Below are 70013 nucleotides of genomic sequence, written 5' to 3'. Positions count from 1 at the left end.
TTGCACGTGGGCCGTGGCAGGCAGCCCCCCTCCCCGCGCCCCCCCCCCCCACCCCGGCCCCGCGCCCCTGCCCGGCCCCAGCTCTGCCTCCTCTCTCCTGGGGGATCAGAATCGGGAGCAGTGGGCCAGCCGGCCCGGCAGCCTCCGACACCCCAGGCTTCCGGGCATGCAGCCCAGACGTGAGCGTGGTGGGGGCAGGTAAAGGCCGAAAATGCAGCCGTGACAAATGGCTAAATGTTTAATGTGCTTTGGATCAGGATGTCTCCGCCTGGGTGTGATGTTTACCGTGGGACCGTTTGCTTTGCGCAACAGGTGAGAATTTCTGTTCCCTTTGGACCTTCGGTGGGGGGCTCAGGCTGTCCGGGCTCCCGAGCCCACCTGGAGGGTCTTTGTCAGGGATTTCTGGGGCTCCAACCATCGCTTGAAGCATAAAGTAAAAAAGAAACAGGAAGATGAAAATATTTAGATTTAGTGACAGGCGCTAAGACCTTTGACAGTTTAAAAACACTGCAACACAACGGCCCCAAGCCAATGGAAACTGGAAACAGCACGACCTCCGTGGCCCAGGGGCCGGTATCCTTAACAGGCGTGGTGCTCCGTGCCCGGGGAAGACGCACGTCACCCTTTGCATCCTTCACACGGACAAGTAGAGTCACGGCCGTCAGACGAGACGCGAGACAGGATTGGCTTTTGCCTTGGAAATTAGCAACACGTGAGCAAACCGGACCACTCAGGATCGCGAATACTCAGGGGTTGCGGTGAGAGTCCCCGGAACTGTGCTTTTCCTGGAAGGAATTTGGCAGTGTGGACCGAGCGCCTGAAGAGTGCCTACCTCTGGGCCTGCTGGTAATCTGCCGTTGGGACGCCCTGGGGCGGGCAGGCTGGACACACACTGGCAGTAGTCGGATGCCTCGGGGCCCAAGAACGTCTCACAGCCGTGAAGGCTGGCGGGAACAGACGACCCCGGTGTGTGACGGGGACCACATGTGGCCACAAAGCCTAAACCACGTGCCGTGTGGCCCTTTACGCAGAGCATTTCCAGTCCCTGACGGACGCGGTGAGAGGACAGGTGTCCGGACCAGGCCGCCGGTGTCACCGCAGCAGAAGAGGAACTCAAATGTGTCTCTCAAACATCGTGCATCGTCTTTCAAACAGTTCAATGAATTTTGGCAAATCCGAGCCCTGTAATATTCGACAAGCATCAAAAATAGTGTTTTTGAGGGCATTCCAATAACTTGGATAAACACCACGTTATAATTAACGCTGAGTGTGAAAATATATTTGAATTACAGACACAGCTTTATTCCAATTTTATTCTGAAGGTTACGTGGAAAGTTAGGAAGCATTGTGGGAAGCTCTTAATCGTGCTGCTTTATTGGGACATTTTCAACCCAATCCCGGTTTCTCGGTTATTCCTCGAGGAAAGGGCTTTCTGCCCAGGTAGGTCCCCCAGGGCCATGTGCCAGGTCTGTGCACACCAAGACACGTGTGCGGGGGCGGGGGGGGGGGGGGCCGGCGTGTCCTCTCCGGGGGCCGAGCCCTCTCTGACCGGCTGGCCCCGGAGCCCTTGTCGGCTGAGCCCCCGGCCCTGGCAAAGTGGGCCTCCCACAGCAGCCCGGCCGAGCGCACACGACACCCTCTCCCTCCACCTCGCTTTTCCTGCTTCTCGGCAGAAAGGACGCATTTCACGAGAACACAGTTTCTCAAAAGCTTGTCGCACCCAAAAAGTGGCTTCGTGGGAAGGAGAGAAACCCCCCACGAAATGGCTAGACGTGGAGGGTTTTACCCCTTTGGACAAAGCAGGATACATTCCTAAGGGACAAAGCAAAGGAAGGAGGGCAGGCATGTGGGGAAGCATCAGAGGACGAGGGCAGCCCACGGGGGTTTGGTGGCTCTGGGCTCAGTGAGTCCCCCACCCCCGGTACCGAAAGGGGGCCCCTCGTGGGAGCTGGCCCATCTGCTTCTTCCCACGGCCTCCACTCCAACAACCCTCGGGTCACAGCGGCCTGCGTGGGGTCGGCACGCTGACCTAGAAGGCCCGCCTGGCACCAGCCGTGGCCTGCGATGGCCACCGCCCAGTCGTGGACCTGCCAGCTGCTCCTAGCGTGACTCCCACTCGCGTGGGTCTGCAGGCTCCTGAGGGAGGTGCTGACACCCCAGCTTTTTCTGCAGGAGGAGAGAAGGGCCCTGTGTCCCCACGGCTCCTGGTCATCTGCGGTCTGGCTGGGGCAGACACGGGCCTGGAGGCACCGGTGCAGGAGTGGGGACACCGGGCGGGGAACCTCGGGCCCTTTCCTCCTCTCCACAACCGGGCCCGTGCGGCCAGTTAGACCGCTTGTCCACGGGATGGGGGGCCCTCTAGGTGGGATGTGCCGGGACAGGGAAGGGGCCCCCGTGCCCACCCCCGACCTCCCCAGGTCACGGCAGCTTCCACGTCCCGTGCCTAAGAGGCCCCTTCGGTCAGCCCGGGCCCAGGAAGCTGTGCCCTCGAAAGGCCCGGGGTCCCTGCTGGGATGTGTGGGGACCACCTTTGAATAACAGTGAATGAGAAGGTTATGGGGGGCAGGACGTGGTTCACTGGGGAGGCCAACGTGGACGGTGGGCTCCCGGCCTTCCCAGGCCTGAAAAGGCGGGCTGTGTTTCCACAGTTAGGACGTTGCCGGCCTGGCTCGGAGCCCCGTCCCTGGAGCCGCAGTCAACACTCCCCTCTAGTGGACAGTGTGGGTGCTGCATGGAGCTGGGATGCTCGGGCTCCGTCAGGAGGGACCAGGACACGGGCACAGGGCGCCCTCTTCCTCCCTCAGGCTCCAGGAGAAGGCCGTCTGAAGCAGACGTCGGCACCAAGGGGACAGGGGACAGGACACGAGTGGGGCGCCGCCTCCTCCGGCTTTCCTGACCCAGCCTTCATCCCCCAGCAGAGCCCCATCCTCCACGGTGGGGTATCTGCACCTGGAGTGCGTGTGAGCAAGTGTGCACACACCTGAGCGTGCACATGTGCAAGCATGAGTGTGTGTCTGGGGTCGTGTGTGGCTGTGCGTGCATCGAGTATGTACATGCTTGTGTGTCCACGCATGCATCCACGTGCCTGTGTCTGTGCGTGCACGTGTGTGTGTTCACGGGCGTGTGCACGTGTGAGTGTGTTCACGGGCATGTGCACCTGTGTGTGTTTGCGGGTGTGTGCACGTGTGAGTGTGCTCGCGGGCGTGTGCATGTATGCAAGTGTGTTTGTGAGCGTGTGCACCTGTGTGAGTGTGTTCACGGGCGTGTGCACCTGAGTGTGTTCGCAGGAGTGTGCACCTGTGTGAGTGTGGTTGCGGGCGTGTGCATGTGTGCGAATGTGTTCGCGGGTGTGTGCACCTGTGTGAGTGTGTTCGCGGGCGTGTGCACGTGTGAGTGTGCTCGCGGGCGTGTGCATGTGTGCGAGTGTGTTCGTGAGCGTGTGCACCTGTGTGAGTGTGTTCGCGGGTGTGTGCACCTGTGTGTGTTCGCGGGCGTGTGCACGTGTGAGTGTGCTCGCGGGCGTGTGCACGAGAGTGCGCATGCCGGGGGGACAAGTGTACACGAGAGGGTGTGGGGCTTCTCCCGGAGGGCCAGCCTCTGGGGTGCGGAGTGACTGAAGCCCGTGCTGCCTTCTTCCCAGGCTGTTGCTGAACCCGGGCTGCAGCCCTGGCCGGTCCACGCGCAGTCCGGCGTGGTTTCTGGAATTCTGACAGCTTCTGCACAGGGCTCCGCGGGTCAAGGTCCGGGCGCTGGCCGTGATCGAGCCGGCAGCGCCCCCTGGTGACGCCTCACCTGCACACGGGCCCCGCTGAGGCGCCGGTTTGGGAAGCAGCTGAGTTGTGTCTCGGAGAGGGCCCGGGAGGAGGCCGGGCCCTTTACCCCCCCACCCCCAGCGTGCCTGGCCAGGCCCATGGAAGGACGAGGAACAAGCAGGCCCAGCAGCAGGCAGACCACTGGCCGCAGTTTTTTACCTAAAAAGACCCTCTGTGTCCCCGAAGACTTCTTAGCCTCGGGGCCTGCCGGTCAGCCAAGCTCTCCCCTGGGAGGACCGGCCAGAGGCTGCCCCAGACCAGCGAGTCCCAAGAGAGCCGAGCGGGGGACAGGCCACCCAGCCCCCAGGAGCCGTGAGACCCGGCAGAGAGCAGTGGGGGGCTCGGTGAGGGGGGGCTGGAGTCAAGCAGGGTCCTGTGTGCCCACGGGGGAAGGCCGGTGCTGTCCTCGGCACGACGGGACACGGCTGACAACTTTTTGGGTTTATCGTAGGAATAAACACTCACTCTGTTGCACCCGTGAAGCCAGTGGCCAGGGGAAGACCCAGAATGTCACTTGCACCCCAGGAATCCCCTGCTCCCTGCCAGTCTGGGGGTGGGGACAGCTCTCACCCTGAGCCTACCACCCTCGCTCAGCTGTCCCTCCTCTTGTATCTCAGATTCAAACACACACGTGGGGTCTTACAGCGCTTGCTCCCTTGTAGCTGGCTTTGGCGTGACACAGAGTTCGTGAGGGTCTTTCTTCGAGCCACGTGAGCACAGATTGTCCACTGCCACGTGAGCGAACCACTGTCACTCCTCTGCTGTGGATGGGCATTTGGGAGTTTCTGCTCTTGGCTGAAGACAGGTGCTGCCATGAACTTCCTGGCACGTCTGTGGCCAGACACGGGGGCGTATTTGCTGGGTATATACCGTGTGGTTGTCTGAGTCACGGCCCCCAAAGGGGTCTGCGTCCTAATCCCGGAAGTCTTACGTTCCCTTACATGGTTCGGGACTTTGCAGATGGCAGTAAGTTAAAGCTGTAGAGACGGGCAGATCGCCCTGGATTATCTAAATGGGTCCCGAATGCTAGTCCCCCCAGATTCATATCCTTTTCCAGACCTTGGAATGTGACCTCCTTTGGGAGAAATACACCCTCACGGATGTAATTGGTTGAGATAAGGCCATCCTGGAGGGAGGTGAGCCCTAAATCCAGTGACTGGTGTCCTTACAGGAAGGGCAGAGAGCGCCACGGGAAGAGAGACCCAGACACAGGCAGAGATGGGGCTTCGTATCTACGAGCCAAGGGGCGGGGCCAGGCAGCAGCCGCGAGAAGCCGCAGGAGAGACACCCGGAGCAGATTCCCCTCCGAGCTCGAGGGACCAAACCTCGACACCCTCCGATTTCAGACTCTGGCCTCCGGAACGGTGAGGGGACAAGCCTGTGTCATTTGGGGCGTCCAGGTTTGGGGTGGTTACTGCGGGGTCACAGGTGGGCGGGTCTCACTTTGGTTCCAGCATGTGGCGTCCCGGTGGCCATGAGGGTCACCCAGCCTGTGGCGGGCCGGGTGCTCCTCCTGCACGACCCTGACGGCTCCGAAGGTGAGCGGCTTGTCAGGCATCAGCCGTCTCTTTCCAAGGATCGGCTCAGTTCTTTGCCCATTTTCCTGGCATTTTAACCCTCCTGGGATGTATATTCATTTTTTTTATACTTTGGCGACTTCTGTGAAAATTCATTTGAACTTGGCATTTTGGAACCGCCATTTAAAAAAATGTTTATTTATTTATTTTGAGAGCGGAAAGCGCCAGTGGGGGAGGAGCAGAGGGAGGGAGAGAGAGAATCCCCAGCGGTCTCCACGCGCAGCAAGGAGCCCAACGGCAGGGCTCAGTCCCACAGCCTTGAGATCACAACCTGAGCCAGTGTCGAGAGTTGGATGCTTAACCAACCGAGCCACCCAGGTGCCCCTTGGAGCCACCATTTTTTAGGAGCCATCATGAAGATCAATTTCTTGTGCGACAGGAATGTGACTCTGAAAAGTAAACGAAATCTTCACAGGATTCCCATTGCAATTTCGGCTTAGATTTTGGTGCCTGATGCCGCTCACGCCCAGCCAGACCCCTCCTCACGTGCAGCTTGCACACCAGAGCCCTCGGGAAGATGCTTTCCTGTGGAGTCTGCTGACCTGGGGTGCCAGCGGCCCGCCTTGTGGCTACGGTGAGTTGGCTCCTGTCTGCAAAATATCCAGACTGAAGCTTGCCGCTTTTGGTTCACAATCTCTGAGACTGTGCTCTTCCCGTGGATGCTGCTGTTCCCATGGACTGTGCTGTTCCTGTGGATGCTGCTGTTCCTGTGGATTGTGCTGTTCCCGTGGACCATGCTGTTCCCGTGGACCGTGCTGTTCCCGTGGACGCTGCTGTTCCCGTGGACTATGCTGTTCCCCTGGATGTGGTTAACTGTGCTGTTCCCATGGATGCTGCTGTTCCCGTGGACGCTGCTGACTGTGCTGTTCCCGTGGACACTGCTGTTCCCATGGACTGTGCTGTTCCTGTGGACCGTGCTGTTCCTGTGGACGCTGCTGTTCCCGTGGACTATGCTGTTCCCCTGGATGTGGCTGACTGTGCTGTTCCCATGGACACTGCTGTTCCTGTGGACTGTGCTGTTCCCATGGATGCGGCTGACTGTGCTGTTCCCATGGACACTGCTGTTTCCGTGGACGCTGCTGTTCCCATGGACCGTGGTGTTCCCGTGGATGCTGCTGTTCCCGTGGACCATGGTGTTCTTGTGGGTGCTGCTGTTCCCGTGGATGCTGCTGACTGTGCTGTTCCTGTGGACACTGCTGTTCCCGTGGACGCTGCTGTTCCCATGGACCGTGGTGTTCCTGTGGATGCTGCTGTTCCCGTGGACTATGCTGTTCCCCTGGATGCGGCTGACTGTGCTGTTCCCATGGACACTGCTGTTCCTGTGGATGCTGCTGTTCCCATGGACCGTGGTGTTCCTGTGGACCATGCTGTTCCCGTGGACACTGCTGACTGTGCTGTCCCTGTGGACGCTGCTGTTCCCGTGGACCGTGCTGTTCCCATGGACTGTGCTGTTCCCGTGGACCGTGCTATTCCCATGGACTGTGCTGTTCCCGTGGACTGTGCTGTTCCTGTGGACCGTGCTGTTCCTGTGGACGCTGCTGTTCCCATGGACTATGCTGTTCCCCTGGATGTGGCTGACTGTGCTGTTCCCATGGACACTGCTGTTCCCGTGGACGCTGCTGTTCCCGTGGACTATGCTGTTCCCCTGGATGTGGCTGACTGTGCTGTTCCTGTGGACACTGCTGTTCCCGTGGACGCTGCTGTTCCCGTGGATGCTGCTGTTCCCATGGACCATGGTGTTCCTGTGGGTGCCGCTGTTCCCGTGGACTATGCTGTTCCCCTGGATGTGGCTGACTGTGCTGTTCCTGTGGACACTGCTGTTCCCGTGGACTGTGCTGTTCCCCTGGATGCGGCTGACTGTGCTGTTCCCATGGACACTGCTGTTTCCGTGGATGCTGCTGTTCCCATGGACCGTGGTGTTCCCGTGGACGCTGCTGTTCCCGTGGACCATGGTGTTCCTGTGGGTGCTGCTGTTTCCGTGGACGCTGCTGACTGTGCTGTTCCTGTGGACACTGCTGTTCCCGTGGACGCTGCTGTTCCCATGGACTATGCTGTTCCCCTGGATGTGGCTGACTGTGCTGTTCCCATGGACACTGTGTTCCCGTGGACGCTGCTGTTCCCGTGGACTATGCTGTTCCCCTGGATGTGGCTGACTGTGCTGTTCCCGTGGACACTGCTGTTCCCGTGGACTGTGCTGTTCCCGTGGATGCTGCTGACTGTGCTGTTCCTGTGGACCGTGCTGTTCCTGTGGACGCTGCTGTTCCCATGGACCATGGTGTTCCCATGGACGCTGCTGTTCCCGTGGACCATAGTGTTCCTGTGGGTGCTGCTGTTCCCGTGGACGCTGCTGACTGTGCTGTTCCTGTGGACCATGCTGTTCCCGTGGACGCTGCTGTTCCCATGGACCGTGGTGTTCCTGTGGACCATGCTGTTCCCGTGGACGCTGCTGACTGTGCTGTTCCTGTGGACACTGCTGTTTCCGTGGACGCTGCTGTTCTCATGGACCGTGGTGTTCCTGTGGACCATGCTGTTCCCGTGGACGCTGCTGACTGTGCTGTCCCCGTGGACGCTGCTGTTCCCGTGGACTATGCTGTTCCCCTGGATGCGGCTGACTGTGCTGTTCCTGTGGACACCGCTGTTCCCGTGGACGCTGCTGACTGTGCTGTTCCTGTGGACACTGCTGTTTCCGTGGACGCTGCTGTTCTCATGGACCGTGGTGTTCCTGTGGACCATGCTGTTCCCGTGGACACTGCTGACTGTGCCGTTCCCGTGGACGCTGCTGTTCCCATGGACCGTGGTGTTCCTGTGGACCATGCTGTTCCCGTGGACGCTGCTGACTGTGCTGTCCCCGTGGACGCTGCTGTTCCCGTGGACCGTGGTGTTCCTGTGGACCATGCTGTTCCCGTGGACGCTGCTGACTGTGCTGTCCCCATGGACGCTGCTGTTCCCGTGGACCGTGCTGTCCCTGCAGTGCTTGTGTTCGTGCGTGGGGCTGTTACTGCCCGTGTGCTCGTGTTTGTGAACAGAGACGTAAACGGTCACACGGCTAAAACACATGTCAGTGAATGGAGCTCAAACCCTATTTTCTTTTCATTTCGGGTTGTCTGTGAGAAGACATTGAAAGACACTGAAATCGGGTAGGTAATTAATTCACACGCACCTACGAGAGAAGAAAGAACGCACAAATTACTTGTAACATTTTGTAACCACTGAAATTAATGTAGTGTGAATTTGTCATTTCCACCCAAAGTTACAGATTTTCTATATTATAATTTAATCTCTTTAATGTAAAAAGAATAGGAATTTTGCCCTTTCTGGCCTCTCGGGAGGCAAGAACTGGTGTATCTAATTATCTGAACACACACGAACATAGAGGAATAGCGAGCAGTGAAATTATACATCGGCCGGAACGACTCCGTGTTTTCTGATTAAACTCTCTTTCTGGAGCCCTTAGCGATCATGTTGCCCCCGTGTTCGTAGTAATTGCATGTGTCAAAGCAGAGGCTTTGTGTAAATGGGACCGAGCGAGTTACAATTTTAATTTAGAAGGAGGCAAGCGCGCCCCAGCTCCTGGCGGCCGGCGTGGGGGGCCTGGCGGGAGCCGAGGGCAAAGGCCCCGGGCGGCGGGTGGGTGGCGTGGATGGTGCGGGGAGCCTCTTCCGGCCGCATCACAACAGAGGGATTTCTCGGGGAGAGAAATGCAATTTGCAGACACGGGGCCGGCCCCCTGCTGTCCCCGGATTACGGCCGCCTAATTTCGTCCGTGGCTCAGGGCAGTGAATTTCGACTGCGACGCAGTGTTGACCTTCAAAACCGCGAGGCCTTAAATGAGATCTTTTTGACGAACGTTGAGTCTTAGAAACAAAACAAAATTCCGTTTTTAACTTTTAAAATGCTCCCGAGAGCCAGGGAGAGGGCGTTTCTCCCCTCTCTCCTCTCTCCTCCCTCAGGGAGTCCCAGCTTGCTGGTTTTTTCCCGGCACATTGAGGATTTTTGTCTTTGAAGCGTCTTTCTCCTGGAGGACGGGCTTGATTGCTTCCAAGCGGGAGCCGCAGCTCCGGCCACCAAAGGGAGGGTCCAGCAAGAGCGCTTCTCTCTCCGAGGGGCGCGGGGGTTTGTCGCGAAGCCCGGTCAGGAAGCGCGGACGTGCCCACAGACACTCGGGGACACGGCGGCCACGCGGGCACAGGGTCTCTGCCGCTTCCCCCCTGCCCCGCCGGCCGGGCAGGTGTCTGCTTCACACGGGCGGCCTTCCCGCGGGCAGAGCGACCCCGCAGCCGGGCTCCCTTCCGTGGCCCGTTTTCTTGCAGCCTCCCCTCGTCGCCACCCAGGAGGCCAGAGATCCCCGCCCCCCCCCCCGTCTAAACAGGGGAGGCAGAGCGTGGTGGCAGGATTTGGTGGGTTTGAGACGTGACCTCCGCCTCCTTCCGCTTGGGCCGCCGGAACAGAACCCACAGACCCGGCGCCTGACCAACAGACGCTTCGTCCAGGTTCTGTAGCCGGACGTCCAAGATCACGGTGTCAGCAGCATCGAGCTCTGGCGAAGGCTGTTCTGGCCCTGGACGGCTGCCAGCTTGCTGGGCCCTCACCTGGCAGAGAGAGAGAGACGGAAAAGGAGACGGAGACACAGAGAGGGAGACAGAGGGAGACAGAGAGAGGGAGGGGGAAAGAGAGAAGGAGACAGAGGGAGAGAGAGGGAGGGGGAAAGAGACAGAGAGTCAGGGGGAGAGAGGGAGAGACGGGGAGACAGAGGGGGAGAGAGGGAGAGAGTCCGGGGGAGAGACAGAGGGAGAGCCAGACGAAGAGAGACAGAGAGAGGGAGAGAGCGCGCCATGGTGCCCCTTCGTATAAGGACACCGATCCCCTTGTGTCAGGGCCACAGCCTCAGGGCCTCATCGAACCTGGGTGACCTCCTATCTCCAAACGGGGGGACGCGGTTCAGTTCCCAGCAGCTACTTGGCAGTTAGGTGAATACTGGAGACACTTTGGCGGCCTGGGGGCTTTGGTACCAGGCCTGCTCGTCCCGCCTGACCCTGGCTGGGTGGGGGCCGTCACCACCCAGGTCCTGCCCTCGGGCCAGGCATCTGACGGAGGCGGGCACTGCCATCTGGGACATGGGGGCAGCGAGAGCACGCCCAGGTCAGCGGGAAAGGCCACGTGGAGCTAGGGCCGCAACCAGGGAAGGGAGTTAGAAGTTTGCGAACACAAGTGGCCCCAGTTTGAGGACAGTCCGCCATCCGTGTCCTTCCCCTGCTCACGCAGACTCTCCGGCCACAGTTGTGGCCGGGCTGTGGACGGAAGAGCCTCAGCTGGGACCGAGCCCCGGCAGGCTTACGGCGGGGGGGGGGGGGGGGGACCCAGGGACGGGCAGGTTCACACCCAGGGCCTCGGCCACGCTCTGGACCCTGTGTGCCTGTGCACGTGTGTGCAGACGTGTGTGTGCAGGCGCGTGTAAGCGTGTCCGCGCGTGCAGGTGCAGGCGTGTGCGGGTGTAGGTATTGGGTGTGCACACGTGTGCAGGTGCGTGTGTATGCATGCGTGTGCAGGCATGTACAGGTGTGTGCGTGTGTGCGGGCGTGTACAGTCGCTCGCATCGAGGAATAGGGTGGGAAACATTGTTACTTTTGGCAACAACCCAGGCGAAACCGAGCAAGTAGCACAAATCCAAATGCTGGGTGGGGGGGTGGCTGGTGCCTCCCCGGGATCATCAGGTGTAACGTTTCAGCTGTGATGTTTGCAGACTCGAGGGGGGAGGACCGGAGGACCGTGCGTATCGGGGCCTGTGACCCCCTCCCGCGCCAGCCCTCGGCCGTCACCGCCATACTGCTCCGTCTGCCAGCGTCCACGCGGTGTTCTCACACGTCCGGATCTCCCACCCTGCAGGTGAGCGCCAGCCCAGACGACCCGCCTTACAAAGCTGAGTGATCAGAGGGCGACGTGGGTCTGAGATTCCCGGGCCCGCAAGCTGGAGCCGGCTCCTCCCGGGTCCACACCCACAGCCCTGCCCTCCGCGGGGCTCCTGCTGTCCGGATGCCCCGCTCTGCGTGTGCGGGGAACAGCGCGTCCGTCAGGGCACTTTGCCCGTGAAGCGCGGTGCCTCGCACAGCGTCTCGGTCCGGAGCAGCGGGATGGAGGGAGATGGTCTCCCGGCAGCTCGGGCTCTCAGCCGCCATGTCTTGTGTTCAACTCTGCCCTCCGTTCCCATTTGAGGCGAGGCCTTCGCTCCGAGATTCTCTAATACGGGACCTGTGGCCCAGGCAGCCGGGACCTCAGAGGCCGGCTCCCTCGGGGCACCCCCGCGAGAGGCTGCAGCCGGCAGGGGTGCTCCATTTCAGGGAGAGCGGCCCCTGCACGCCCCCCACCGGCACGCCGGCTGGCTTCCTGTGGGCCTCCCCTGCACCGGAGCCACCCCAGGGCCTGCGGGGTAGAGGTCAGTAAGGCCCGTGACAGTCTGGCCCCATCGAAGCCCCGTAAGCTGCTGGTGACCTTCCTGCAGCCCCAGTGCCCCCCTGACGTCTCCTCCTGCCCGGGGCCATCCCCCCGCGGGGTCAGCGTCCCCTCCCGGGTCCGATGGCGGCAGCTCACGTTCACGGGGGTGGGTGATGTCTGGCCCTGGGCTGCCCGTGCCCTGCCTGGCGGGTGGCTCTGAGGGAGGAGCAGGGCTGGTTAACCCGTGTGCCCAGGGCCTCTGGGCCGGGCACGGAGCCAGCGCTCAGGGGATGAGCCGAGGCTCGGACGCCTTCCTTCCCGTCAGTCCTGCCCGTGGGACCCGGCAGCGACGAGTCTACTCATCTCCGCGTGGGGGATCCCCAGATCCTTGGAAATGGCCCTTGTTCCCCACATTAGTCCCGGAGGGCGGGGGTAGGAACACCGCGGGTGGGCGCCCTCAGCAGTAGGAAGTCATTGTCTGCCACGGTGGTCCTGTGGTCCCCGGGTGGGATGTCCAGAGGCAGGCTTGGTGGGGGGGGGGCAGGCTGGTTCCTGAGGCTCCTCTCCTGCCCTTGTGTCCTGACCTCCTCTCCTACAAGGACGCCGGTCCTGTGGGACCACGGCTGCCCTAGCGACCTCATTCTGCCTTAATCGCCTCTTTAAGGACTGTCTCAAATAGAGCCCGTTCTGAGGTGCTGGGGGCTAGAAAGTCAACGTATGAATTTTGCGGGGACACAGTAGGGCTGATGACGTCCTCTTGAGTCTTCTCATCTTCGGTTCAGGGATCGGCGATCCCTCCGTGGATCCAGCAACCCTGCGCCCAACAGCCAAGGCACCTGCCTCCGGCGGGCTCCTTAGGGGACCGAGCGGGCAGTGAAGGGGGCCAAGGTGGGGGGGCCGCCAGCACCCCAGGGGTCTGGGAGACGTGGGGAAGAGCAGGAGTAAGGGGACACGGGACCCAGCGCAGTGGGAGATCCCGGGCCCCTTCGGTTTCGGTGTGGCCTCCTGCAGAGACGAGGGGCGAAGCGTAGCCTTTTGGGGGCGTCCACCTGCCCTCCCTGTCCCTGCGGCCCCTCCCTTCCGGCCCCCGCGGGGCTGGTCGGGGAGAAGGTCCCCTTCCACTGCCTACTCCTGTTCCACGGCGGCTTGCTCACCGGGCTCTGTGGGCACCGCCCTGCTCCAGGCGCCAGGGGAGGCGTGCTGACCCCTCGCTCCTGCGCGGTGGGCCCCTTGTCGCCCGGGGCACCCTCTGTGGGACAGGAGTGGTAGGCAGCCCTCGGCGAGGCCACCCCAGGTCAGGGGGCTCGTCTCCAGCCCACAGTGGGGCCACCTCAGGTCAGGGGGCTCATCCCCAGCCCTTGACGAGGACATCCCAGGTCAGGGGGCTCGTCTCCAGCCCACAGTGGGGCCACCTCAGGTCAGGGGCCTCGTCTCCAGCCCTCGGCGAGGCCACCCCAGGTCAGGGAACTCGTCTCCAGGCCACAGCGGGGCCACCCCAGGTCAGGGGACTCATCTCCAGGCCATAGTGGGGCCACCCCAGGTCAGGGGGCTCGTCTCCAGCCCACAGTGGGGCCACCTCAGGTCAGGGGCCTCATCTCCAGCCCTCGGCGAGGCCACCCCAGGTCAGGGGGCTCGTCTCCAGGCCACAGCGGGGCCACCCCAGGTCAGGGGGCTCGTCTCCAGGCCATAGTGGGGCCACCCCAGGTCAGGGGGCTCGTCCCCAGGCCACAGTGGGGCCACCTCAGGTCAGGGGGCTCATCCCCAGCCCTCGGCGAGGCCACCCCAGGTCAGGGGGCTCATCTCCAGCCCTCGGCAAGGCCACCCCAGGTCAGGGGGCTCGTCTCCAGGTCACAGCGGGGCCACCCCAGGTCAGGGGGCTCGTCTCCAGCCCTCGGCGAGGCCACCCCAGGTCAGGGAACTCGTCTCCAGGCCACAGCGGGGCCACCCCAGGTCAGGGGGCTCGTCTCCAGGCCATAGTGGGGCCACCCCAGGTCAGGGGGCTCGTCCCCAGGCCACAGTGGGGCCACCTCAGGTCAGGGGGCTCATCCCCAGCCCTCGGCGAGGCCACCCCAGGTCAGGGGGCTCATCTCCAGCCCTCGGCAAGGCCACCCCAGGTCAGGGGGCTCGTCTCCAGGTCACAGCGGGGCCACCCCAGGTCAGGGGGCTCGTCTCCAGCCCTCGGCAAGGACACCCCAGGTCAGCGAGCTCATCCCCAGCCCTCAGCGAGGCCACTCCAGGTCAGGGGGCTCGTCTCCAGGCCACAGCGGGGCCACCCCAGGTCAGGGGGCTCATCCCCAGCCCTTGATGAGGACATCACAGGTCAGGGGGCTCATCTCCAGGCCATAGTGGGGCCACCCCAGGTCAGGGGGCTCGTCTCCAGCCCACAGTGGGGCCACCTCAGGTCAGGGGCCTCATCTCCAGCCCTTGGCGAGGCCACCCCAGGTCAGGGGGCTCGTCTCCAGGCCACAGCGGGGCCACCCCAGGTCAGGGGGCTCGTCTCCAGGTCATAGTGGGCCACCCCAGGTCAGGGGGCTCATCTCCAGGCCATAGTGGGGCCGCCCCAGGTCAAGGGGCTCGTCTCCAGCCCTCGGCGAGGCCACCCCAGGTTAGGGGCTCGTCCCCTTCCCCTTGGTGGGCTGCGTGAGCAGCCAGGAAACCCCAGGATGGAGAGTCGTAGACATTTCTGGCAGGAGCAGAATTTTGTAAATTCAGTCCCTGGCAGACTGTGCCGAGGTGGCCAGGTACCCCTCAGCATCACGCAACCTTTACCCCAAAGCACTGTGAGCACGGTGTGGCACTGCTTTGTCCAGAACGTTTAGAACGTCCTTTTAGGAGCACCAGGTACCCCCTCAGTCGGTTGAGTGTCTGACTCCTGGTTTCGGCTCAGGTCGTGATCTTGCGGTTTGTGGGATAGAGCCCCACCCTGGGCTCTGAGTACAGTGTGGAGCCTGCTTGGGATCCTCTCTGTCTGTCTGTCTGTCTCTCTCTCTCTGCCCTTCCCCTGCTCATGCTCTCTCTCTCAAGATAAATAAACTTAAAAATCATTATAAAACCTCCTTTCAAAGTCACGGAAGGACTGTGCGTGCTCGGAAAAAGTCAATCAATAAGCAAGTGCACGCCACAGGTGGAGCCCCTCCTCACTGACGCGCCGTGGGGATGAGGGCTGGGTTTGTCATATGTCATCCTGCCCCGAGTTCCCAGCAGCCCTCCCTGTCCTGTGTCCCCCTTCTCAAGGCCTCCACCTTCTCATCGGGGAAACAGATGGCCAAGGAGCCGCCATGAGGGCCCAGCTTCCTGACGCCCACACGGCCCCATGGCGGTCCCTGCACACGCCTGTGGCCTCAGGCCCCTACACCCAATTGGAACCACAGCGGGGCCTCAGCTCCAAGGCTGACGGAAGTGTGGTTCTCCCTTTATGCTCACGTTTGGCTTTGAGACAGATGCCCCCCACTCTGCCTTGTTTCATGCTTTGGGACGGCCGCTCTCTGTCCCCACCTCATCCAGACAGCCCCACGGGCAGCTCACCGGCCCCCAGTGAGCAGCCCAGAGTCCAGGCCCTGGGCAACTTGACAGGCCCAGCCCGAAGGGTCTTGACCTTCAAGCTTCCCCAAAGACTCAGGTGAGACCCCGTGGAGATTTCAGGGGCCCTGGCAGGATCCCGAGCCACCCACCCTGCTCTCCTTAGATGCCACCGGATGACACAGAAACAGACTAGAATCTTCACGAGCACCGTGGTTCTGAAATGCGTGCACGCAGATAGGACAGGAGCCCTGGGAAGGGTGGGGGCTGTGAGCGGACCCTGCCCGAGGTGGGGTGCCCTGCCCGAAGTGGGGGATCCATGCCCGAGGTGGGGGGGCCTTGTCTGAAGTGGGGGGATCCATGCCCGAGGTGGGGGGGACCCTGGTTGAGGTAGGGGGCCCTGCCCATAGTGGGGGGGACCCATGCCCGAGGTGGGGGGACCCTGATTGAGGTGGGGGCCCTGCCTGAAATGGAGGGACCCATGCCCAAGGTGGAGGGACCCATGCCCAAGGTGGGGGGACCCTGTCTGAAGTGGGGGGGCCCTGCCCGAGGTGGGGGACCCATGCCTGAGGTCGGGGACCCTGATTGAGGTGGGGGGGCCCTGCCTGAAGTGGAGGGACCCATGCCCAAGGTGGGGGGGACCCTGTCTGAAGTGGGGGGGCCCTGCCTGAGGTGAGGGACCCATGCCCGAGGTGGGGGGGACCCTGATTGAGGTGGGGGGCCCTGCCCAACTGTGGGCACGGCGGTGTTCCCCATTCTCCCTCTGGGGCCAGACATAGAGGTGTCTCTTCCCCGCCAAGCCTCCCCTCCCCGCTGTCTGGACGCGAAGGGGACGCTGAGCTCGTGGCCTCTGCGCGTGTGCAAGCTTCGCGCAGGCAGAGCCTGACCCCCCCCCCCCCCCCCCTCCCCGTGCTGCAGGCCCAAGGCGGAGCCGGCGCAATGCCGCAGGGATTGGAACTGGATGGAGCGTGGTCGCCCCGCCTCCACGACGGTGCTCTACTCCTGAGGGACTTTGGGAAGCCACAGCCGGCGAGCGGATGTTTTCAATGACCCGGCGGAGATGATGGAACGTAGGTCGGGTGCCCTTCGCCTCGGGTGCCCGCTGCTCCGATCGGGTCGGCTCTGGGGCTGCTGTGTCACCGAGGCCACCACTTTGCTCTGATCGGACCGAGTCCCTGCCACTGCCCCCGGCTTCCGGGAGCAGCATTGAGGGCTCTCAGTTCTTCCATTCTTGAGATAGGGCCGCAGACGCGTGCCACGCGAGGGCACAGGCGTGTCCTGCCATCCGGATCGCTGTGTGGGCAGGCGCAGCCCCCGCGGGGAAACGTCCCCGCACCGCTCACAGACGCCGCGGGGCTCCTCACACTCGGCTGTGGCTTTGTCCTGCCATCGGCGCGTCGGCCGCACACCTCTGGCCCCTTCGCCGCAACGGACTCACCTGCCCCGGGAAGCTGCCCACGGTTGTTCGGGGACACGCGCTGACCTGACCCGTGGCTTTTGGCTGCCGCCGTTTCCCCTTAACCTCCCACCTTCTCTGCCACCTTCGCTGGAACCGCTTCGGAATGCTCATGGCAGAAAACACTTGTCTGGCGACTAACCCGACCACGCCTGCCAGCGCCCGAGCAGAGACAGGACCCGTCCTCCATGGGCCGCGTGGCGCCACGACCCTGCGGAGCTCAGCACAGAGCCGGCTGGGCTGTCGCGGCGGCCGCTGGGCCCCGAGCCCGGGGACGGCCAGGGAGGTGCCGGCAGGGGCGTCCCTTCTGCCCCGGAGAGTCCCTGTGGCTCCGGAGACACTCGGAGGCCGCGGTTTCTGCCCTGTCGGCCTCGTGGGAGTTTTTAGACCAGGGAGAAGGCGGCAGGAGGCCGTGGAAGACTCACAACGTGTGGGCGAGCTTTTCTTGATGCCTCCCAGCTGAAAGTTCACGGGGTGCCAGAAGCAGGCGGGGCCTGCAGCAGGGACACCCAGGCTCCTGTGCGCTGCTCCCAGGGGGGCTTCCGCAGAGCCTGATGAAGCGGCACTGGCGGCTGGGGCCAGAGTCTGAGGAAGAGCGGGCGACACACAGGGAATGTCTTCGTCCAGCGGTGCCTTGCGGTCCGGAGACAGGGACGCACCTGCGGTCCCCTGCCCCCCAGCCCGCACCACGGCCAGCCCTGCTCCCTCCAGTGGGGCACCCAGGGGCCTCCAAGGTGGGTGCCCACGGGGCCGCCTCTTGTCTTAGCTCTTCCAGAAGGGAAACACCACCGCTCCCCTCTCAGTGTGGAAGGGCCTGTGAACGAGCAAACACACGTACGTGCGTCTATACCACCCAGATGGGGCATGCTGGGTGGAGAAATCCACTCCGGGTGGGCCAGTGGCCATGACTGCAGGAAGCCCAGTGCAGCCTGACAGGAGGGGCAAGGCCATCCAAGCAGGGCTGAGAGGCAGGACGGCCAACTCACATTGGTTTTCCTGCAATGCCCTGGTTTTAGCACTGAGAGTCCCATGCCTCAAGGAACCCCAGACATTCCTGGACAAACTGGGAAGAAATGACCACACATTAGATAAGAATCAGCCTGTGGTTCCCAGGCCTCAGACTTTCCCCAAAGCGACTATCCCCATGCCAGAACACTGTTCCCGATTCTAATCAGTCACAGTAGAGCAGGTGGGGCTGGCCTGGCTGTGAGTCCTATCACCCTGCTCCTCTCGGGGCTTGAACACAAGCTGACAGAGCCGGGCACCCACCGTCTGGGATCCTGGCAACATGTTTCAAAACCAGCCATTTCATTTTATCTCGTGCTTGTCAGGGAACATGAGTACTTTCAGACACACCTTGCAAGCACTTGATGAAAAAGAGCTGTTGTAGCTAAATCAATAGATTTTAAGGCTGGAAGTATTATAGCTATGAAAAGGAATATTTCACTATGGTAAAAAAGTCAATTCTATACAAAGACACAATGATCTTAAACTTGTATGCACCTAATAATACAACATCAAAATAGAGAAAGCTGAAGCTGACAGGACTAAAAGGAAAAGAGGCAAATCACAATCACTTTGGAGATTTTAACACACTTCTCAGTAACAAAGAGACAAAAACTCACTAAAATTAGAGAAGATCTCAACAGCATAATGAACTAAGTTGGCCCAACTGACTTATGTAGAACATCGCCCTTAACCACTGCAGAGCACACATTCTTTTTAACTCCAAAAGAAACATTTATTGAAACAGACCATATTCAAGTAACTGAAAATATACCAGAGTTTATTCTCTGACCATCTGGAATTAAAGTAGAAGTAAAAACTCAGAGATAATTAAAAATTCCCTAAAATGTAGAAATTAAGCCACATACTTCTAAATATTTCATTACTATTAATAATAAAGTGATTAATATAATGAATAATGAAGTTAATAACAAAGTAAAACTATTAGAAAGCATTTTGAACAGAATGATAACAGAAATAAGACATAAAAAACCTGTGGAGAACAGCTAAGAAATTCCTAGCTCCAAATGCATATCTTGGAAAAAAAAAAAAGAGTAGATATTCAACAGTATAAACTTCCATCTCAGGAAACTAGGAAAAGGATAAGATAATAAATCCATAGAGAGCAAAAGAAAGGATATAATGAAGACCAAAGGAAAAATCAATGAAATTTTAAAATATTTACACAATAGAAAAACTTAATAAACCTGAAAATTACCTCTTTACACATATTAATAAAATTGCTAACGCTAACACGGCCACTGAAAACAAAATAAATGGAGAGAGAACACGAAACACCATGATTAAGAATGAAAAAGGGAACAGTGCAATAGATTTAGTCATTAAAAAGATAGTAAGATATTATCAACAATTTTATGTCAATACATTCGAGAGCGTAGAGATGAAAGGAAAAAAATATCTTGAAAAACACCAACTGTCAGAAGTTACATGAGGACAAATAGGAAACATGAATAGTTCTAATCTATTAATAAAATATGCAACTTAATATTTTACACCTGGAGAATGTAAGGCCAACTGACTTTAGTGATTTCTTCCAAATATCTAATAAATACAGGATGCCGATCTTACGCACGTGCCTTTGGAGAGCTAAGGATCCAGAGCACTTCCTAAATTGTACGACCAAGGTAGTGCCACTCTGGTACCAAGTTGCTAAGAACATTATCAGAAGCGAGAATCAGAAACCAATTTCACTCACGGACATAGGCCCCAAATTCTGAACAATTATTGCAAATCCAATTATAGCAAAATATAGAAATGACAACATGTTGGAACCAAAGTAGGGTTTATGCCATTAATCAATATAACTCACCAACTTGGCCAGATAAAGGGAATACCTTATGATCATCTTACTAGTGCAAAAAAATTAAACAAAAATATTTCTCAGAATTCAATTCGTGTTCGAGGAAAACAACACAAAACGCTCATCGAGCAGGTCGCTTCTCTCCCTCTTTCTGTCTCTACCTCTTCCCCCCGCCCCCGGGGACAGGTGTACATTATTACTGAGCCGAGTGGATGTGTGTGGGAATCATGGGAGTCTCTGCCTCTGCGCTCCCCCCCGCCCACCCCCCCCCCCGTGGGTACAGGTGCGCATTATTATTGAGCTGAGGGCAGTAACATGCAAAGCTCCATCCTGAGCACCTGTCTACTTGTATTCCATTTTATTCTCACCTGTTTGTAAGACACAAATCACCAGCCCTCTCTGATGACGAGGAACTTGTGGCTTGGACGGGTTGGGTGACTTGGCCAACGGTGCCGAGCTGTAGGCCAGGTCCACTGACCCAGACTTCCGGACTCAATGGACACAGCAAGTGGACAGCCTGGCCGGCAGCTCCAAATCAACATCTTCAGGGGGCACAGTAACCATATCTACCTTTACCATTCTCAATAGCGTGATGGAAACCCATTTCCTGCTGCGGCCTTCCGTTGACGTCCCCGGCCAGGCAGAAGGCGTGTTGGGGCTGCGGGCTTCCCCGGAGAATAAGCGTGGTGGCCGTGGTGACAAGAAGGGCTCGCCTGCCTCCGTGGCTTCCCGTGCTCGAAGATGCCACCCTCGACCCACAGCGGGAGCCATCTGAGAATGTAATTTATGATTTGAGTGGTTGACAAGGGTGGTCACCATCTGATCCCATCTTGCTCCTTTGATTTATGAAGTTGGGGACCGATATTGAAGCTGTGCCATTTTACGCGTTATAGCATTGACTTAAAAGTCATTCAGAGGATGGATAGTTTGTGTCAGTGAAATATAAATCACGGTCTAATTTATAGATCATTCAATTCCCCTCTCTGCTGGCAATTTTCTTTTCATTATAAGGTCCGATTTTGTTTATTTATCTGCAAAGAGGAAAAATTTCAGTTGAATAGATGACATCCCCAGTCAAAGAGCTCTTTGGAATCTCCCTAAAGATGCCAGTGGTTACTTCCTCACGGCTTTTCTGATTCATAGATGCACTGAATCTTCTGTTGGCTTCCTTGGTACCCGTCACTGCATTTTGCGTGGCACACCTGGCATGAGATGTCTCCGGTCAAAGGTAGCATTTTACTTGGAGCAGGAGCTGGGCCCTTCTGCTTTCCGGAAGCTTTGAACTGCGGTGTCGGTAGAGAATTGACCTCCAGGTCCTGCCTGACCTCCACTCACTCGTAGTAGTGCTGCGCGGTAACAGATTCCCGCATCTTAACCGTTTTGTGTTGCGGAGACGGGAGGTCTGTCTTTTGAGTTGCCAACACTCTCCGGGACATATGGTGACGGGCGGGCTGCTGGGTGTGGTGAATCAAAGCAGACTTGTGAACAAAGTAGGCCTGGGTTCGAATCTGCATTCTGCAATTCAGCTGCCGCGTGGCTGTGAAAAGACGCTAGGTCTCCACGAGCTTCCGCCTCCACCCTTGTCACAGCAGAGCTTTCTCAGGATCACCGTGAGGGTCGGGGCCACAGACACGAAATGTCCGTACGCAGTAGTGTGCAAATGAATAGCAGCGATAGTTGCTGGGAGAGAATAGGGGACTTCTAAAAATTTACCCCAAATAGGGTAATTTACCAAAAATAGCGTAATTTACCAAAAATAGTCGTAAAATCCTTGGTGGCTGAAATCTCAGAACATGATTCAGGAAACCAAGTATTCACCTGTAATTCTGCGCCTGGGGTTCCCAGAGCGCCTCCTCAGGGGGTCCCGGAGCAGATTAGGTCAGTGGGAGAGGAGCTGCGAGGTTGGGCAGGGGGCTCTCCGGAGCTGCCTTTACATTAGGATCCAAGGACCCCAGGGGGCAGCTCAGGGCCAGGTGTCTGGAGGGAGGTACCCGAGGCAGGATTCAGGGAGTCAGGATCTCTTCACCCCCAAGGGGGAGAGGCCCCAGAGGCCTCCAAGAGGAGGTGAGGGACCCTGCGTCCCGGGCCAGGGGCTGCCCTGGGGACCTGGGGTGACAGGTGCCTTGTGCCCGGAGCCTTTGGAAGGGGCGGGGCTGGGCTGGGCTGGAGGGGCTTCTGCTCAGCCAGGCACTGACCCCGCGCCCCCAGGTCAGGCCTTGCTGAGCCACCTCCTAGAAGGGAGCCAGCTCCCGGCCTTTCCAGGACAGAGTAGGGGGTGGGAAGGGGCGCAGCGGGTGACCCGGAGGAAGGAGGAATCCCGGAGCAGCTGCCCAGACCCCGGGAGGGGCGGAGAAGGGCCCTTCCCCTCCCCGCGCCCTCACCTTCCTTAAGACCTTCGGAGACCCCCGCCCCTCCCCTGCGACCTTTCCGCCCCTCCCCCGCGACCTCTCCGCCCCGCCCCGCACAGCCCTTCCGCGGCTGCGCAGTGGCCCTGCGCCGACCCCTCCCACCCCCCCACCCCCCACCCTGAGCCTCCGCGGGCTCCTCCTCCCCGCACAGTTCCGCCCCCGTGCCGCCCCTGTCCCCCCGGGTGCGCTCCTCGAGTCAGCCCAGCGGTGTCGCCGTTGCCCTTGGAACCGGGCCACCCGCGCAGCCCCACTTTGGGGGTGTCGTTTCCAGCAGAGACGGGACCCCAGGGTGGGGGAGCGTGAGGTCAGAGAGCGCGTGCGGGGAGAACGGACCTGCGGTCCAGGGCGTCCGCCTGGAGTCAGGGGTCAGGGTCAGTCCTGGGGACGTGGGGACGTGGGGTCGTGGTGGGGGGGGGTCAGGTGGGGGGGGGTTCCCCGGGGCTCAGGGGTCAGGGTCAGTCCCGGGGAAGCAGGGTGGGGCTCACAGCCCTTTGCTCCCCGCAGGGGATTGCGGGTCCCTGTGAGCGACGCAGTCCTTGGCAGGTGTCCGCTGGGCAGTGTGTGTCCTACAGCTGCCTCTCAGGTCAAAGCCCTGCGGGCTGGACTGTGGACCCTGCGGGCTGGTGACAGGACAGCCATCTGCCCAAGAAGACAGGAGCCACGGCCACTGTAGGGGAGACACTGCCCATCTGGAGGGGCCTGGGGTGGCTGGACGGTCAGAGCTTCAGCTAAGAAGCTGAGGGTGGCCCAGGGGAGGGAGGGCGTCGTTGGGGGAGCCCTGCCGAAGGCCGTAGCCAGGTGGTTGCTGTGTGATGTTTCCAATCTTTAAAAAAGGTATTTGGGGAAATCTTTGTTGGACGCAGTATTCTTTGCATTTGGTGCCCTCTCCCTGCCCGAATTTATTGGGCCGTGGTTGACAAGTAACATTAAGCAAGTCACAGATGACAGTATTGCAAACTGGTGACCATAGTAAGGTTGCCTACCATCCACCCGCCCACATAGCCACTGTGTGTGTGTGTGTGTGTGTGTGTGTGTGTGTGTGTGTCTGTGGAGAGGACTCTTGGCAACTTCCAAATACGCAAGGCAGTTTGGCTAACCGTAGCCCCCGCAAGGATCCCTGGGTCTCCAGGGCGTAGTCAGCGTAGGCCTGGAGGGCCCGGCTCTGTGGCCAACGACCCCCAGCCCTCCCCTTGCTCGGTTTTTGGCACCTGCTGTCCCGTGTGGGGTTGTCTTTGCCTTCCTTATTCCTCTTTCGTATTTCTTTCAGTTTCTCTCCATCTCCTCGCCTATTTTTATTATGAAAACGCTCCCTCTTCCAACGTGAATTGTCTTGTCATTATTTTATTCGTTTTTGTGTTCCTTGTATTTTAGCTCATTCCTCGCTTCTGGGATGTTTTCCCTTATTTCTTACGTCCTCGGCAATATGAGCTCATTTCTGAGTTGTCTGATTTTGAGCGCTCTCGTCCCCACGTGGCGTAACATTCATCTGTGGCATCTACTTGGTTTTGGAGTCGGGAGGTCACAGTTTATATTTGTGGTGTGGGCACGTCTTCACGCGTGTCTTCACCATCTCTAGGGACGCTGTTGTGTTCTGTGTCCTTTGTCATGTGATGACTCGGTATTCTCATACTGATTTCACCTTGATCCTCTGCTGCTTATGTTTTGTGTAAAACTGATTTTCCTAAACTTTTGGAAGGAGGCACGCCCAGCACACCTCACTTCACAGAATTCCGTCTCCTGTTTTCCTGCAGTTTGAAAAAACTACGGTGGCCCGAGGCTGCCTGACTCTGTCCCTCCTGTTGCCCCTGACATGGGGGCCCCGTCCTGAAGGAGGGCCCTGGGCATCTATCTGTTTTGCAGTTTGTTTTCTCAAAATGTGTAAGCAAAGAGTGGAAGCCGCCTGAAAGGGACTCTGATTCTTACGGGGTTCTTTTCCAAAAACATGTTCTGATTCTGCATCTTGAGTTCTGTGTCTGGATCGTCACATTGCAGGATCCCGTCATAGACACATGTGTATTATTGTGAACGGTGCCTGCCCCGCCCCAGCACACACTAGTTTCTTCATTGCTACCTTTGGGACACAGTGCAGGACAGTGTCTCTTTTCCCGTGGCCCCTCTTGAGGAGGACTGTCTGCGCTCAGGCTGGATGATCCTCGTGCGGCCCAACAAGTGTGCATGGGAGCTGAGGCCACGGGCACATTCTGCAGGTGAACAGCGTTCTGCAGGTGAGCGAAGGCCAGCTCTCCTGGCCAACCAGGGAAGCGGTGCACCTGTTCCCCCCTCCCTTTCTGGAGCTGCCCTCTCCCGCCACGTCAGAACCCCTGTCCTGTGCATCCTGTCCCCGCCTGGCCCTCTGTGCTCAGCTGCTTTCCCGTGTGCCGGCCTGGTGAATTACGCCCCGTCACCTGTCCATGGGTCTTGTCCTCACGGATGGGATATGTCCTAAGGATCTAGCCAACATATGCTGGCTTTTCAAGGAGGAACATTCTGGAAGGTGTTAGTAACTTCCTTAAATCTGGGTCAACATACTTAGCAAATTTCCTGAGGACCATTTCCTGGTTGTTTTACTTGTTGGATTTTAACGTGTGTGTGTGTGTGTGTGTGTGTGTGTGTGTGTATTTAATACTGTATTTTCAATTAGTACATGGTGGTGATTAGGTTCCTGTGTTCAGGTAGCCAATTAGCTGAGAAGTTGGTTTTGTGTGAATTTATTTAAAAGATGCTCTATATTATAATTAATTGTATTAAATAAATTCGTACAAAGCTTAGTGAAGCCAGACGACTTACACAGCCATCTGTTCAGGGGAAGTACCCTGTTGATGTCGTAATCCTTTATGGAAATAAGTAATAAAGTAATCACGTTGACCTTTCGGGTTAGGTTGCCTTTTTTTAAAGTGAACTTTTATTTTGGAATAGTCTTCGATATACAGAAAACTTTGAAAAAGAACAGACTTCTCATGCCTCTCCTCTCAGGGCCCCGTACACACTTACCACCACTGGGGAACCGGCCTTGGGACATCCGCTAACTGATTTCCTCTTTGTTCTGATCTTACCAGTTTTTCCAGAATATCTTTTTTCCCCCGTTTTTGGCTCCAGCATCTAATCTGGAATGCCACATTGTATTTAAAGTTTTTGTTATTTTTGACGTGGAGTTCTGTGGAAGCATGGGTGAACAGTTAGAAGAGACTTTGTAGAAGAAAGGGGAAGCCCGCTCGGGGCGCTGGCCTCACACCCGGGACGTGACTCTGCCGGTCCCTCCTGAGGCCTGGAGCTCCTGCAACAGCACGGAGATTTCTCCTTTTAGCAGAAGAGTGGGTGTGCGTACCGTAAACAGTAATCCTGAGCAAGATGTACCCGAAGGTATGTCGCGTTTCCCGGGAAGCTGTTCCAGGTTTGCACTGAGGGAAATAAGTCACACACACTTAGGGCGGTCGCCCTCACGGAGGGGTCTTTGGGGGTGACCTCTGCACGTCTTAGGTAATGCACGGCTCCCCTCCCCCATCCACGCGGGAGCCTCTGTGCCTCGGCCCTCTCTCGGCCTTCAGGTTTAAGGGTAAGGATTGAGTCCTACGGAGGCTTTGGCCGTGAGACGGTCTCAGCCTGAGAAAGTGATGAGCGGGGCTCCCTTTCCCTCCCCTCAAACCCCAGGTGTCTGCCTTCACCTTGAGCGAGCAGAGTCGGCGTGGCCGGAGGCTGGAACACGCAGGCTCACCGGGGACAGGTGCACGTGGCGGGGAAGCGGACAGCCTGTGCAAATCCTCAGTCTGCTTCCGTCGATCTCGAAACGGAGATGGCTTTGACCCAGCACACAGAGTCACGTGGCAAGCTCACCAGGTAAGAACGTAGGTAGGTGCCCACCTTGACGTCGCGTTATCTCGGGTGGTGTCTAACAGCCCGAAGGAGGGCTCACCGCGGGCTCAGAGCGCGAGAGGAAGTGGGAGACGGGAATGAGGACAACCGGAGTCCTTTTGTCGTGCTGTTCCTGAAGGAAAGGGACGCAGACGATAAATAATACTGAGCGCAACTGCTCACCTACGTGCGCGGCCCCCACGCAGGCGCTGTCCCCGCCCTCCCACCAGCCTGGCACCCGGTGCTTCTAGTCCGCCCCCCGGGGGCTTATTTGTACGGAAGGGGGCCCTGCACGTGATGGTGAATCTGCTTAGAGACGATGAAGGCTCGACTGGGTGGCAGTTGAAACGTTCGTGACATACTTTGCCGTATTTCCAAACCCGGTGTCACTTGCGTAGTTAATCGTGACGTCGCCCCCCTCGGGAGGAGCGAGGGTTCACGTCGTTTGTTCGTGAGGAAGAGACGCTCCGTCCGGAGAGCCTTCCTGTGCTGTGCTGGGGCGCTCTCTTCCAAACAACACCTCTGTTGCCCAACTGTTGGAGAACAAAGCACGTTCCTCCCCAGTCGGGAACCAGAGCCCGACTTCATCCTACCCGAGTGTGTTCCCTCTGGGACTAGAGTGATGAGCCGGGTGGTAACGATAAGGGTTCCTGCGGTGAATAGGCCTCTCTGATCCCCGAGAGACGGAGAGCAGATGGGCAAAGGGGGCCGGTACCTGGGCGCGCGTGGGGTAGACACGGGCTCTCCTGCAGCACTTTGGGGCTCCCCCTCTCGGGTGAGATTTGGCTCTGCAGCAGCCTTGTCCCAGCGCCAAGAGAGCGCTCTGTGTTTGGTGCGGAGAGATAGAGGCTAAGGCATTTCGTCGCCATATTATTCAATGAACCGCCCAAGCGTGGGCCGTGTGGTTAGAAAAGATACAGAGGCTTTGAATTCTTCTATAGTGTTGACCAATAATGTCACGGACCCGAGCTAGAAGATTTTCCTGATTTCATGCTTGAAGTACCAGGCACAGCCTTTGGCACCGGCCCCCAAAGCTCCAGCGACTGCCCAGACAGGCTCTGATGCCTCGCGGGTCGAACTGGAGGAAATTTCTGTTTCCCGGAGCCAGCAGCAAGCTGGAAAAAGGTAGGGCGGCCAGAGAATCCCGTTCATCCAGCCTCTCTTAAAGCGAAAGCTCGACAGGCTGCTGGTGTCAGTTCACGTGTATCACCCAGCCTTCCTTGTCCCAGGGGCAGCCCCGCGTGTCCCAGGTCGGTGGTTCGGGTGGCCCTGCTGGAGCCGTGTGGATCCCAGCGTTGAAGCGTTGACAGGTGTCTAGGACCGAGGGCGTGTTCTTGCCATTGAGAGTTGAAGCTCTGCTTTCTAGGAGGCTTACTCTTCTCGCTCTTCCGTTTATCAACTTAAAAAAAATTTTTAATGTTTATTTTTGAGAGAGACAGAGAGAAAGAGAGAGAGAGAGAGAGACAGAGCACGAGCAGGGGAGGGGCAGAGGGAGAGGGAGACACAGAATCCGAAACAGGCGCCAGGCTCTGAGCTGTCAGCACAGAGCCTGACCTGGGGCTCGAACCCACAAACCACGAGATCATGAGCTGAGCCGAAGTCGGAGGCCTAACCGACTGAGCCACCCAGGCGCCCCGTTTTTTTTAAAGTAGGCTTCACATCCAGCACAGAGCCCAACGTGGGGCTTGGACTCATGACCCTGGAATCAAGACCTGAGCTGGGATCAAGAGTCAGACGCTGAACTGACTGAGCCTCCCAGGTGCCCTATCCATTTCTCAGCTCTTGTCAAATATGTTCCCTCTGGTTATCTTTTTCCCCAATTTATGAAGAAGATCACCCAAATGAGCACTGTATTTTTCTTAGTCTACCCCGGTAGCGTGCCTGTAAATCTCCAGCAATTGGACTTTGGGGAGAAGAAGTGTGACTGGTCGTTTTTGCTGAATGCTGTGGTGTAAATACTCCCACCAGGCTGATTCCAAGCCCCCCACGTGCCGTCACCCAGCGGGCGGGCGGCTCACTGCCCCCCAAGAGCCCGCAGGAGCCGCCGTGTTGCACCCGCTCACCACTGTGCTGCTGCTCAAGGGTGAGCCTCCAGGTGAGGGCCTGGCCTGTGACTGCGCCTCCGAGGGACCGATGACCTCTTCTTGTTTATGGTTATGTATTGGGCTTTGTTTTCTAAGAAGGCGCTGATCCTAGAAAGTATGGTTGGGTCCCCCTGGGGGTTGGAAGGACGCCCCACGCTGGTGGTGGCGAGTGATGAACCGTGACCTATTGCTGAGAAATAGTATAACTTTCCTTAGTTCATTCACCGTCATGGAAACGTGTTGTTTTAAAACCACACGCTGGGTCATCGGGACCTAGCGCTAGGGGTCGTGCTCACCAGGATTAAAATCCTAGCTCTCCTTGGCCTGGAGGACATTACGTGAGGTGAGTTCTGAGCCTGAAATGCCACCTCTTTCGGCGTTGTGAGGGTTTGCTGAGATAACATACGCAAAGCTTGTCGCCCAGGGCCTGTCACACACTCCACGCTCAGTAAGAGCTAGTTTGTATCTGAAATCTGCTTTCTTCACAAGGGAGTAGCCGTAGAAATCCTGCAGAACATCTAAAAAGGAATGTGAATTCACCCTCCAGGTGCTAATAGTCCAGCAGGGAAGTGACGGTCACCGCGGTGTCCGGGGAAGGCGTCCCGGTGCCATCTGTTGAGTGACTCAGGCAGGCAGGCGCGGAATGCCTGGCTGCTCAGGGGGACGGGGACTCTGCAGGGCCGGGGGCGGGGGGGTCTTATCGCTGAGAGGGTGATGTGTGCGGCCAGCCGTGAAGACGGGGTGGTGTTGTCAAGCGTGGAGGGGAGACTATGCCATGATAGAGATCGTGAGGTTTGTTTTCCAGAGAGAGATTTGAGGTTTGGCATTTGTCGTATAGAGGCTCCCACGGAAAACCTATTTCCATTTGTTTCACATTGAAGTAGGAGATAAAAAGAAGCTTAGGTAGGAGTTCCTCAAATTGTAAGCATTAAAAAAATTGAGATCAGAAAACAGTATTTTGTGTTTCGAAGATGTATTTTTGTATCATTCAAACGCCGCGGCACACTGTAATTTGAGGTTGACGGTAGCTGAGTGTTGAGTGTTGAGGTCGAACTCTCGGGGCCGGGACGGGGCTCAGGCCCAGCCGGATCCGGTGCGGCCACACCTGTTCCCTGGGTCGTCGCCGGCTCAGCTCTCTGCTGCTGCTGACACCTGGCTTTCCTGTGTCACAACCGCATCTGAGTTTCCTGCTCTCTCCCCGCTCTCTGTCACTTTCCCTGCAGGAATCTAGCAAGACGTCATCTTACCCAGATCTTGGTGTCTTTGTCCAAGAAAGAGTAGAATCTAACTCACGGGGAGATTTTGTGGACATTAACAATTTTAAGTGGTTGTAGACATTTAAAAGTGCAGCATAAACATTAACGACTATTGATATTGTCATTTTAGACCCTAAAAGTAGAGTCAGGACTCATTCTTCTTTTTTTTTTTTTTAACTTTTTAAAATGTTTTATTTATTCTTGAGAGAGAGACAGAGAGAGACAGAGTGAGCAGAGGAGGGGCAGAGACAGAGGGAGACACAGAGTCCGAAGCAGGCTCCAGAGTCTGAGCTGTCAGCACAGAGGCAGACATGGGCCTCGAACCCACAAACTGTGAGATCATGAGCTTAGCCGAAGTCAGATGCTCAACCGACTGAGCCACCCAGGTGCCCTAGGACTCTCCCTTCTTTCTAATGGAGTTCTTCTGAACTGACCAGGGGAAAATGTCCTTCCTCGATCCCACAGTCATACAGTCTCATCAACCTTGAGACACACATCTCTGTTCAGCCAAAGTCCATAGAAGAAGGTCCATAAAGGACTCAGAAATTGGAATCATTGACCATGGATCATAAAATAACAAGTTAAGAACAGGGTTGGAAATGTTTGCAGGGATCAGGAAAAATTTTTAAAGTGGCATAACTAGGGGCGCCTGGGTGGCGCAGTCGGTTAAGCGTCCGACTTCAGCTCAGGTCACGATCTCGCGGTCCGTGAGTTCGAACCCCGCGTCGGGCTCTGGGCTGATGGCTCGGAGCCTGGAGCCTGTTTCCGATTCTGTGTCTCCCTCTCTCTCTGCCCCACCCCCGTTCATGCTCTGTCTCTCTCTGTCCCAAAAATAAATAAACGTTGAAAAAAAAAAGTGGCATAACTAATTTGTACAAGAATTAAGTAGAACTTTTAGAAATGATATAGTTAAAAAACTGATGTATATAAAAAACCCAATAGATGGGTTTAATATAAAATTAACACAGCGAAAGAGAGAACTAGTAAATTACAAAATAGGCCCCAAATACGCCCCGAGCGGAGAGATAAAAAAGGGAAATACAGAGTGGGTAAGTTTCATTGCGTGACTGAGGAAATGAGAGATGTATTTAATCAAAGCTTCTCAAGCAGGGCTCAGAGGGGTTGGAGCAGAGGGAATGTGTGAGGGGCAGGGGTTCCCAGAACTGCTCGGAGATGCCGGTCTAGAAACTTCAGAATCCCAGCGAAACCCCAACGTGGAAATTGCAGACGGAAAGTGAGCTTGACCCGACGAACAGAAAGTCCCCAGACTGAAGCAAGGAAAGAAGAAAACCAGGGCTAAGAAAAGAGCCGCTCCTTGTTGACTTGTGGGTTAACATCAAGAAGCCTGGTATGTGTGTAATTAGAATACCAGGAAAAGAGGAAGGGCAGAAATATTTGAATAAATAATGGCTGAATTTAACTAAATTGAGCACATAGCGACATAAGCTGTGAACTCATGGAGACAAAAGGAGACTAGACAAATAGAGAATTGCAGGTGAAGGTCCCGCCATTCTCGCTGTGGCGGGGTCAGCAGCGCCCCGTGGCAGGTGCATGTTTGGCCCGCGGTATTGTCTGCCTGGCACTCCAGAGCTAAGACGACAGACCTCAGCCCTGCCCCGTCCACAGGCACGCTCCGTGGAGGAGGGGACACGGACACCTGGCGACAGGTCCCAACACACTTAAATGGATTGAAATCACACAGTGTGTGTCCTCTGACCGCAAAATACTGAAGTTAGAAATCAAGAACAAACAGGCATCAGAGAATCCCCAAACAGTTGAGAATTAAGTGATGTGTTTCTAAATAACCATTGTTTCAATGAAGAACTCACAAAGGGCATGAAAAACATTTTGTATGAGTGATAATGAGCGGTTCATGGTCTGCAAGAAAGCAGTGCTTAGATGGAAATTTATAACCTTAAATACCTATATTAGGAAAAAAGAAAAGATTCGAATCAATGCCGAGCTTCCACCTAAAGACTCAGTAAAGGAAAGGTAAATTGAACTGGAAGTAAGTAGAAGAAAGAAATAATAAAGGTAAAATCAGAAATCAATAACACAGCCAGAGAAAATTAATGGCCGTAAAAGTTGTTCTTTGGAAAGGTCAATGAAATGATAAGGCTCGGGTAAACTGATCAGGCAAAGAGGTGGAGAACACAAGTTACCCATCTCAGGAACACAAGAGGGGGCACCGCCACAATGTTTCATAAATTAAATCGATAAGGACACACTGTGGGAAATTACGACAATAAATTAAGCCGCTTCGGTGAAAAGGACAAATGCACAGCCAGGCACGAATCACCAAAGCCGACGGAGAGAAGCGGGAAACACGAGCCGTCCGCGGCTCAGCACAGGTGCGCGCTTTCCAGGTGTTTTCATCGCGGTCTGCAGCTCACAGTCCGCTGCTCTGACTCGAACGACCGTCTTGGCCGCGGTTCTTCGTGTCTCCGCTTGAGATCAGACCCCGCCTGACTTGTTTTCCCATTTGTCTGAATCCTGACTCACAGTCAGACCCAGCTTGTTAGATCACACTTTCTCTAAGAGCGTTAGATCAAACAAGGACGCTCTCTCTTCCCGGTGTCCCTCGTCGGAGAGCTTAAAAACGAACTCTCAGGGTAACGTCCAGGAAAACCAGGCTGAGCCAATGTGTGTTACTGCCACAGTGTGGCTGGTGCCCGCGGCGTCTTGTGACCGGCCAGGGGAGATCACGGTGGCGCCCAGGACTGCTTCGACCCATTTATCACCATCTCTTAAAACCTGGCGAAACCGAGGGGGCAAAGCAGGGGGCTTGAGGGGAGCAGCCGCGGCAGGGACAGGAGGCCGGCGTCTGCGGGTCATTACCTGGCCCGTTCACGCCCAGGTGCAAAGGCAAGAGACAAGTCTCCTGGCTCTGGCTCCACTCACAGCTTCACAGAATTCTCAGGAAAGCGCCCAGGGACAGACCCGTTCTGCCCCAATCTTTCACTTCACTGTTTGCTCTGTTTTTGGGCCATCTGCAAAGGCGTTTTCCGTTGATTTTGTGCGTCTCTGAAGAGCTGGAGGAAGCCATACGCAGCCGCCCACTGGAGGACGTGGTTTTGCCGCAGTGTTTCTTGGGGGTTACCCTGGGCACTCCACGGGAAGGTTAAACTGCCAGACGTAATTAGCAATGCCTCTTTTAAATTCTGGATGGTTCCAGGGCCTCTTGTGACAGGCTCCGTTGCAGCAGGCTCTTGGCTGTGACATTTCACATCCTAAACATTCTGTTTTCCTTAAGCACTGCATACAAATGACTAAGATTAAGAGAATGTCAAATAAGAAGCGATGTGGGCTTCCAGAAATAGAATGTTGTAGCAAACGTGCGGGCCTTCCCGCCTCTGACTACCTGCACGTGTGTGCGTGTGTGCATGTGTGTGCGCGTGAGCGCAGGCGTGTGGTGTTGTGTGCAAGTCTGGTGCAGAACTAGCAATAAGCGATTCAGTGAAGTAACCTGCTTTCCCCATCATGGCCCCACGACGCCACGGCCATCACACCGTGTCACCCCACGTCCACGCGGCCTGCGGGCTGCCCCTGAGCCTCACCTGTGTCTGCCCGTGGCCTGCACAGCTCAGCCTCTGGTTGAGGGGGGAGCAGTCGATGGACGGAGAGGCCGGAGACGGCAGGGTGGGCAGGTGGTGAGCAGCAAGGCCCCGGGGCTGGGCGGCCCGCAGCGGTGGGCCAGCCTTGGGCGGTGGCCCCCTGTGGTCTCCAGGGGTCATCCAACTGCCCATTGGGAAGAGGACAAGGGCTCAGCCTCCGGAAGGGAGCAGCGTCCGTGGGAAGAGAGCGTTGCGTGCGTCCCCAAGCTGGCAGCGGAGCGGTGGAGGGTGGCCGTGGGGCCTGTGGTCGCCAAGGGCGCGAGAGGGCACTTTCATAGCACTCAAGGTGACGGGGCGAGGAGGCCTCGGTGGAAGAGGCCCAGCTGGCACGTCGCGGCCCACGTCTAGTCTGAACTAGTGCTCCAGGGCCCAGAGCTGCTGTTCGGCGTCAGGGTGGGGGTGTCACAGGGCTGGTGGCCCCCGGGGCTGGGGCCGGGCCGGTTCAGCAGGTGTGTTACCGGACCCCACACTGCACGTTCAGCCCCGAGGGCTTTCCTTTCTCCCTGGACCACAGCTCTCTGACGGCTCAGGACGGACGAGGGCAGAGCCCGGCAGCCGGCAGCAGCGAGCCCCGTTTCCGGGCCTGGCCCGCTCTCCGGGGAGCCTGCCTGGGTGACCGCATTCTCTTAGATGGCCTTGCCGTGCAGCCCGCGTCTCATAAATAACCCACCAGCCACTCTTCTGCTCCATCACCCCAGCCGCAAGCAGAGAGGTGACGTTCCTCCTAGGAGCCCAGGCGAGCTAGACCACAGACAAGCGGCCGGGTGCCACGCAGGAAGCTTTTAGCGGCACGGCTTCCGGGGGGCACCCTGAGAGCCTGGAGACCTGTGTCCCCTCTGGTTCTGCAGGTGACACGTGGGGCTACGCCGTGCAGCCCCTGAATCACAACGTTTTGTTGGGGGGGCAGTGATTTTCCCCACACACCTCCAATGTGGTTTACTGTACCTGTGTTTAACCTCCCTTGAGGGGACCCAGGGTGGCCCATGAAAGTGACACCGGTCCCCCAAGGGCCCCTTACCCCCTGTGGCTGCGTGCCCGCAGCCCAGTGCGTGGAGTCTGCCCCTTAGAGGGAGTGTCTGCAGCCTCACGAAGAGATACTGGCCAAGAGAGCAGAACATGGCTCTGCAAGGTTTGGGCCTTGACCTCCATCTCCTGGGGTCACTGGTCACTCGGTCTCAGGTCCCCGAAGCCCGGGGACCAAGCCCGCACCCCCACGGCCCAGGCGGTGCCCCTGCATCTGGGCTGACCTGTGAAGCCACGGACCCACAGGCTCAGTGAGGGAAGCGTGTCAGCCCCTGGGGGCCCCTGGCTCGTCTGTGAGCTCTGCGTTCTCTCCGTCCGTCCCTCCACGGAAACTTCTCTCAGAGCAAAGCCAGGAGGCCATTTTCTCTGCAAGATGTAGGATGTGTTGTCCTAACCTGGGGATCCATCCAGTTTGGGGATCTAAACACTCACTGCATCAACACTGCAAAGCCTAGCGGCCTCGGGGACTGGGGTGGCCAGGCCGTGGCTCCCTGAGACGCACGTGAGGCCAGCCCTCCGGTCCCTGGGTGACGACGCATGGAAGGACTTGAGGAAAACCGGTCAGCCTTCCCACTGCTCCTCGGCTGTCTTCTTTCTTCCGATTCCCTTTTCTGGTCCACTTTCTACCAACCTGTAGAGAAGCCCTAACCCAGCTTGCAAGGCCCCCAGTGTGGGCAGCGTAGGTGAGCAGAACTGCTGGCCTCAATGGTTCGGGCGTCTGGAAGATGTTAGAACCTGGCATGTGTATTTTCCTCAGGCTTCGAGAAGGGTGTGGATGTGCCCAAATGCTAGAATATGACCGCGGCTCTACCGTGGAGGCAGGGAGGCCGACCTTATTCACTCCCATGCGGCGTGGCTGGGTGCGTGTGCATGCCTGTGTGTGCAGTAGCAATGAGGGAGAGGGGCCGCCTGGCTCCCCCTCACGTGGATTTGCCAGGAAGCCAGTCTGGTTCCAGTCTGGTTCAAGCTTCAGGACCCCCACTCTCACGGCCCCTTCCAAGGCAGTCCCTAATGTTCCGTTCATAGTTTTCAGTGCTTCATCTTGAAGAGGGGCCCAAAATGTGTAAGTTTCAAGCCCTGAGAAACCTGGGCCCACCCCGCCTCCAAGTCAAGAGATGCCCGTGGCAGATGAGCTGAGACCACGGCCTCGTGCCGCTGTGAGCTGTGTTGCTACAGCTTTCGAGTGTGTGCTTCACGGATGATATGGATGGGTCCTCAACCTGTCCTGACGGCCTCCACCCTCACCCCGCTGGGAGGCTGGACATCCTGTCACCAGGTGTAGGCGGCTTTCCTCCCCTGCCTACCACCGTGTCCCCCAGCCTTGTATCTTTATAATGAGTCCTTTTGACATGTATCTGTTTCATGACACCTGAAAATTAGTATGTCGTGAGTCCACCGAGAAGAGTGATTACCAGTCAAGACAGGACCCTCAGTTTCTCTTTTGGAATCTTTGGGTGCCCAGCAAACGCATTGCTAACTTTTATCAATTTATTACTCAATTCATGGGTCAATAGGCTGTCAACCCACTGAGATAATTGTGAGAAGAGCAAGGGCCAGGACTGACTGGGAGAAACAGGGATACCACCGGGAAGGAGACAGGTGGCATCACTACAGAGCCTACAAATGTTAACTGGACGATAAGCGAATGTTACAAACAGCTCTTATCCCTGCATTCTCTCTGTGTCCCATTGGACTACATACCCATCTTCCTGCCAGTACCTGAATTAACTATTGTAGCTTTGTAGGAAGTCTCCGAATCGAGTAGCTCAAGACCTCCAACTTTGTTCATTTTCTTTAAGATGGCCATGATTTTCCAGATGTTTCGCATTTCCACATAAAGTATAGAATCAGTTTGTCGGTTTCTACAAAAGAATTTGTTGGATTCTGACGGAAATTCCATTCAGTATATAGAGAAATATAGGGAAAAATTAACATCTTAACTTTTTTTTCATTTTGCGGTCTGTAACTGTGTTATATGATTCCATTTATTTAGGTCATCTTTAATGCCTCTCAGCAGTGTTTCGTTTTAAATGAATAGGTTTTGCACATATGCCGTATATTTTGATGCTATTGGTATTGTTTTAATTTCATTTTCCAGTGATTTTGTTGGTAGCATATAGAAATATTCCTAATTGAATTTTCTATGTTGGCCTTGTATCCAGTGGTCTTGCAAATTTAATTCTGATATTGTAGACTGTTTTAGATTTTTTTATGTACATAAACATGTGAGCGATGTCAATTTTGCTGCATTCCAACTTTACATTTATATATGTATTTTTTAATTTAAATTTGTGCTTTCTTTTATTGTTCTGGATAGGGCCCATAGAGCAATTTTTTAATGGAAGTAGTGAGAGCACATTCTTGTCTGTTCCTGACCTCAGGGGGAAACTGTTCAATATTTCACCATTAAGGCTGACGTTAGCTGCTGTAGTGTGTGTGTGTGTGTGTGTGTGTGTGTGTGTGTGTGTGTATGTGTAAGGTGCTCTTTAATTAATGAAGTGCTCTCTTTGTATTCCTAGTTTGCTAGGCGTTTGAAACATGAACTAGTATTGAGTTTTATTTTTCTGCATCTGTTGGCTTGATTACATAATTTTCCCCTTTATTTTATTAATATGAAAACTTTTGTTTATATTCCTAACGTTTTATTATAAAAATTTTCAAACATAAAAAATAGAAAGAGTTGTATAATGAGCACTCACTGCCTAGGGTATTTTTCTGTATTTGGTCTATCACGTGTATTTCCATCTCTTTATCCCACCTATCAGTTTATTGTAAATCTTGATGTGTTTCAAAGGAAGTTGACATGCACACACTGGATTCTTAAATATCTCGGTGTGTATATAACTAAGTACAGTCAAATATTTACGTGTCCGGTTTTGTTTTGAGTCAAATGCACAATTTTTGATTGCACATGTAGTCATTTTTGACAGATGCATATGTCTGCACAAAACAGGCCTGTATCACGAGTCAGAATCCTGTCTCCACCACAGAGGATTCTTCCATTCCCCCTCCAATCAGTACCACCCCCCACGGGCCCCAAGTAATAGTGTTGGGGTTTGTTTTCTCTATAGGATGGTTCAAGTTGTGCTGCAGATCGACTTAGATAGCGTCCTTTGGCGTGTGCTTTTTGTGTTTGGCCACTGTCATTTGAGGTCACGTGTCTGATGTGCATCTGTGGGGTTGTGTCTGTTGGTGACTCATTACTTTTGTTGCCCGGTAGTATTTCTTGTCCTAGTGTATTAATCTGTTGATCCATTCTCCCGTTGCTGGACACCGAGGCTACGTGTAACTTGTTGCCCTCATGAGTGAAGCTACCGCAAACACTCGTGGACACATCCTTTTGTGGATATGTGCTGTCACTGTTCTTTGGTGAATACCTCCGAGTGCGTTCCAGGGTCACAGGGTCGTTGTCGGTTTTTTTTATAAGATGTGGTCTGACATTTCCAAAACGATTGTACGAGTCTACTTTCCTGCCAATTCCTTTGCTCTCCAACCTCACGAATGTTCGGTATTGTTGGACTTTTTGTTTTAGCCATTCCAAAGGGGGACTGGTTGTGGTTTGAATTTGCACCTCCTTGATGAGTAATGACACTGACTTGTTATCCGTTCATATACGCTTCAGTGATGCAGATGTTTAACTGGGTGCCATGTTCATTGTGGTCTTTGTTTACAAGCTGCAGATGCTGTTTGTTCTTTATACATTCTGAATGTCGACTCATCGTCAGATATACGTAGTGAACATTTCCTCCCAAAATACAGGTTGACTCTTCATTTGAAAGTTGAGGTTTGGATTACATCTAACTATCCATTTTTAATGGTTATTGCTTCCTGTACTTTGCCTGTCCCCAGGATGTGAAGGCATTCCATGCTGTCTTCTAGAGGCTTTATGGCTTTCACTTTTACATTTAGGTCTGTGATGCACCTTGAGTTAATTTCTGTGTGTGCTGTGAGGCCAGGCTGGGTTCGTTTTGTGTGTGTGTGGATATACAATTGTTCCTGAACCATGTGTTGAAAAGTCTTTTATTTCCCCGTGAGATTGCTTTGGTCCTTTGTCAAAACTCAAATGTACAAGGAAATGTAGGGCTATTTCTGTGTCTTTCCCCAGCTTCCTTCAACTACTTGCTATTCTGTGCCCGCACCACACTTCCTTGATTACCGTGGGCTTCGGTAAGTCTTGAAGGCAGGCAGTGCAGTCCTGGGACTCCGGTCTTTTTCAGTACTTTGTCTCCTCTAAGTTCTTTGCCCTTTTAAATATAAGTTTTGTAATTAGCCAGTCAATTTCTACAAAGAAGACTGCTGGAATTTTAAGAGGGTATGTATGTATGTATGTATGTATGTATGTATCTTTTTGTTTTTAAGTAGGCTTCATGCCCAGCATGGAGCCCAATGTGGGGCTTGAACTCACGACCCTGAGATCAAGATCTGCGCTGAGATCAAGAGTCAGATGCTTAACTGATAGAGCCGGCAAGGCACCCCCGAAAGGGTTGTATTTAAAATATGGATATATTTGGGGAGAATCACATCTTCGTTATGTTAAATTTCCCATCTAAAATATTCCTTATCTCTCCATTTGTTTGAGTCTCCTTGAATTTGTCTCAGAAATGTTTTATAGTTTACAATGTGGAAGTTCTGCACATTAAAAAAGACACATACCGGAGTGCCTGGGTGGCTCAGTTGGTTGAGTCTCCGACTTCGGCTCAGGTCATGATCTCGTGGTCCGTGAGTTCAAGCCCCGCGTCGGGCTCTGTGCTGACAGCTCAGAGCCTGGAGCCTGCTTCGGGTTCTGTGTCTCCCTCTCTCTGCCCCTTCCCCGCCCATGCTCTGTCTCTCTCTGTCCCTCAAAGATGAATAAACGTTAAAAAAATAAAATAAAATAAAATAAAATAAAATAAAATAAAATAGACACATTCCTAGTATTTTGGGGATTTTTGATGCTATTATAAATGGAAATTTAAAAATTTTATTTTCTAATTGCTGCTAGCATATAAAAACACAGTTGATTCTGTATTTTGACCTTGTATCCTAAGTTCACCTATAATTTCTAGTGGTTGTTTGAACAATAATACATAATGTTGAATACAAGTGTTGAGGATAAATGTCTTTGCCTTGTTTCTGAACTCAAGGAGAATTTTGTCAAATGCCTTTTATTTTCTTAGCAAAACGATAATCTGTTTTTTTCTTTTCTAGTGTGCTAATATGGTGAATCAAGTTAGTTGAATCTTCAATGTTAAACATCTTACATTTCTAGTAACCTCTTGATCATGGTGTGTTAACATTCAATGTTGCTGTTAAATCGATCCTTCTTGGTATATGCTTCGTACTTTGCTGGATTTGATTTGCTAATAACTTGTTTATGAGGCATACTGGTCTTTTAGGTTTCCTTTTCTTGTATTATTCTTTGTCAGGGTATGGTATTCAGATTGTCCCGGCTTCATAAAATGGGTTGGAAATGTTTTTGTCTGTCTGTATTCTCTGCAGAAGTTTGTATATTATGTTATTATTTCTCTCCAGATTGTTTGGAGGAATTTACCAGTGACGTTATCTGGATCTGGAGTAATTCTGTTAAAGAAAAATAACTGTTTAACGCCTTTGATAGATAGAAGTTTTTTGTTTTTTTTTTAATTTTTTTTTCAACGTTTATTTATTTTTGGGACAGAGAGAGACAGAGCATGAACAGGGGAGGGGCAGAGAGAGAGGGAGACACAGAATCGGAAACAGGCTCCAGGCTCTGAGCCATCAGCCCAGAGCCCGACGCGGGGCTCGAACTCACGGACCGCGAGATCGTGACCTGGCTGAAGTCAGATGCTTAACCGACTGCGCCACCCAGGCGCCCCAGATAGAAGTTTTTTGGTATTTTCTATGTTGTCTGTCTCTTTTGGTTAGTGATTTGAAGCAATCTATTTACTTCTAAGCTGCAAAATTAGTGGTCGAAACTTGTTCATAATATCTTTATGCTAACTTCTTAAAGTCTGTAGGGTCCATAGTGATACAGTTTTTTCCCCTTTCAAGCTTTCTAATTTGTGATTTCTTCTTTCTTGTCCACTCTTTATAAGTTTTATTAATTTTGTAAATCTTTTTATAGAATCAATTTTTGACTTTTATTTTTTCTTGTTGCATATCTGTTTTCTGGGTCATTGATCTGTACTACTCATTTTATTATTTGCTTTCTTCTATTATTTTCTTAGGGTTATTTTTCAGGTTTTTCCCTAGTTTTATTAGGAAGAATCTTAGATAATGGATTCTTATTCTTTCCTATTTTTCAATACATGTATTTAAAACTTAAATACATTTTTTAGGTAGTATTTTCGCTGCATCTCAAATGCCAATGTGTCTTTTTAAAATTATCTTTCAATTGAAAAGATGTTCTAATTTTCATCGTGATTTCTCTTTTGACCCGTATGTTACTGTTAGGATTCCTGATTTACTTATACCAAGCAGAGAACATACTCTGTGTGCATTCAGTTTGTAAATACAGCTTGAGACTTACCTAATGGCGAGATGTGGTCAGTCTGAGCAATTGTCCCATTTACACTGCTTACAAAATCTATATTCTGAAGTCATTGGGTAAAATGTTCAATATATGTCTGTGCTGTGTTCTTGGTTAGTTGTGTATTTATAATCTGCACTTTCACTGATTTTTGGTCTTTTTTTCCAATACATTATTGAGACATATGCCTTAAAACTTCTACCCATGATTGTAGATTGGTCTATTTCTTTATTTGTATATTTTCTTTTCATATTTTAATCTATGCATACACGTTAAGGTTTTTTTTAATATCTTCCTGTTAGATCCTCATTTATTATTATGAAATATCTCCTTTTACTTTCTCCTAAGTTTTTTTAAATGTTTACTCAGTTTTTTAAAGAGAGAGAGAGAGAGAGAGAGCGAGCAGGGGAGGGGCAGAGAGAGAGGGAAACACAGAATCGGAAGCAGGCTCTGGGCTCTGAGCGGTCAGCACAAAGCCTGACACAGGGCTCAGACTCACAGACTACAGGATCATGACCGGAGCCAAAGTTGGACGCTCAACTGACTGAGGCACCCAGGTGCCCCTCTCCCTTTACTTCTAACAATAACTTTTACCTTAGATCATATTTTAATCGTATACTAATATAGTCTCTGTGCCTTTCCTTTTTTTAGTGTTTCTTATTCCCCAGAGTTTTACTTCAACCCATCTATGTTATTGTATTTACGATATGTCCCTTATAAAGAGCACATATTGGGATTTTTTTCTTTTAAAAAGAACAGTCTGATAGGGACGCCTGGGTGGCTCGCTTAAAGTCGATTAAGCGGCCGACTTTAGCTCAGGTCATGATCTTGCGGTTCGTGAGTTCAAGTTCCACATCGGGCTCCGTGCTGACAGCTCGGAGCCTGGAGCCTGCTTGGGATCCTCTGTCTCCCTCTCTCTCTCTCTGCCCCTCTCCTGTTCATGCTCTGTCTCTCTCTCTGTCTCAAAAATAAATAAAAGCATTAAGTTTTTTAAAATCAGTTTGACAAACTTTGTCATAATTGAAATATTTAGTCCATTCATATTTAATTTAACTACATTCGTAGTTGGGTGGTTTGTCTACTATTTTGTGATTTGCTTGCTGTTCATGCTGTCTATTCTTTGTTCCTTCTTTCCTGCTTTTGTATGAAGCAAGTATTTTATTACTTCCTTTCCCTCCCCTCCTCTACTGACTTTATGGTTATGTAATTTTCATTTCCCAATGGTTTAAAATATGTATAGTTGATTTAGAAAAGGTTACCGTAAATTAGTACTTGTACAGGTTTCTCAGCAATTGAGGAATCTCACGAAAGATCTCTATCATGTTTCCCCTCTTGCTCTTTCGCCATTGGCGTTGCATTTTACTTCCTCCTTTGTTAGAAACACTGCACAATGTCTTTACTGTTGTTGCTGTAAACGATCGATTCCTACCCTGAAATTTACCCTTTCTGGTGCTCTTCATTGCTTCCTGTATTTTCAGAATCCTTGCCTTTCCTTCAGCCCCCAATTTTGCTTTATTATGCTTTGTAATACACGTCTGTAGGAGATGAGTTTTCTGAAATTTTTTGTATGACCACATATTTATTTTGCCTCCACTATTTAAAGAATATTTTGTTGGGTATGGAATTATAGGTCATTTTTCTTGTTTCCATTCAGGACTTAAATAGATGGCATTCCATTGTCTCGTGACTTCCATAGTTTGGGGTGAAAAGTCATTCATTGGTCTTATTTTTCTTCTTTGAAAGTACCGTGTCAGTTTTCTCTGGCTGATTTTTAGATTTTTTTCCTTTGTATTTGGTTTTCAACAGTTTTTTAAAATTTTATTTGTTAAAACTTACATCCAAATTAGTTAATATATAGTGTTTTTCAATAGTTTGACTGTAATGTGTCCAGATTTGATTTTCTCTTTTTCTTTTCTTTCTCTCTCTTTTTTTAAGATTTTTATCTTTAAATGATCTCTACACCCAAACGTGGGGCTCGAACTTACAACCCCAGGATCAAGCTTGCATGTTCCACCAGCTCACCCAGCCAGGCACCCAGGGTTTCTTTTTACTTATTATATTTATGTTCATGGGATTTCTTGTATCTGTATGTTGGTATCATTCGTTTTGAAAAAATCTCAACCACTGTACCTTTAAATACAATTCCATTCTGTCCCTTTCTCCATGTGAATTGGGATTACTTGATAAGTAGCCATTTTAACACACTTTACTGTCCTTTATACTCTGTTCTTTTCGTTATTTCTTGTCTCGAGTTTAAGTTATGGTATTTTTTATTGACCTGTCTTTTAATTAAATTAATTGTGTATTTAACTATATTCAGTCTATCATCAAGCCCTCCTAATTAATTCTTAAATTCAGATATTTCAGTTTTCATTTGTACAATGCCAACTAGATACTTTTGTATAGATTCCTATTTTCTGTTGAAATATCCTGTATCTAACTCATATTATCTATTTGGCTGTTTGCTTTATTATATTTATTAGAGTTATTTAAAAAAAATTTTTAATGTTTATTTTTGAGAGAGAGACAGAGAGAGAGAGAGGGAGCAGGGGAGGGGCAGAGAGAGAGGGAGACACAGAATCCGAAGCAGGCCCCAGATTGAGCTGTCAGCACAGAGCCCGGTGTGGGGCTCAAACTCACGAACCACGAGATCGTGACCTGAGCTGAAGTCGGACACTCAACCGACTGAGCCACCCAGGCGCCCTTGGAGTTATTTTTAAGTTTTTGTTTAATAACTTCCAAATCTGAATAATCTGTAAATATGTTTCTATTTTTTATTATATCTATTAATTTTTTATTATTTTTTTCTGCTTCTCTACATTTGTCACAAAATTTGATTGTGTGCTGGACCACATGGTGAAAAGAACTACCAAGTCTAAATTGGATGTTACTTCTCCTGCAGGCGGTTCATCCGCTTTCATATTAGGCAAATAGGGTAAAGGCTGATTGCATCCATCCAGCTGGGAATTAACTGGAAATGGGCTTGGACATGTCGGGACAGCCACTCAGTGCTCCTTGTGTCATCTAGATTCCTTGGATCTCGAAATCTGGGGAACATTTTAAAAAGGAGAGCTGCCACGTTAGCTGCAGTGCCCCCACTTCACTGCGACTTTTTCTCCTAAGTGCTGTGCAGATACAGGGAATTTCATTTTACCTGTCTGGCCTAGCACTGAAGTTCTAGTTCATCTGCTTCTAAGTGCTTCTACTGCTCTCTAAAATCTTTAATCTGACTTTTGTCATTTAGTCCAGTTTTTTTTCCTTCTAGATTTATAGTGATATCTACCCTGCTTATATCAAAAAAAATTTTTTTTTAGTGTTTTTACTTATTTTTGAGAGAGAGACAGAGTTCGAGCAGATGAGGGGCAGAGAGAGAGACAGAGACAGAGAAAGAGACACAGAATCTGAAGCAGGCTCCAGGCCCTGAGCTATCAGCACAGAGCCTGACGCAGGGCCTGAACTCACAAACCGTCGGATCATGACCTGAGCAGAAGTCAGGTGCTTAACTGACTGAGCCCCCAGGCGCCCCACCCTGCTGATATTTACTACATCTCACTTGGGACTAAAAGTCCCAGTGATGTTTTAAAAAATATACCTTATTCTAGATATATTGACTTCTCCTGATGGAGAGCATTGCTTGCGGCCAATCAGTGGCATCACCCGATGGCGAAAACCCTGTGTTTGTGGAGAGGCACCGGAATCTGGTGGGGGCCGCGTGGAAAGCATGGGGGAGACGGAGACGTCCTGGTTTCCTTTGCCTCCTCCACGCCACCGTGATGCGTCCCAGTCCTGACTGGCTCTCTCGCGTTGTGTTCAGCTGCGGGCGGGAGAGTCTGGGAAGACGACGGTGGCGGATTCCAAATGGGGAACGAGGACGAGGTGACGAGATGCCGGAGTGTTTTCACCGCTAGAGCTAGACTCAGAATCAGTGTCTCCGAATAGAAGCGGGGGTGTCCCTCCGGACTCTGAAGTCCCGAGAGCCACCCCCCCCCACCGCCGTGACACTGACCGTGGCCCCCTCGCTCTGCCCGCAGCCTGAGCACGCCCGTCCTGGGCCGTCGGGGCAGGCGGCCGCTGATCCGCACGTTCTGCGCGGTGCCTCCCGAGATGGAAAGACAAGATTCTCCCACACGCCGTGTGTATCTCCTTGCTAAGCGGGTGCAGAGTGGGAGGTCCCCGCCTGGCACCTGTTAGCTGACTGCGCCTTGGGAAGACAAAGGCAGAGCTCAGCACTCAGGCGTCTGTTTGCCTGTGAACTGTGACAGAGACACGGAGAAGCAGTTCCCTGTAATCATCAGCCCGGGGAGAACCATTTGGAGGATGGAAATGCTAACCATCAATCTCCCTGTGCATGCGGTGTCTCTGTTTAATAGCTGATAGAGCGTCTCCAAAGGGCTTTTTTTTGCTCTTTGTTTAAAATGACATATAATGGGCCTGGACTTATCAGTGTCTCTGAATGCGTTTTCTGTGCTCTGTCCCCACGGGGGGATTCAGTCCATTCTAATGGATATGTGCGGGATTGATTTTGAGCTTGGTATAATTTAATCCATCAATTTAACATTAAATGAATATGCAAAGGGAGTCTCTTTGTGGATGAAAAACAGAAGAGGGACATTCTTATTAATTTGAAATGGGCTTGAGAAATGAAAATAGTCTGTTGCTATTAGTATCTGCCACGGGGTCCCACCACCGGCTCGCAGCTAAAAGCATCCACGGCCACTCCGAGACGCTTGTGCGGCAGGGCGGGCTCACGCCCCTCGGGAGTGCACGGATGTGCTTATTCCCACTGCCACGCTCTGGGCTCTCCTGGGTGAGGCAAGCCGGCATCGTGGCTCTGAGCTCTGCAGCGTGGAACCGAGTGAGAAGCCCGAATCCAGAGGCTGATACGGGATCTAAAAGCACATCAAATCCGCGGGACTGGATGACGGGCTGATTGACATCAGATTTCTTTGATCCCGAAGGTGTGTCGGAGGCTTGGGAAAGTGGAATGCTGACCAATGCGGGGGGAAAACAAAGGCCCTCTCCTGTCCACACAGCAGCCGGGGAGGGGCAGGGAGCCCCCAGCTGCACTCTGATGCTCAGAGGTGAGGGAGACCATGAGTGGGGCTGTGCCCACGATTTAGGGACCTGGCTGTGTCCTTCTCCAGAGGGTTACAGACAAAGCAGCCCCCTCTGGGGAGCCCTGTGGGGCCCCTTCGGTTAAGATCCCCTGACTCGCCCTCAGCAGGGGCAGCGGGACCCGCCTTCCTGTGGCTTTTTACTCTGAGCACGCCGGACCCCTCGAATGCTTCGCACACTCTGGTCGTGAGTTGGACCAAGCAGGGGCAATGTTGCTCACGGAGACAGGCGAGTGTTTCTGGCCTGGGAACCCTTCCACGCGAGCCCTGTTCCGTTTCGACGCGTGCTGCTCCGGGAGCCGCGTCCTGGCTCTCCCCGCGAAGCGTGGCTTGGCCACGGGAGCCGCGCCTCCTCTGGGGCCTTGATGAGCGTCATCGAATCACCACAGTTCGTGTGGACTGGGTCCTGACCTCACAACAGTAAACAGGATGCACTCGAACCCCGTGCTTGTACAAACCACACTGCACAGATCTGTGCACTCCACTGCTGTGGAGACAGGACCCTCTCACTGTCGTGGGTCCCTTTAAGAGCCTAGAAGCAGGTGCACATTCTTGTGTGTTTCTGTACCAATTCCAAAAGGGAGGTTTTTGTTTGCTTTCTGAGAGAAAGCACCCCAGCTTGTGAGAGTTCAGTGCCCATAGGTCCTGTCTCTGCCTCGTGCTCTCGGGACCTGCTCTGACCAGCCCTCAGGGAAGCCACGCCGGGGCACGTGGACCCAGGTGGTCAGCTGCCCTTCTCTGTACCTTGTCTTGCAAGGAGCTGCAGCCTGGCCATGGACGGCGGGATGCCTGCTTGCTACTCGCTGACTCAAAATGAAACGATTTAGGTTTGGAGACGCATGCCCACACAGGCGGGTAGAGGAGAGTAGGAAAGTACGTCCAGGGCTCTGCCAATTTTCTGCTGTTTTAGCTCAGCTGGCAGGTGCATGGCGTTTGTTTGATGTATAAATTCCACAAAGACAGTGGTCTTGGAGACACCTGCACACGAACCCCCAAATACCCGCCCCCCAAGTCTGCAGAAATAAAGTGAACCAGGCGGAGCCCCCTCTGTTGCCAGCCAGAAGCGAAGGCCAGGCGCTAAGTGAGGCCAGCCGTTTCTAGAAAAACAGGACATCCTGTTTCTCACACAGGCCCCTTTCCCAGGCACGTGCAAGTGGGTTCCAGCACATTCCGCGTTGTGCAGTTTGACTGGGCCCGTGTTGATAAGATGGCCAGTAAGAAAGATTTCCTTCCCGTGGATCTCTCCAGAGTTTCCCAGGGAAGTGACAGGCATCGATGGTCCTTGAGCTTGCTTAATCGGTGATCGGGGATGCACACTCTATCTACGTGTTTGCGAACAGTCTTAGCAGGTTTCCTCTGCATGGTCCTCGCTGTCGATGGGAAACGATGCAGGTGGCCCCCGTTTACACCCCATGGTGTGCCGTGCAGAACAGACTCCCCGATTCCGAGCTGTCCGGAGAAATGCTCACTCTCTCACTCCAGGCCGTGCGTCTGCAAAGCCAAATGTTGCTCAGCTGTTACGGGCGTGTAAATGAGGACACTGCAAAGGAAGGTCCCCTGGGAGCTTCGGAACACAGAGGCTGGAAACACTGGTTTTCGCCGCGGGGCCCCGTGGAGCCCTGGGATGCGGGCAGCGAGGTCCGGGGCCGCTGCCGGTGGGGTCAGTGCACGCGGGAGGCCACGGGCTGCGCCTCAGCCAAGGGCGGCCACGTGCTGGGAGAAGCCGGGGGCCACTCCCTAAGCCAGCGCCCCCGGGGTGGCACCACAGGGAGACGCCCCTGCGGCAGGCGGCCGGAGGCCCCGCGGCCCCGACACAAGCCGGCCTGGCCTGACCGAGCGCGACTCTGCAGAAGCTGCGGAAGGACTAGAGACGCGCTAGCGGCACCTTTGACTTACCCTGGTGTTGCCGCGAATGTCCTTTCTTCCCTCGCGGCTGATTGTAAATGGGAGGTCAGAGCACAGCGGGTGTGGTTTAAACCTGGCCGGCAGCGTGGGCTGTGCCCGGGCAGCTGGGGAACACTCACTCCGGGTCGCCCGTCCTGCCGGGTCTGCAGACTCGGACGTGGGGACCAGCCCCTCACAGGCCGGAACCTCTCACGTGAAAGGGGGGGCTCTCTCCGGTGCAGGGTGCGGGAGGGAAGCTGGCAAAGGTGACAGGCAGTCTGGGGGGCGTGACCAGTGCCGTGTGCTGGAAGGGGAAGGAGGCATCTCCGGGGGCTGTGTGCTGGTCCCAGGGCCCCACGCCCTGTGCTATGGCACCCCTGTCTGGGTGCGCAGGGTGGCAGGGGCGTGCCCAGCACGCTGGGGGCAGCGGACTGGCCACAGGCCCCTTGCTCTAGGCACCTGCTGTCCACACAGGGGGCCCAGCACCCTTTCTCCTGCCTCAGGGGGGGCACCTAACCGCTGGTGACATTATTTTCTTCTCTTTACCAAGAGAATGATATGTTACATTAAGAGAACTCGTGGGAAATCATTTTGGAAGACAAACATTTGAGGGCTAATGCCCGTGGCTCAGTTTCTTGGTTACGTGTGAATGCACGTGCGCATGTGTGTGTGTGCATGTGTGCATGCGTGTGTGTGCATGTGTGTGCGTGCATGTGTGCATGTGTGCGTGCGGGTGTATATGCACGCATGTGCGTGCACGTGTGTGTGTATGTGCGTGCATGTGCGTGTGCATGTGTGCATGTGTGTGCGTGTGTGCGTGTGTATGTGCCTGCGCGTGTGTGGGGCGTTTCAGGGAAACTGTGCGTGTCATGCCTTTCTGGGTGGCGCGCATGTCAGTCGTGTGTCTCATCACATCTCCGTGTGGATAGCGCGTGTGCATATTCCGCATGTGTTACACATATGGGTTGTGTGTGTCATGCGTCCACCTGTTGTGTGTTATGTGCACGCTGTGTGTCCGTGCAGTCTGTGTGGCTTGTGTGTGCGAGGCGTGCTGTGTGCGTGTGCGGTGTGCCAGAGTATGGAGTTGGGCAGGGATCTAAAGGGCCAGGCTAACCTGGTGTCTCTCATGGCCGAAGGGCAACCAGAACTTTCTGCCAGTGGGGAAGTGAGCCGTGAAGGCCCGGCTGGGTTCTGCCCAGGTCCTCGCCGGCTGGCGGATGAAACACGGCGCTGGCAGATGAGCTGGGCGTGTGGTTTCGGCCGAGTCCTTCAGGCATGAAATCCAAGGTCAGCAAAAGGCTCGAGGCACTTGGTAGGTTCGTCTCCTGTTGTTTGTTGTTCTAATATAACCGCGGCTCCCCATCTTCCTCGGAGGGCCGTTACGCACTCGGCAGCTTCTCTGCACAGGCCGATGCGCGTCTGGAGGGAGGGAGGGAGGGAGGGCCGAGTCAGGTGGAGTTGCGTCATCCATCCGTGCTCGTCAGGTCCAGCCCTGCCGTCTCTGAGCCCCACACAGGGGCGGCTGCATCCGGGCAGGCGGGGGGCCGGGGCACCGGAGGGTCGGCAGAGGACAGCGGGGCGGCGGGGGCGGCCGCGCACCCGGCTCACGGTCTCCTCTGCCAAAAGCCTGGTGAGGACCTGCCGGTCAAAGCCCTTTGTCCTCTGCAGCAGGCGTGAGGGGCCCCCAGACGAGGGAGAGGGAAGAGCCTCCCCCTTCCAGTCCTCACTCTCAGGGACAGCTCAGGGACAGCTCAAGACTCCCACCTACTGACAATGCCCCTAGGAGCGTCAGGCGAGTAACACAGGAGTCAGTCCAGAACTCGTCTTGCTCGTGTGCCACAGTGGTGACGGCAGCCCCGGTGTCCCCCGGGGTTCACTCTGGCGGCCCCAACCGGAGGACCTTCTGGCCCCTCGAGGAGCCTGTGAGAGCCCAGGCAAGTGCACTAGGGTGGACGTCCCCTGTCCCGGGGAGGCGACCCCCGGTCATCCAGCGCCTTTGCGGAGCAGTTTGTCTGCTGTCCTTTCTTCATTCCGCCAACCTGGCTCCTCCGCTGAGGCGCACGACGGCCACACTGGCCACGTCCATGTCACTGCCAGATAAACCGGGAACAGAGGTCCTTGTCGTTGCTCTGCAGGGAAGACAGAAGATTTCCAAAGATAACCGGGAAAACTGGCACCGGATGTCACACCCAGAGTCAGAAGGAATGTTGTGTCAGCGTGCCTCTAGCCACTTTTGTCTACTTATTCTATTTACTAGGAGACGTACCAGGCAGAATTCCAAAAAGCCTTTTAACAGCATAACTGCAGTAATGACTTAGCAACAGAAAACCCCGAAGAAGGACTGGTTCTACACCAGCGAGTCCCGTGCAGCTGGAAATGAACCTCTCGCTTCCTTTGGAGGGAGAGTGCGCGGATGTCGCAACATGCACTTGTTCCACCGAACAAGTGGGTCTTGACGTGCTTCTGGGAAACTCCATGTGCTTCAGCTGTTGAGATGTTCAGAGGGGTCAAAGGGTGCGGTAGCCACGGCTGCAAACGGTGGCATCCAGCGGCCGAGTGGCCACAGTAGTTAATTCTCTGGTGAAGACCACTGACTGAAACGTGTTGGTGCTCGCTGGCATGCTGCTCCTAAAGAAGGAGCGTAAGACGGAGAGAGACCGGAGTTCAAGGGCAGGCAGGCTGTTCTGGGTCACCTGTGAAGACCAAGTAGTAGACGTCCTACTTGGGACAGTCTGAAAGACGACGTAAATTGATACACTTTCCTGCTTCCAGCCAACTAATCTGCAAACAGCCGACGTATAAGACTGGTGAGAAAAGAAGGAAAATCCTCAGCAGCCAAATGCAGGACGAATCAGTCCTCGGAGAGGTAAGCTGCTCTGACTTAGCGGCCACCCTGAGGCATCCGTGTGTCTTACATGGTCTGGAACTTCCGTTTTGATGGCCGTGTGGCGTGAGAGGCCAGGAGTGAGAGCCTGGAAGGTTACACCCCAGTAACGGGGAGAACCCGATGAAAAAGTTGTCCCACGAGGCAATTTGCAGACTTGACCTTGATGTTGGGGAAGCAAGACACCCTTGGAATTTTATTTATTTATTTATTTTTAACTGTTTATTTTTGAGAGAGAGACAGAGCACGGGTGGGGGAGGGGCAGAGAGGGAGGGAGACACAGAATCTGAAACAGGCTCCAGGCTCCGAGCTGTTAGCACAGAGCCCGATGTGGGGCTCGAACTCACACAGTGTGAGACCATGACCTGAGCCGAAGTCGGACACTCAACCGACTGAGCCACCCAGGCGTCCCAGGACACTGTTGGAATTTTAAACCAGATGCTAATACTCATGCGAGTTTGTGACTTGAATTCTTATACATGTGTGTTTTAAAAATTGCAAGCTTGGAACTTGAAGCGGTCGTGGGCTGTTAGCACCCCCAGGAGCCTGGTACAAACAAAGGGAAATACTCCCGAGGAACGTACCTTCAGCTCATGCCTCCCAGGAAAATTCTGTCTGTCATGAGCTCACGATAGAAAGGAAGCACATAACAGAGGCATCGCCAGCATGGAGAAGCAGAATTAGAGAAGCAGGGTACAGATACTGAATTATCGAGAGAACGCGTGGGTGTGACATGTTTACGTAAATCAAAGACAATCGCTTCTCGGCCTTTTGGCTAACATCAAGTGTTGTAAATAAAAGACGATTTGCAGATGTGAAAAACAAAAAGTCACCACAAAAACGATATTTAAAATCACTAAACAGAGATTACTGATTCTGGCCAACACAGAGTAACAAGAAGGAGGTTAAGATGGAAACAACAAAACCCGACCGTGTACACAGAGCAATGGTGTACGGGGCACTGGACGTCGGGGAGGGAAGACAGACCCCTCCAGCTTACCACCCTGAGACGGCTTCCAAGCCGAGATGCGGGGAGGGGGCTCCACGGGCGGCTGGCGGGAGGCACGGAGCTGAGTGTCCACGCGGGCGCAAGCACCGAGCCTGCAGGTCGTCTCCAGTCGGCACTGGTGTCCAGCAGAGAGCTGATCAGCTCGTGGGCATGAGGAGACCGCGTGAGGCCAGAGGAAGAACTTCCGAGGGGATCCGACGTAAAGTGTCCGACATGCTGCAGGGCCAGGGAGACTGCCCGTTCCCGCCGGGCAGAGAGGAAACTCCTGGCTCCTGGTCCATGGGGCATCAAGCAGAGCGCAGGGAGGAGTGTTTCCTTGGTAGCCGGGAATAACAGACCCTCGACGCACGGCACAGGTCCTGCCTCACTCTTCCTAAACACGGAACCCAAAAGGATCAGTCTGTGTCAACTTAACTTCGTCTTGAACACCGCTCAAGAATATTTATAGAAAGACAAAAATATTTGGCACCCAAGAAAATAAAATTCTCAACTAGTGGTATCCTACTATGGATTGAATTGGGTCCCTAAAAATTGATATGTTGAACTTCTGTGGTTTCTCTTTGTTGTTAATATGGTGACTTAGGTGCATTTCTAATGGGAGACCGATCTTGTGATACTGACGTGAACTTGGTCATCATGAAATTTTATCTCTTTTATATATTGCTGAGGTTAACTTGCTAAAATTTTGTTTAGAAGTTTTACATCCAGGTTCATGAGAAACCTTTTTCTGTAGTTTTCTCGTAAGGCTTTGTGTGATTTTAGGATATGTAATGGCTTGTAATGACAAGCCTCTGAGATGAGCTGGGGAAAAATTTTCTCCTCTTCAATTTTCTGAAAGAATTTGTGTAGAAATAGCGTAATTTCTTTCTTAAAGACTTGATAGAAGTCACCAAGGAAGCCATTCCGGAAGACCGTGGAAGTTTATTAAGAAGTTAAACATATACCCACCAAATTATCCAATCATTTCATTTCTAGGTATTTATCCCAGAGAAACGAGAGCATAAGTCCGTACAAAAACTTGTATGTAAGTATTCTGAACAACTTTATCTGTGTAGACCGAACTGGAAACACACCAAACGTCCATCAGTAAGTGAAGGCACACACAAACCGAGGATATGTCATCATCTTGATTGTGATAATGGTTTCACGGTCCCATTCTTCTGTCAAACCATGCAAATCGTACACTTAAATACATACAGTTTATCATAGGTCAATTATTTTTCAGTAAAGCTGCTATAAGATAAAACATAGCATGAAGCTTATTTTTATGGACAAAAACTAAAAGCGACAAGTGTACTGGAAACAAAACAGCCATATATACTTCTATAAACATTGAAATGTAACGGCAGATATAAAACCTTGATAGGTGAATTAAGTAGCAGAGAAGACACAGATAAAGAAATAGTAGAAGACAAATCTGAAAAAATTACCTAGAATCCAACAGAGTCAAATAAATAAAAAGATGTGGAACAGAGTTTGGCAGATGTTGAAGCTGGGGTAAGAAGGCCTAATATGTTACCTAGTTGGAGTTCACAAAGTAGATCATTGATCACCGACAGGATGAGGGAGAGTCAGTATGCAGAGGGTTAATAGAGGAGAATTATCTAAACTTGGTGAAAATCATGAATCCTTAGCACAGGAAGCACAAATTCAAAGCAAAGTATCTAAAAAGAACCCTGCAGGTAAATGTAATACAGTGACATTTGAAGACAAGTAGATCTTCAACGACAAATACTTTCGAGATCTATTGACCTATCATAATTGACCTTCTATAAACCAAAGAGTGAGGCCTACACCTGACTTCTCCACAGTAAATATGGAAGCCAGGAGACAATGGAACTACATCTTCAAAGTGCGGACACTAAATAATTGTCGCCTTTTCTTGTATACCCAGAAAAACAACTTTTCAAGAAGTTTTCAAGTTTCATCTTAAGGGTAAGAAATGTTTTCAGACAAATGTGAGTAAAGAGGTGAAAGCCCGAGTTGCCCTCCTGGAGGTGGTTTTCTCGGTCTCCACGTTCACCGTTGCTGTTCCATCGTTCAGCCCCCCAGTGTTGCTTGGTATCTCTTTTTCCTTCTTCCCTCATACGGTGCACCCCAGAGACCTTACACTCTGAACTCCTTGATGTATCCCACTTGCATCATCTGTGGGTAAAGAATGAAAAGAGAGGAGTATTTCAAGAATGTGCTAGATATTGTGAGTGTTCTTCCCGAACCCTCTACCTCAGTACTTCTGTGTCTTAGAGAAACATTTTTTTCCCCCCAGGAAAAATTAAGGGTATCAAAATGGGACTCCCTTAATCCCCCCAGATGTGCTAAATGCACCCAAATTGTTTTCCATCTGTTTGCAACCTTTCTTCTGAGTTCAGAGAAAGAATTCCAGAATGTGTTTAAGGCTGGCATCTCCTTTCCTCACACATACTCCTCCTTGTCTCCTGTATTTCTAACCTCTCTCTCGGGACAGAAGTCCCACCTCTCCCTCTACCTCTAGAGATTTTCCTGCTCCTGTCTTGTCGGTCAAGCCCTACACATCTTTCAAGACTACTTCTCAGGGTCCATTTGCCTATCACGGCTTTTGGAGCATCTTCCCTTAGGCTGGAATGGTGTCTACACTGTGGACCCACTGCCCCTGTGCAGACCTGGGTCGCGGCTTCTATGCTCCTATCTACGTGCGTACCTTTGCTCGTCTGTCCGTTCAGCTCAGCCAGGCGAGGCTTCCTTTGGACCAGAACCACATGCTTTTCTCTGCACCCTGGATGCCTCACACGACGTCTGACATTGATTGGTTACTAACTAGATGTCCGGGGAACGTGGGGATAAGTTAATGAGCATTTCCCCCTCGATTACTTACATCTAGGTTTCCGTACTGATGTGTGATGAGGCACCCGGACCAGGGTGCGAGAGGGTATGGAAGGAACAGGAGACTCCATCAAGGGAGGACACGATGCTGGGGCTGTTTCGGACGAAGAGAGCTCCAGGTGGCTGGCGAGCCTTGCTCGGATTCTGGTGGGACGTCACTGGGGGTGTGAGCATTCATGCGGTCTCTCGGCAGGAGTCGGGTCGGAGCTGTTAGCCTGCCACGGTGGATTGGATGGCTTCTGAGGCCTCCACCCAAGACGAGAGTGGATGAATGTTACCGGATGCTTCCAGCACTTGTTCCGTCCACTGCTCGTAGACCTCCAGGAAGGCTGCAGGGCCTCTCTAACGAAGCCCCTTTCGTGAAGGCCCTCCGTCGGGTCGGCCTCACCCCATCACTGGCGCAGGAGCCGGTCCTGCTGGGTCCCCTGCCCCTGTGCCCACGCCTTCTGGCTGCGCTGACCCTGTGGGACGTGCCTCATCCATTCTGGAGCTTTGCTTGGAACTCATCCAGAGATGTCCAGGGGGAAGGATGCAAATTGGAGACTTGATGTTCAGGCTCTTTAGCTGGGAGGAGACTTGAATGTGTCCCCAAACGAAAGGGGATGTTTTACAAAGTGGCAAGTTCCCCACAACTGGAAGTGTCCAAGTAGGGCACTTGGTTGCCAAGTAGGCAACCATTTTCCGTAAGTGCTTGAGAGAAGGGTGTTTGACCTCGTGCCAACCCCTCCTACTGCCAAGATTCTGAGTTCCAGTTGGTTTAGACACCTGCTGCTGTAGGTCAATCAGGTGGCCGTCTCGTGTGTGTATCCTCGAGTGTGCTAGCTCCTTCTCCGTTGCTCAAAGAAAGCCCCAGATGCACCACCATCACCACCCCTCCCCCGCCGTCTGCCATGTGGTGTTCGGCCCTCCTTTAGACCCCTTGTTGTGTCTTACTCATTTTTGTAGGTCCACTGCCTGCCTCAGAGCGAGGCACATCGTAGACCCTCAATAAATCCTGGGCTGGGAGGGGAGCGGAGTTGGGGGAGGGGAAGAGAAATCCGCGAGCCCCAGCGTCCAACAGCAAACCTGGTTCAGCCGAGAGGCAGTAGCTGCTCCTGGCGTATCCTTTGCCATCACTTATTGGAGGGACAGGCTTTTGGGGACAATTATATAAAACCTTACTTCCTTCTGTATTACTCTCCTGCCATTCCTAATAAGCTATATTTTAATTTAAAATGGCAATTTACAGTGAAATTCATTTACAACGACACAATCCATTGTGATCACAATGCCATAAATTTTATGTTTTAAGTAATTTTTAATGCTTGTAGCAGCTGGCTCTCTGAAGTGTGAAAATAGCTAACATTTTTCACCTTGTGCAGCCAAGGGAAAAAAAAAATCTCTGCCCTTTAATTATATAACCACCAAAGACAGCATGCAGTGAGCAGAGCAAAATAATTGCAAAATACAAAATGATTGGCCTCAGAACATAGCCAAGACCTTAAGTGTAAACATGTAAGTGCCCAGGTTATAGCAGGTAGAGCCCGGAGCAAAATGTGTAGACTCTGCATTCACAAGCTGCCGTAATTTTGTCAAATTGATTAAAAAGGAAGTGTTACGAGGGAGACGGAATTCTAGAAGGAGTGGCCTCTAACCAAAAGGAGCCACATCCACAGGGCCGGGCCAGAGGGTTATTTCTGTTTGGGGATGTCGGAAGTGCTCACACATTCTGGGCTTCTGGGATAGATCACGTGCCAGACCTGAGTGCAGTGTTGGGAGATCGCCTGTGCCCTCCCTCTGTCCCCGGTCCTGAGTGCAGTGATGGGAGGTCGCCTGTGCCCTCCCTCTGTCCCCAGTCCTGAGTGCAGTGATGGAGATCTCCTGTGCCCTCCCCCTGTCCCCTGTCCCCTGTCCTGAGTGCAGTGATAGAGATCTCCTGTGCCCTCCCCTGTCCCCTGTCCTGAGTGCAGTGATGGGAGATCACCTGTGGCCTGCAGCTGCCCCCAGGCCTCCTAGGGAATTATGGGAAGATAAATTTGCATAAACCTGTGTGCTCCCCCTCCCACTGGCGTCCTCCTCTAGGGACACAGACTAAGGGGAAGGGAGTAAGGAGCCTGAGAAAGCCTTGCTGACCCCCCTGATGAGTTTTGTGCAACTTCTCAGTCTCTCTGCGTCTGTTTCTATCGACCCCACTTTCCCCTTCCCCCTCATTTGGGTACCATGTTGGGAAGTGTGCAGTTTTCCTGGTTTGCCCACCGAGTCCTGGGCTAGGTTCCCCACGGCGGTTTCGCCCTGGTGACTGGGCTCTGGTTCCTCTGCTCGCTGAGTGGGAGGTGTCCTGTGTCCCAGGGTGTAGACGCCCACCGCAGTCCAGGGGAAACATGGTGTGCAACTTGAGCCAGAAGAAACGGGCGAAGTCATTGTATAATACATTTTATATCACCCAGTGCGTCCAAAGTATTCGGCACATACTGACTGGACACCCACTGCTGAGAGAGTTTACTTCAGTTCTTTCCTGCCTGAGGTTGGAGCGGCACCTCTGGGTTCGGACCAGGTGCGTTTCAAAGGGTCCAGGGCGCGTGGGCTCCCGCTGCCATATTGATGGTGCCGGTCTAGACCCGGGAGCTGCAGATGCTTCAGACTCAAGTGGCTTCAGACCAACCCCGAGCCGGGGGAGTAAATGGGACCTACAGCAGACTATTTCCCGGCGAGGCAGGCAGGCACCCTCGTGACCCTTGTGGTTTGGGTGTGGAGCTCATGGGCCCTGCGCGAGGGTCTGGGTGAGGGTCTCCCGGGGTGGCGGGGGAGGGGGCGAAAGGGGGGGGTCAGGACTGGTCCGAATTTCATCCTGCTGGAGACCCCTCCTCCTCACTCTGCACACGCCTGACCCCGCCTGCGGGGGGGGGGGGGGCGGGGCGGGGGAGGGGCCTGCCGACCCTCCCCCATCCTGGAGCCCCTCGGCAGGTGCACGCTGTGCTTCCCAGCCTCACTGACTCCCCTCTCGGGGCTCGGGGCACCTCGGGGTGCAGGCTCTGCTGACCTTCTGCCTGACTCCACCCCCAGACCCCAGGGCTTCGATCACCTGCCTGCCTGACTCCTCCCACCCCACCCAGACCTGCCCAGGGGCAGCAAGACGGTCTGGAAGGCTAGGGGGAGGGGGGAATGCCCAGGGGGCCCTCAGCAGGGCTTTCCTGTTCAGTTCCTACTGCGAAGTGTCTGCTCACTGGGAGGTGGGCGAAGGCGGCTGGTGGGGGTCACGCTGGAGGTGGAGCCCCAGAACCTCGGGGAGGAAAATCAGGCTGTAATCAAGCAAAACGGGTCTGAAATGATCTGCGGACGCCACCCGAGCCCCCACCCCCCTAAATGCCTCTCTCTCCGTCTGGGGGATGTGAGCCCGAGGTTTTGCAGGAAAACGTTTAAGCATGGCTGCTGTGTAGCCGGCAACAGCATCGGATCCTGACCCCTGGGTCCGGGACTCCCGGCCTCCAGAACCCAGAGAAGCAGGGGCTCTCTGCTGGGTAATTAGGTATATTCAGGGTTGAGCTGGGCAGGGTTTGAGGTCAGGATCAAGGGGAGGAAAATGAACTTCTCTGGTCCAGCACTTCCCACGGAAGAGCGGTTTACATCAGGATACGGGGCCCTGCCTCCGTTCTCCTCACGTCCCGTGTGGGGCCGGCCCCAGGCTCCACCTTGGGGTTCCGGATGCAGCCGCCTCCCGGCTCTGCGGGCCTCTCTCAAGACAGGGCGCCGCGGCGGCCGAGGCCCGGGCTCAGGGGGCCACGACGGGGCGGCCGGGGCTCCGGGGAGAGCTCGGCCCACAGAGGTCCGGGTGCTTCAGATCCTGAGACCACATCTACCCCGCCCTTCGAGGCCGGCAAACATTCCACGACAGGGGCCTTTCCAGCGGCAAGAAAGAAGTAACTCTGGGAGACAGCTTGGACTTTTGAGGAGCTTTCCTACCAGGGTGGGGTGAAAAACTGAAAATTACTCTGAAGCATGCGCTGTAAACTCTGCCTATCGCGCGTGTCCTGACTGAACCTTTTTGGTTCTAGGACATTTATTTGGACGCTTTACAGTCTGAGCACCAGCGGGAAGGATGGAACCCAACAGCTGAGTTCCCCGCACGCAGCCCCGGGCCGGACGGAAAAAGCGGAGGCGTCACCACGGCCACTGCAGGTGCCCGTCCTTCCCGGGCCTGCACGGAGCCCACTGCTCTGGTCTGTCAAGCGGTTGGTCACCCCAAACCTCCACCCCCGCTGGGGGCCACGCTCTTCTTACCATTTGATTCATGTGGCCTGTGCTTCTCGGTCCCCAGCCAATGTGCTGGACAGGCCACAGGTGCTGTAAAATCTTTGCACGTGGCACAGGGAGTGGGGTGCCCGCACTCACTCGTGGCGGAACCCCGTGGCTGCTGTGGACATGAACTAGGAACTGAGTGCCGGGCCAGGGCGGGGGGGGGGGGGGGGGTGCTGTGGGCGCGGTGTGCCTGCTTCCTGGCCTAGTCTGGGCTGTCAGTCCCCTCTGGAACGCCCAGGGCCCAAGGGCAAAGCCCTGTCACAGCTGTGACACACTCTGTGCCTAGTGATGGGAATAGATGAGTGGGAACGGCCTCTCTAGAGCGACCATCACTTTATTGGAGATGAATAAAAAAAGACTTCTTAAAGGATTTTTTTTTTTTTTAAATAAAAGAACACTGTGTAGACGTGCACCTTTGGAGGCAGGACCAGGGGACCCCTTCCGTGTTACACGGGCCGGTCGGTTCTTCCATCTGTCATTGATATATGTGGCATGAAAATACAGAACGCATGCATAACATAAAGGCTGCGTAAATATACATTAAGGAGAAGCGGTTCCCTTATCTGCATTTGCACGGTCGCCAGATCCATCAATACGGGTGCAGCCCGGCTCTGGGTCCCGGTCCCGGGGGCCGTGGGCAGGTGGGACCCGTGCGTTGTGCAGTCAAATGCAGCCGGCTCCCATTTAGAAATTCCTATTGTGGGGCAGGGGCAAAGTATCTATAATAATTTTAAGGACATTTCCCAAATGTTTATTTAGATAAAAGATGGGTAACAGTAAAACTCGGGAACCTGCAGCCTGATAACAGGTTTTATTAATGACCTGCCATACGCCAGGGCTGGATAATTAAAGTTTTTCCCCCCAAAGGAAGAGAGTGGACAAATTTATTTGATGGTTTGATAACCAGGGACACTGGTTGAAAACTATTGATATAATCGGAGCTCATTCGATTTGCTCAAGACAGCCACTCCTATCAGCTAATTTCACCTGTGCATAGTTAATTATCCTCCGAATGCATATGGGCGAGCCATTAATAAAATTTGACTATGTCATAGTCTCTTTGTGGCCACGTGTGCCTTCTATCTCCTGCATCTCCTTCGTCTTTCGCCCCCTTTTTTCGTTTTCAAAATTCCTTTCCATTCTCTCTTAAAAAAAAAAAAAAAAACGGAGCGAGGGAAGACGGATGCGGTGGCCAGGGGCGCGCGTGGAGGGCGCTGGAGCGGCCCCGCAGCCGCGCCCCTGCTGACGCCCGGCCCCGCGGCCCCGCAGCCTTCCGAGCGTGCGCAGGCCCCGGGCGGCGGGCCGCACCCGGAGCCCTGGGCGGGGCTGGGGGCCGCGGGGGGCCCCCCCAGGAAGCCCTGAGCGTGTCGCCCGCCCACGCACCTGAACTTGTCGAGGCCTGGTGTAGCTTCCTCCGGTCGTGGCCCTGAGCAAGTCCGTTAATTTCTCTGATTTCCCATTTTCTCGGATGTACAATGGGTTGATAATATCTACTTTCAGTGAACACGTGGGCTGCCAAAGCGACAGATGTAAAAGGCATGTTGCAAGACACCCCTAGAGAAGGGAGGCCCCAGAGGCCAGGGAGGGCAGGGGAGGAGGGCAGGGGGGGGAGGGGAAGACGGGGGAGGGGAGAGGAGGGGGGAGAGGGGGAGAGAGGAGGGGCCGTCAGCACCCCCCCCCCCGGAACCACCTGGACTCTGCCCCCGTGGCCCCCAACAAAGTCCAAGGTCCACGGTGGCCTGACCTGGTCACCCTCCTGGCCCTACCTCAAGGTCGGTTGGCCCTGCTGGAGATCCTGTACCCCAGCCCGGCCTGCCGGGTCATGGGGTGATGGCACCGGCTTCCCAGGTCACTGGACAGCACGGCCCCAGGATGGCCGTCGCGGCCCCATCATTTGCCCTTCTCCCCAGGTTTGGCACCTCCGACTCTCTGACTCGTCCTGCTCAGACCCTGCCCCACCGTCGGAGGGTCCCCTCGGTGACCTGCCATCCGGGCAGAGTCCCCTGCCCACCAGCCTCCTGCTTCTACTCCTGCCTGGGAGCCTCCTGCCGGTCCCCACAGCCGCTGGAGGGATGCTGGCCGATCCACCCCAGAGCTGGTCACTCCCTTGCCGAGCGCTGCAGAGGCTCCCACGGCACCTGGGATAAAATCCACACCCCTTGCCCCGGCCCATGGGGTCTCCCAGGCCCCACCGACCCTCAGTCCCTGTCGCCCCCTGCCCTCCCCCCCCCCCTCGCTTTGTGGCCCCCTCGGCAGCCCCAGGGCCTCTGCTTGGCCACTGCGTGGTGTGCTCTCCCACCCAGACCAGCACCCTGCCTTCCTCCCGCTCAGGTCTCCCCTGACTCTTCGTGGAGGGACCACGGTCTGAGCACCCCTCACCGTCCCCCACCACACGTCATATGCTTGTTACTCCCAACCTTTCCCTCCCACGTCTTGTGACTTCTTTGCTCATGTCTGCACCCTGGGGGTGAGGAGGGGCTCAGACATCTGGCCCTTGGCGGTGTCCCTGCACAGAGTTAGCACCCCAAAAGCACACGCTGAGGAATGAGCATCCTTTTGTGGGGAAGCCTCACTGCACGAACCATGGGTGGAATTTGCACCTGCCGATCAAGCTGACCTGGGTGAGAGAGTCCAAGATGCCCGAGGCCTTTCTACAACAGGGCCCCCGCACCCGCTTCCCCGGCCCTGCGTGGGGGAATCCCATAGATGTGCTCTCGCGGGGCTTCCCGGAGCCTGCGGGTCCCCGCAGAAGGCGGTGGCGGAGGGGGCACAGGTGGGGGATGCCTTGGCCTGTTTTGAGTTTCTGGTTCTGGGCCAAGTCCCTGGGACGTGGAGTCTCCCTGGACCACATGTTCCTAAAAGATGATGTTCTCAGTTTGAGCTTGGAGGTCCCACTGCCATCTGGGGCTAGAGATGAGGGGTTAGGGGCCCTGGGGTGGGGGTTGGCTGGGAGGAAAGCTGATAGGCCCCCTTGGGCTGCTGCAGGCTCGGGGTGAGCCACGTCCTCGGCCACGGCCCGCCCTCTGGTGGGGGTGGGGATGTGGGGCCCGGGTCTCTGGAGCCCCTGGAATCAGACGGGTGGCAGCTGGCGGGACCTGAGCTTGCCTGCGGAAGGCCTTCCAGGTCCTCACGCGAAGGGCCGTAGGTCCACAGTGGACGCCCCAGTCTGTAAACCAGGAGCCAGAGAGTGGGCGTGGGGCCTGAGGGTTCTGGTGGGACCTGGGGAGGGGGCCGGGCCTGGATTTCAGGGTTCTCTGCAGTGATACCCGGGTCAAGAAGGCCGTGAAGGCCGTGCCTGGTGTTGCTCGTGGGGACCGTGCTGGCTGGAGCGTGGGGAGAAAGGCTGCAGCCTGCCCGTAGCCGGGTAGGGGGTAGAGCGTGGGTGAAATCCAGCAGAGGGAGAGGCTGAGATCTGGAGCCCGGGAAGGCTCGTTACCGTGATGTTGGTCGTGGGTGCGGGAACACGGGCGCGGGCCAGAGTCCTCCAGCCGTCTACGACCGCAGCGGGGCATTAGCCCCCTGCTGGCCTCGGGAGTGGCTGGTCTGGTGGACCGTGGGCGTCAGATGCCACACACGGGTGGCCAAGGGGCCGCTACCGGAAAGCACGCGGGGCGGGTAGAGATGAGAGGGTGCCCCCTCCAACCGACCGTATGAGGTATTTACGGTCGGCTCCTCAAGCCCGAGGGCTTTGTTCTCTGTGTGACGAGAATGACAGCCTCAGCCTCCCGTGGTCTCTGCCCTCGCGCAGACACGTGGCCTGTGTGTGTGCAAGCACGCGTGCCACTCACAGCTCCACGCACCTGGGGCTGTTCGGGGGAGGGGCTGCTGCAGAAGGCAGGATGCTTCCGGCGTGTGCTACCCACTGTGTGTCAGATGCGTTCCGGGCAGGGGCGCTCGGAGGTGAGCAGAACAGGACACCTCTACTCAGGGGAACGACAGCCCCCAGCAGGGCCGAGTATCCGATGGCTCTCGCCCTGTAACAGATCGCCGAGTCTGGGGGCTGCAGACAACCACCACTGGGATCTGGGTGTCAGCAGGTGGCTGGAGGGGTAGGAGTTCCCACACTCGAGTCCCCACAGCAATAATTTGGCAGCCACCTGTGGACAGAAGTGCCTTTGAGCACACTTCAGGATCAAGGTTGGGACCTGAGAAACCCCAGACCAGGGAAAGTTGTTTTGAGAAGGGATGCCTACACTTGGATGGCAGTCCCAGCCCCAAACCTGGGAACCACCGCATCCCCTTTGGAGATCAGCTACATTTGACCAGGGCCCTGGGGGCAGTTGTACCTGCCCGAAGTCCTGAGCCTGCCTCCTGCTCCTTCTAGTGACAGTCCAGGAACAGTGCTCTCCACCTAGGGACCTGCTGGGAAGTGTTCCCGTCCATGGCCCTGGAGGCAGCTCAGCCGTGATCCAAGGGCAATCCTTGGTCTGCGTAGGAACCTGCCCAAGGACATGACAGGATTCCTTCAAGGGACCAGGTGGGAGCCACTTCTTCCATAAGCATGGTAACAGGCCTGTTGTTCACAGACCAAACTTGAGATTGAAGTAGACACTTGTCCCAGCAACAGCCCTGCTGACCGAGGACCTGGAGGCAGTTCTGTTCGCCCTGGGACCAGAGAGGGTCCCTACCCTCCCTAGTCTCTGGTGACAAACATGGAAGAGGAGTCATTACAACAGACACCACAGAAATACAAAGGATCATAAGAGACAACTATGAACAGTTATATGCCAACAAATCAAATAACCTAAAATAAATGGATAAATTCCTAGAAACACACAACCTACCAAGACTGGATCAGAAAGGACTAGAAAATCTGAACAAATAGAAGGCAAGGAGATTTGAGCAGTAATCAAAAACCTCCCAGCCAGGAAAACCCAGGACATGGATGGCTTCATGTTGCACCAAACATTTAAAGAAGAGTTCATGCCAATCACTCTCAAACTCTTCCAAATAATTGAAGAGGAGAGAACACTTCCAAACTTACTTCATGAGACCCGCATTATGCTCATTCCTAGCCAGACAAGGACACTACAAGGAAAGAGAATTATAGGGCAATATCCCTGTAATGGATGTAAAAATCCTCAACTAAATACTAGCAAATCAAGACTAATAGGACATACGAGGGATCATACACCATGATCAAGTGGGATTCATCCCTGGGATGCGAAGATGGGTTCAACATGCAGAAATCAATCAAGGTGATCCACAACATTGGCAGAATGAAACATTTATAAAAAGCATTTGACAAAATTAAACATCCTTTCATGATAAAAACTCCACAAATTAGGTATAGAAAGAATGTACCCCAATATAATAAACACAGAGATGACAGCCCACAACTTACATCATCCTCGATGATCACAAGTTGGAAGCTTTTGCTCCAGAATCAGGAACAAGGCAAGGATGCCCACTCTCACCACTTTCATTCAACACAGTACTGGAAGTCCTAGCTACAGCAATTAGGCGAGAAAAAGTAAAATCAGAAAGGAAAAAGGAATACGTCACTATTTGTAGATGACATTGCCTTACATATAGAAAATCCTCTAATAAACCGATCCTATAAAGTTGCAGGACACAAAATGAACACATAAAATCAGTTGTGTTTGTATATAGTAAGAACAAACCATCTGAAAAATAAATTAAGAAAATGATCCCATTTACAATAGCATCAAAATGAACAAAATACTTAGGAAAACATTTAGCCAAGGAGGTAAAAGATCTGAACACTGAAAGCTACAAGACATGGATGGAAGAATGAATGAATGGAGGGATATCCCATGTTCATGGATTGGAAGAATTAATATTGTTAGACTGTCCATCCTACCCAAAGCAATCTTTTCATAGGAATAGAAAAAGAAATCCTAAAATTTGTAGGTAACCTCAAAAGAACTCACATAGGCAAAACCATATTGAGAAAGAACAGAATTGGGGGCACCACAGCTCTTGATTTCTTGACCCATATTTCAAGTCTATAGTAATCAAAACAGTGTGATGCTGGCATAAAAACAACCACGTAGACCAACAGAATAGAGAGCTCAGAAATACCCCCCCCCCCACCACACACACATACAATAGGCAACTAATCTTTGACAAGAGACCCAAGAGCTCTCCATGGGGAAAGGACAGTCTTTTCAATAAATGGTGCTGGGAAAACTAAATGTCTACATGCAGAAGAATGGAATTGTATCCTTATCTTATGCCATTCATAAGAATTAATTCAAAATCGATTAAAGATTGAAATGTAAGACCTGAAACCATAAAACTCCTAAAAGAAAGCTTAGGGGAAAAGCTCCTTGACCTTGGTCTTAGCAGTAGATCTTCAGTGTTCCCCCCACACATGCACGACGGTAACTGGGCGAGGTGGTGGGTGTGTAAATTAACTGGGTCACGGTAATCACATCACCATATATACATAGGCCAAATCATCACGTTACACCTCAAGTATGTACAATGTGTATTTGTCAGTCACACCTCGGTGAATCTGCAAAACCACGTCCATTCGTCACTCGTGATTCCCTGGATGCCATGTTGGTCTGGACTCCGTGGGGCTCAGGGGGGTCCTGGTGTGGGTGTGAGTTCCAGCTGTGGCTGAGCTTGTGGGTTTGGGGCCCTGGCTGGCACACCCAGCTGGCCAGGCCCTGGGCGTGTGGCTTCTGATCACGAGAGATTTCCGGAGGGAGGCCCTTGAGATTTCTGCCCCTTCTCCCGGAACGCAGGGGACCTCCCTGCTGCTGGTGGGCTGCAGGTCATGAGGATGTGCAAGCAGCCTGAGGCCACGGGGCGGGAACAGAGGCCTCCAGTCCACATCCAGCGTCAACTTTTGAGGCATGTGAGTGAACGCCCCTGGATGTGGGTCCTCCAGACCCGTCAAGACCTAGAGGGACTGCAGCCCCCACGTCTCATCTGCAGCCTCACGAGGGGCCCGAGACAGAACCTGCCAGCCTAGCCGTCTCCACATCCGGACGCAGAGAAATGATGTGAGGAAGTTACAGGCTTCATGTTGACAAGTTCTGGGTAATTTGTCATGCTGCAAGGACAACTGGTCAACCCTGCAGCCATCCGGGCACCACTGTGCACGGTCTCTAAGTCACAGCGAGGCACTTTCTGATCCCCTGAAGTATCCTTCCCGGGTCCTGAGAAAATTGTTATAAAAGCTGTGCGTTAGGGCACAGAAAGTCAAAGAAGCAGCAGTCCATTTTGTACCCAGAGTGTGTTCCCCGGACAGCCTGGGTGCTGGACGGGGCGCGCTTTGACACATCCATCGGCACCTGGCTCCCCGACCATTCCTGCAGAGCGGCTTGGGGGACGGAGGCCAGGTGAGTGCAGGTCCCCTGGCCTCTGGCCTCCCCACATCGGGGCTGTGAGCCATGGCCCTCATGGGAAGAGGGGTGCCCAGCTCAGGAACTGTTCATAACTGGTTGTGGTTGAGTTTGAGTTTCAGGTAATGACTGTTTTGTTTTTTTAGTATAAGTATGTCCCATGCAGTATTTGGGACATACGTATACCAAAAAATCATTTGCTGTTTATCTGGGGCCCATCTTCTTGCTGCTCTTGGTTTCTCTACAGCTGGCAAGTCTCTGTCACACACACACACACACACACACACACACACACGAGTGGAGAGGGAGCCTGCACGCCTCTGCCCTATCCTTGCAGAGGAACAGCTTGGGGAGCCCTGCTGTGGGGCATTCAGCACCGAGAGGGGCCATGTGCCCAGGGTGCACAGCATTCCTCCAGGCCACGGGCTGACAACTTAGAAGTGCTGTTAAGAAGGCCCAGGGTCTCCCTAGACAACTGTGGGCTCAGGGATGAGTGTGTGGGATCACCTGCGGGGCCGGCCCCTGCACCCCTCCGTGGCCGACCCGCTGGACATAGCAGTTGGTCCTGGGAAACCAGCGTGCGGTCCCCGTGCCCTTGTGCTCACCCTCTCTCCGTGACCTTGACCTGGCCCCTCCCGGGCCTCACCTGAAAAGGGAGAGGCCGGTCGGGTGACCTGCGATAGCCCCGTGTGTTCTCTGATCTCCCGTGTAAGGGGACTTTCATCAGAGGTGCTGTTTAGGGAAATGGCGATGTTCTCGTGGCCCAGGCAAGCGTGTTTGCGCTCGTCGTGGGTGCGAGGGACCCGAGTTTCTTCCGGTTGGCTGCACCGTTCCGTGGCTTCTAACACCCAAGCACAGTGAGGATAAGTCACGGCTTCTCACTGGTTCGGGTTCGGTCAGTGACCTGGTTCCCGTGTCCCCAGCTTTCGTTTCCAGGCGAACGTGTGCTTCCGCTGCCTCTGATGTAGACACGAGGGTCCCTGGAACAGACTGACACTGAGCCGTGCTTCCTTTATTTTCCAGAAGCAAGAAGAGTTTTACACTTAGTATCTGAAGATTTCTCCTTTCCCTTTGGGTTTTATTTCCCTCAGCCACACCGAGGGTTTCGTGTTCCCTGCACGTAGCAGAGGGTCACGAGTTCTCCTCAGTTACGTGTTCCCTGATTCCAGCAAGGGTCCTCACGGACGGGACTGGCCAGTTCCCCCTTCCGCCTGTCCTTTCGTCCCGGAGACGGACGCAGCTCATCCTGGGACGTCCGGCCACGTGACAGACAGCGGTCGGCGGGATGGGACCGCGGCGGTGTGCTCCTGCGGCCTGGGGGACGTGGCCCTCGCTGGCCCTGGCTCGGCAGCCTTTAGGGATCCACCCCAGCAGAAGGGGTGCGCCTCTCCTTCTCCAAACTCTGTTCAGACCCAAAGGAGGCCTGGTGTGCAGCCCGAGTGGGGCTCACTGGTGACTGTCACCAGAGAGACCCGAGTGCTGAAATACTTGTATGTCCCGGCCATGGGTAGGTGTCCGTGTGGGGAGGATGGTGGGCCCTGGCCCGAGCAGAGCTGTGACTCCTGGAGGAAACCTGGATGCCTTTCAGGGCCACACAGAAGCGACCCGGGCCCTGCGGCAGTGAAGGGTCCCATGCTGGCCAAGCCGCGGCAGGTTCCTGAGGCTGACAGGGGTTGGGGGGCCGGACTAGTGAGCGATGGGGGCGAGGGCTCAGGGTGGTCCTGCTGTCCGGACCCCGTCCCCCTTCTGGTGCCCACACTGCCATTAGCACCGCCCAGCGAGGAAGCCCTGTGTTCTGGGCCGGATTTTGTCCTCCCGGAAATACGTGCCAGAGTCCTAACCTCCAGGACACCTGACTGTGACCTCACTTGGAATGAGGGTCTTCACAGAGGTAATTAAGTCAAAGTAAGGTCATAGGGTGGGTCTTGATCCAATATGACTGACCCAGAGACACACACACATGGAGAAGACGCGACAGTAACACGGTGAAGTGTCTACACGCCCAGGAAGGCCTGGGGTTGCCGGGACCCCCACAGTCTGGGGGAGATTCTCCCTCGTGGCACAAATCTGTGACACCTTGGTCTTGGACTGCTGAGCCATGGTGCTGTGCACCCAGGACACTCTGGCCGTGGGGCTGCAGTCTGGGGACACCGCGTCCGTGTGTGTTCCTGTGCTGGGCAGGTCCTCAGGTGCTCAAGGAGACAAGACTCCCACCCGCCCGTGCTCTGCGCTCTGTGTGACCATGTTTACAGATGAAGCCGTGGGGACGCCAGGTCCTTCCCGGTACGTGGTGATCACCCCAAAAAGACAAAGATGCAGCATCGGCCACCCTGAGGGAGCCCCCCTTGCCGGAGAGACAGTGGTCCCATGAGAAGTCTGCCGTGATCTTTTCTGGAGGAAACCGAAAGGCGAGGCCCCTTCGTCCCCTGATGGACCTGAGCAGCAATCAGCCTGGGCGGCGGAGGAGGTTTCCTGAGTCCCGGCATCGTAGACTCACCAGCAGGGTTTGGTGCGAGTGTCCGGCTCTGGGCCCTCCTGACCCGGCGACTGAGAGGCACAGACAAGGTCGTCGGCCCCAGGGCCGGAGTGAACACCAGGATCGGGCACCTGCTCTCTGACCGGGGAGGGCCCCTCCCCTGCCGTCCGTCCCTTCCAGACAGGACTTGGGGCACGGCGCTGTGTCCTGTCTCCTGGTTCTGGGTCCCTCCTGGGCTGATGCTGGGCGGCCAGGCCCGCTGCGCCCTCCCCGTGGTCGGCTCCGGAAGTCTGTCCTCAGCTGGCCCGGGGTCTGAGCTGCTGCAGAGTTACATCCAGCAGACCATCCTTTCCCGGAGATCTGGCTCTTCTGGGCTTGGGGACAGCTGGTTTTGTCATCAAGACGTCTACTGTTTTCAGAAAGCTTCCAACTCTGTTTACACGTTCACCGTGTCCTTGAGCTGGGCGCTTTCTCTGATTTTCAATGAGAGATTCGGCAAAACGATTTGCTGACCCAGTCACCGCCTGGGTATTTCATCCAGCAAACATTCCCTCCGTGAGCACCCACTGGTTAGGACTTGTGCACACGGCAGTGAGGGTACGGGGTGAACGAGGCCAAGAAGGGCCTGCCCCCATGGGGTTGAAGACCTGACTTTGTCCAAGGGGCGAGGGACCCAGCAGACAAGGACAGAGGCCCCGGGGCCCCCGGAGGGACTGCTGTGCACAAGAAGCTCCTGGGTGCCCAGAAGTTCCCCGAATGTCCCCTGCGGACAGTGCCGGAAGCCTCGGTGGCCGAGGCAGCCCGAAAATGGAATCTGTTGAGGCAGCTACCACAGCCTCCCACCAGGGCAGCGGGAGGCTGAGACGCACCGCCTTCGAGAAAGCCAGTGAGAGTGGGGGTCTGGACTGTGTCCCCCGAAAGGCACATGTTGGAGTCTTTTACTTTTTGGAAGCAGGGTGCTTTCAGGAGAAGATGGGGTCACACTGGAGCAGGTGGGCCCGAACCCAACAGGGCCGGTGACCTCATAAGAGGGGCAAGTCTGGGGCAGGCTCACATGGAAGGCGCCCCGTGATGTGCGGGCAGAGGTGGGGACACTGAGCCGGAGAGACGCAAGGACCAGAGTCCCCTCCCCGCCTTGGGGACCAACCCTGCCTCACGTCCATGCCGGAGAGGACAGACTTGCTTTGTGCGGCGCCCCGCCTGCCTGGCTGCAGTCAGAGTGAGGGAAAGGGGAAAACGCTTAACACGAGGAGGGTCTCCGGACCTGCTGAAGAGCCAGACCTGAAGTTTGCGTGCTCGTTATGGAAATTCTGGTAAATGAGCCGATTTCCCATTGCCGTTCTTCTGGAAATGGCTGAGGGAGGAGTGGGGGGGGGGGGTCCCTGGAAAGCCCCCCCCCCCCCCGCCGCCCCGCAGCTGTGGCTCTGGGCCCGTCCTGTGTCCCACTGGGAGTCTCACTGACCCCATCCTCCAGGCAAAGCCCCAGGGACTGTGTATCAGTCAGAGTCGGCCAAATCTGGAAATGAAAGCCCTGCCAGTGACTCCCAGCAGGAAGACTGCACTGTCCCTTCCGGGTCGAGGCGGGTGGGAACAGGTGTCTCCTCCAGAGTGGAGCCAGGTAAGGGGCACCGTTGCCCACCTGAGGGGACGCTTACCGAAGGCCGGGTCCGGAGACACATCTCAGGCGCCCCCCGGACTAACGGCCCCAGGGAGAGCGACCTCGGGGGCACTTGGGGGAGAGAGGGCTTTCCTGCCCACCTCTCCTCCGGACCACCACCCCTTGGGCTGCCACGGGGCACGGGTCGTGGAAGCAGCCCCCAGGCAGGCCTTCCTCTTCCAGGAAGAAGCCCCT

General features: G+C 54.4%; 1 protein-coding gene across 7 annotated transcripts; it reads left to right on the top strand.

Moving 5' to 3' along the window:
* The first annotated feature begins 22156 nt into the window (after nucleotides 1-22156).
* On the top strand, nucleotides 22157-59383 carry LOC125146793 (uncharacterized). Of its 7 annotated transcripts, none has more exons than XR_007144900.1 (5): nucleotides 22157-22332; nucleotides 24021-24253; nucleotides 25677-25862; nucleotides 56518-56624; nucleotides 58123-59383. XR_007144900.1 is itself a non-coding variant. In XM_047823641.1 (5 exons), the coding sequence occupies exons 1-5, from the start codon at nucleotides 25377-25379 to the stop codon at nucleotides 58570-58572; spliced, it is 876 nt and encodes a 291-aa protein (XP_047679597.1). In that variant the 5' UTR covers nucleotides 25191-25376; the 3' UTR covers nucleotides 58573-59383. The 7 variants fall into 7 exon arrangements, 3 of the variants coding, with proteins under 3 accessions (XP_047679597.1, XP_047679612.1, XP_047679605.1); XR_007144898.1 differs by having other exon boundaries at nucleotides 22157-22399; XM_047823641.1 differs by lacking the exons at nucleotides 22157-22332; nucleotides 24021-24253 and adding exons at nucleotides 25191-25388; nucleotides 54090-54210.
* Nucleotides 59384-70013: the final 10630 nt, after the last annotated feature.

This window comes from Prionailurus viverrinus, chromosome A1, assembly GCF_022837055.1.
Source record: "Prionailurus viverrinus isolate Anna chromosome A1, UM_Priviv_1.0, whole genome shotgun sequence".
Classification (NCBI taxonomy): domain Eukaryota; kingdom Metazoa; phylum Chordata; class Mammalia; order Carnivora; family Felidae; genus Prionailurus; species Prionailurus viverrinus.
Note: the sequence above shows the minus strand (reverse complement) of the source record. Positions and strands in the feature narration are given on the sequence as shown.

Bases quoted from the DNA above. Each gene is read 5' to 3' on its own strand.
- LOC125146793 (XM_047823641.1), top strand. The intron at 54,211-56,517 runs GTGGCTGGCGAG...TATATCACCCAG, and splicing joins TCGGACGAAGAGAGCTCCAG to TGCGTCCAAAGTATTCGGCA. The intron at 56,625-58,122 runs GTGCGTTTCAAA...TTTTGGTTCTAG, and splicing joins CACCTCTGGGTTCGGACCAG to GACATTTATTTGGACGCTTT.